Source organism: Sycon ciliatum, chromosome 1 (genome assembly GCF_964019385.1).
Source record: "Sycon ciliatum chromosome 1, ocSycCili1.1, whole genome shotgun sequence".
NCBI classification, from domain to species: domain Eukaryota; kingdom Metazoa; phylum Porifera; class Calcarea; order Leucosolenida; family Sycettidae; genus Sycon; species Sycon ciliatum.
This window is the reverse complement of record NC_088643.1, coordinates 68,095,252-68,165,004: the sequence shown is the minus strand read 5'-3', so window position 1 is coordinate 68,165,004 and position 69,753 is coordinate 68,095,252. Positions and strand designations below refer to the sequence as shown.

Below are 69,753 nucleotides of genomic sequence, written 5' to 3'. Positions count from 1 at the left end.
AACACCTCGCAAATTCTGTGCGATTTTCTCCGTTTAAAAAAAGTACTTTCTCTGTACAGTACTATGAATGTCATCATGGACCTACTACCGGGTCCATTGTTGCATTCTAGTTTTCTCCATGTTGCACAAGTGTTCTGCTTGTGTGACATGTGCACCACTTATACATGTACCTGCCATGTAGGTCTGCTGATGAAACTGGCAGTTACAAGACCAAATCCTGGGTGGAGAAAGTCCTGGTAATCGGCTTGAAGCGGGAACCTAACTCCATCATCATGTCTTTGAACAGTAAGTGAATGCTAGTATACTAGTAACACAGTAGCACAATCATATTGCCTGTAGGTAGCTTTACTATGCAACACCACTGTATCCACAATTCATTTTTTGTTTTGAACGAACCGTGCTGTTTATCCGTCTTCCTTCGTTCGACATTTCAATCTTTGCATGCCATTGTCCTGTCTCTGTGCTTGCGTGCGGTCCATGCATGCGTGCATCTGTGTTTGTGTGTCGTCTTATGTGCAGAAAAGAAAATTGACCTCAACTTCTCGTGGCTGAAAGATCAGCGCACGGCAGTGATTCGAAAACCGGACGTTAACCTTAGCAAGGACTTTTCTATAGCTTTCACTTGAATTGACTAGGATGGTAGATCCGTTTTTACTCGTATTCGAAATGCTTTCTTACTCCCTGTTTCATGTTTTTGAGTCATGCTGGCTCTGACAGACTAGCTGCTCCTTCTCCTCCAGCAGCTGTGCTCCACTACCCTATGCTTGGTCCATACTCAGCTGCTCCCACCCCGCCCCGCCTTGAGAGCTATCCATCAGTTGCTGCACAGTGCTTGCTCTTCACTATGGCTGTCGATTATGCTGCTTTTTTAAATTGAACTGCAACAGGGTGTGAGCCTGTCAGTCCCTCAAAGCTTTTAATATATTCTTTCTACTTCAAAGTAGTAGGCGTCTGGGATGATCTGACATCTGCACATGGTGGTTTTATACTTCTGACATGGTGCTCCATCCAAGGAGAGATGGACCAGCTATTGCCTAGATGTTGCCGTGGGCAAGTTGGATCAGAAACACGTGAACTCGGCATACAGTGCACTTTACTCCAGCTTGCTTGCTGTTCGCCTGGATTTTCTTACCTCCATCCCCTTTCAAGTGTTTCTGCATGTATTGGGAGCGATCGTACCCTCAATATCTGTGCGTGCATGTATGTGTGTGTGTGTGTGTGTGTGTGTGTGTGTGTGTGTGTGTGTGTGTGCGCGCGCGCGTGTGTGTGTGTGCGTACGTGCGTGTGTGTGCGTACGTGCGTGTGTGTGCGTACGTGCGTGTGTGTGCACGTGTGGTGTGTGCACACGTGTGTTTGTACTTGTACACAGTGACACACCATGGGTGTCATGACAAGCCATGGTACTAGTATTCAAACATGAGTGCACAAACCCAGTTCTTTCATTAAAATCACAAGCGGCCACCAGGTTGTAGCAGGACGTATGCTTTGTTCCGACTCTTCCGTCATGTTCTCCTGCCAACACACGGAAATAATCGGAGATGAATTAGTTCTAGAACTTACTTCACGGACGGAAATCGTGTGTGTGTGCGTATATCAAGAGGAGATGTTGTACTCTTGTGTAAATTGCTTGGCCTGAAGGCAAGATATCAATCAGGTCAGGTAACTGATGATTCTACCAACCTGTTGTTGATATTAATTAGCGTATGTTCCGTATTGTTTGTCATACCGGTACTCATAATAGGCCAGGGTCAGCCCAGGGCCTAGGGGCCATGGTCTGGGTCACCTGGTCACTGCTGGACTGCTGGTTCGTAATGCATGATCACATGATCAGGCCAGGGAGTCACATGTGCATCTGTGTGACGTCACAGAATAAGTAAAAAGGCGAGAGAAAGAAAGTTTTTTTTCTGGCAGTTTCCATGGAAGTGCACAAGCGATCAAGCAAGCTAGCTAGCTACCGGGTAGGCAGAAACGAAAGAAATTTTTGAGTTTGTTCAGCTTTCCAGTTGACTTAGCTTTCAGAAGGACAAGGAGAGCGCCATAGATTGATGGTGCTGTAGTATTACACCTGAGTATTGCCATCAAAAACCAGAGGGATGAGTTCGCTAGGAACTGGAGTAAGAGACTAGCTGTGTTGTGAGCAAACGACCGAATGAGGAGCAGTTTTCCATTGCGAATGTGTTTTGTTATTTCATTTGGCTACAGTACGATTTGTCAGCGTCCCAATTCTCTCCCGATGGACGTGTATTTCAAGTAGAGTATGCCATCAAGGCAGTAGAAAATAGCAGGTGAGCTTGTCTCATCGTTCTGGTGGGAGTGGTAGGACTTGCATTGTTTGCTGTTTGTGTTCTCGCGTAAGGCATTTCGAATCCAAGAATTCAAAAGTTTTGATTGAGAAAAGAATCGTCTCATGTTTTCACAATGTTAAGTCGATTCTAATTTTGTCAGCCTCCATAACCTGGAGAGGGCATTGGTATGGAAATGGCTGTGTAGATACATGCAGTTGAACAACGCTCTATGGTCTGGTGATTAGGGCAAGCTTTCGGGACACGTACGTCCACACCTGCAAAGCTCTATCCCAAGGATGACCTGCAGGAACAACCAGTATACTCTAGAGATGAATACGCGTAGTATTCGGTGCCTTGGGTACTAATTGGCTGGCAATTGAATAGACCTACGGCATTCCATGAGTGAAAGTTGCTGTAAACGTAATACGCAGCCCGCCCATGGCAATGCTGCTTTTGGTGCTGATTTTTGCAATCATCAGTGTAGCATTGCATCATTATTGTTGCAAATGTATTCTGTACAGATATTTGTATTCTGTTTGTGAATGTTTTTCAATTCCTCAGTACTGCCATTGGCCTGCGATGCAAGGATGGCGTGGTGTTCGGCGTAGAAAAGCTTGTGCAGAGCAAGCTACACGAGCAGTCCGCCAACCGCCGTGTGTTCAACATTGACCGACACATTGGAATGGTATGTTCCTGCAGTGCGCTGGTGTCGTGTGTGTCGCTATGTTAGTCTCGTCAGCCGTCACTGAACTGAACATCCGTGTAATCTTTGGAACAGAGACGTGTGATATTTCTGGTGAAAAGTCCCTGCGATAGAGTGGTTTCACATCCGTGTCATGTGACTGCATTTGTGTAGAAACTATGCATGGTATGTGGACAGTGGAACCAACATGGCCGATACCATGTGACCCACTGATGTAGGGATTGACTGGAGTTGGATCCAGCATGGCTACCCCGTATGGTCTTGTGGTAGATGCGCAACAGCTCTACAATCGTACCGATGACAATAATCTCTGTCAGAGCTTGTCGTGTTGTTTGTATTGAACCCAGGCGTGCACCGCAGTGCATCAAGCATTCTCTTGTAATTTGTCTTCTGCCGCAAATTTGTTATTTCGTTCTAGCAAACTTTCAGTTTGTAGTTCTGCTCACTTTATGAGTTGCTCTGCTGTGTATTGCCCTGGTCAGGTTGTCAGTGGTCTCTTGCCAGATGCACGCAAGGTAAGCCAAGTTGTGTGATTGCATGCTGGCTATTACGTTTAATCAATCTTGATGAGCAACCGTCCAGTTGGCACGTCCAGTGCTATTATTTCCCTTTGCAGGGCCACTCAGGCCTAGATCTCCAGGAGTAGGGAGCACTTTTTGTCTCTTCTTTTTGCCTTCATTGGACACTCACCCCTTGCTTGGACATGCATTTACTCAAAGTAGTTTTCCCGTGGTTTTGAAGCCACTTGGAAAACCAGTGGTCAGGTTTACGGCCGTATACTCCTTGGGAGACTGTATGAGTGTAATTTTCTCCAAGCTGCCGGTGACCGTGCATAGGAAAAAGCCTTCCCCTATGTTCAGTGTGTGTGTATGTGCATATATATGGATACGCGTGCCATTGTATCGCACAAAAAGGAATTTTGTGAATGCAACCGATATGTCATACATGTACTTCGCTTGGATATTACTGTACATGTCCTGTACTGTCGTCACCTTTGGACATCTTTCTGCGGGTGTGACCGACAGTCTGACGGTTTCTTTTACATTATCTTTCATCTGCACAGGTTCTAGATGTTGCGCGTGGCGAGGCTCAGGCATATCGCAGAAAATTCAACCAGGGCATCCCGCTAAAGGTAGAACTTTGAGTGTATTTGAAGACTTTCCCACCCTTATTGGATTTTTGCATCAGAGTCATATGAAAGGCAGATTTGGGGTGCATCATATCTACAAGAAATTGAGCTTTGTTTGTTCTTGCTTCACCATGTCACAAGCCAAGTATGTTCATTTGCTCTTTCTTTGCTTCTGGCACTGTGTACATTACAGCTGTTAGCAGACCGAGTGTCTATGACGATGCATGCGTATACTCTTTACAGTCACGTGCGTCCGTTCGGCTGCAGGTAAGCCTATTGTGTGCTGGCAGCTGCTCATCTTGCATGCCTAGTATCAGCACCAATATTGTCTAACGTGTGTCTGTGGGGTTTTTACTGATGGGAAGCAGATGTTTTATGTTAATGTTTTGGCTGTGTGTGTGTGTGCGCGTGTGTGCGTGTGTGTGTGTGTGTGCGTGTGTGTGTGTGTGCGCGCGCGCGCGCGTGTGTGTGTGTATCTGTTTGCTCCACAGTATTATCCTGAGTACATACGCAGAGCAGACAGGTCCTGAGATGTACATGATCGACCCATCCGGTGTTTCATGGGTAAGTGACGCATTATGCTCTGGCTTATAACGATACATGTACTCGAAGTATTTTGGTGGACTTGGTAAGTATATAAAATCCACTGTGCCGACATTTTCCCAATGGCATTCAGAGCATCTGCGAATCAGCCAGCCTCCATCAGTACTGTGCAATGGATCTATATTCCCTGTGTACAGACACACTTCCAGAATAGCTCGTTAGAGAGCCATCTTCCTCCAAGGACTTCAAGGAGATAGATTGGATTCTCTCACAATGGGTTGCGAACTATGACCGTGATCATGCCATGGGAAACACCATCTGGAAGCTCACCATCGAGCCGATGCCAGAGAATTGAAGCAAAAGAGCATATCGTCAGCGTCTTGCTCCAAAGCAGAGAGAGTACAATGTCATGTATCATATTTCCTTAGCGTATCGTGACTGTTTTGTGCTTGTTTACGTGTGTGTGTGTGTGTGTGTGTGTGTGTGTGTGTGTGTGTGTGTGTGTGTGTGTGTGTGTGTGTGTGTGTGTGTGGTGTGGTGTGGTGTGTGTGTGTGTTTACTCTTTCGGTGCACTCAGGGATACCATGGCTGTGCAATGGGCAAAGCCAAGCAGCAAGCTAAAACTGAGCTGGAAAAGGTCAAGGTAGGTTTTTCATTGCCGCATTCTTGTCGGTGTCGTTGGGTTGTACCGAGAACACTTAGTTCTCGGGACACTTGACTTTATCATTCTGCTAAATGGATTAGGGAGGATTGGTCGTTTTGGACAGCAACATGGTGATTCAACTGGATGTACAATAATGAAGTGCACACACAATTTGTACACACCAGTTGAACGAAAAGGGTGTCGCACTGTTTTTAGATCTGGAAAGCACCGAAAGTTTCCTTTGATGACACACATTTTGTTCAGAGAATGTGTACGGATGACATCATGATGACTGTGCGTGTGGTGTGGTGTAGTAGTAGAGAGGTTCTGCGAAATGAAAATGCGTGCAAACTTTCGCTCTACGTCATGAAGTGAGAAACTTTGGACGCGAAACTTGCAGGGAGCGCGAAATGAACTTTCGTGGAAAGTAACACGGTTAGTTTCGTGAGATGGGTTCATGGAGTACGTGCACTTGGCACCTGCAAACTACGAAAATGTGCAGAACACCAAGTTCGTGCGAAAATTCGTACACATTTTCGCAAGGACCGTCGCGAAACTTCATGCGAATTTTCGTTTTGCAGAACCTCTCTAGTATTCCTTTTTCTTTCTCTTTTTTAAATTCTTTTCCTGCTTTGATAGTGGTCTCTCTCTCTCTCTCTCTCTTTCTCTCTCTTTCTCTCTCTTTCTCTCTTCTGTGCTTGCATAGGTATCTGAGATCACATGCGATCAGTTGGTAAAGGAGGTAGCGAAAATGTAAGTTGTCCCTGGGCAGTCCTGGTGAATGCCTAGGTAGCACCCTTACATGCTACTATTACCAGTACGTGCCCATGGCTGATGACATACTTGTACTTGGAAGTATGCGTAGTTCATTGCTAGCAAGTAGCTTGGAGTCGATGTTTTTCTTCTTCCCTGAAATGTTAATTCCGAGGCAGAGAGAACATCTTAATGTGATCATATCAGCAATGCCATTGTTCCCTCAATAACCTTAAGGGAGGGTTATATTTTCAACTCCATCCCTAGCTTGCCAACAGGCAGCCTGTCAACGAGGCAGCGCTGAAATGGTCACATTATGTGCAGCCCGTCTGTCAACCACCCCGGGCTGAAATTGCACCTTTAATCAGCGGCCTTAGTGCATGCAGTCTAGTATGTGTATGGGCGTCTCTTGCTCATCTGAGTAAGAAGTGATAGACTTCTACTGTGCATTGAAGTTGCAGGCTTGACATGAAGTTGCACGGTTCGCATGTGTCTTGTGTCTGTCTCCATGTACAGCATTTACATTCTCCACGACGAGGTCAAGGATAGGGAATTTGTGCTTGAGCTCAGCTGGGTGTGTGCTGGTGAGTTGAGTGACAAGTAGAATGTGCTATGAAATCACTATGTACATGTACGGGTAAATGATCCTCACGGATAGACGTGCTCCCAGCTAATTTATAATATCTCTATTTTCATGGTGCATTGAATTGGTGTGCACGTTACAGCGGGCTGTTCTCCAGCCTGTGTTACTGTACACTTCCGTAGACTTCATGATGATACTTTCAACTACACAACTCAAATGACGTACCAGCATTGTACGCGTACACGTGGAACTGTCAATTCACTTGACCTGGCTTTACGAAACAAAACAGAGGTTCCAGGCTGTCCCGTTGAGTGCTCAACGCCGAAGGGCAGAGCTAGTTCCAACAAGGTAAGCTTTGACTTGGCTTTTGCGGTTGATCCATCTACGAGTGATGTGTCTTGTGAAAACTGTACTTCGAAGTACAATGTGGTTGTTGCATGTTGTTCTGCTGTTGGCTCTCTTCTCCGACCCTTCTTCATGCAGCGTCTGGTGGCCGACATGAGCTTGTGCCCAAGTCGGTTTATGAAGAGGCAGTACAGGCTGGACAGGTGAGTTTTGTCATTTGTTTGTCTTTTATGTTTGCAAAAAAGCACCTGCAAATTACAAATTCAAGTCTAGGATGTTGTCCTTTTATACTGCTTATTGAAGGAAGCCGTGTCATATTCATTCAATGCGCTCAGTGGAGCAAGAGCTTGCACACTCTCAAGTCGTAGTGGATTGATCCTTGGTGACCAAAGCTGCATGTAGGCCAGCGGTATGTGTAAGAGTGCAACTCCCTGTGTGCGGCCATGTGTGTGTGTGTACATGGTGTGTGTGGGGGGGGGGGGGGGGGGCATGCGCGAGCGTGTGTGTGTGTTGCTTGCTCTTGGTCTTCTCAACACTCTCTATTCTGCTGTCGTCTTGGCATGATACAAACTCGCTCATACGACTGCATCTGTGTTTGTGTGTGTCCTTTCAGTCTGTTTTGGACGACTCCGACTCCGAATCTGAGCTCTAGAGAGTACGCTCTCGCCTGTGCATAGTGCTGGGATTCTGGGGATTTCCTGCGTCTTTGTTCTGCTTGCTGCTTTGCATACTGGAAAGATGCTGCTGTATCATCGCTTCTCTCTCTCCCTCTCTATCTCTCTCTCTCTCTCTCTCTCTCTCTCTCTCTCTCTCTCTCTCTCTCTCTCTTCATTGTTTTTAACCATGAGATTGGATCGGCATTATGCCACTTGTACATAGTTTGCGGATCAGTAGTTTGCGGATTAGCTATCAACTGACTTCGTGCATATTTTACACTCCAATGATTGCTGTTTTTTTTTGAATTTCTAGATATGTTCGTAAATGTTTGCGTTGTACACGTACATGATTGATTGTACTTTCAAAACCAACCCTTGTAACTGTTAACAGTGTTGGTGGAGTACAGATCAGGGTAGAAAGTAACGTTACATCACGGTATAGGTGTCGCTGGTACAGTAGAGTCAAGCACCCAAGACGGTTGGGACGGTTATGATTTTTCAGCTATCTGGCTTCGTTCTACTTCAAAGTAACTTCTTATAAAGCACAGCCTGTATTTTAGGTTGAGCGTGTTCGGGCTCCATGTTCTTGGGCGTGATCCAGGTTGACTCTACTGTACATGTACAGTACTTTGCAACATGTGAGTTGTAAATCAAGAAACAAGGAGTCATGCCCATACCAGCCTTAGGCATGTACGACTCCCTGCGTGGACTGGACTCGATGCCTTGCTTCCTGCGTTACTTGTTTGGCCGCACCATCTGTGACAAAGCGAACAGGCATGCAATGTACAGCTTTTACTAGCGTGGCCTCGCTCTGAGGACACATGATCGTGAGGACCAGGGAGTCTTTTTAGTGCTCCCTATTGAATATGGACATGGGTTTAAATTTATAGTCCTCAATATATATACATGCATATGCATTGAGGACTATAAATTTCAACCCATGTCCATATTATGTCCACAAAATACAGATTTTGTTGCAGTGGAAGAGAACATTGAACAGTGCAATATACATACAAGCAAGAGTCGACTCTTGATGCAAGGCAGGTGGTGTCGATTTGACTTTTTGTCTGATAACATTTACACTAGGGCTCAAACGATTAGTCCGATTAACCGGTTGCAGACCGGTTACGAAGAATTAACGGTTAACCGATAAAGATAACGGTTACGCAGTAACTTTTCAGTCAATTTTTCAAGTATCAGGTCGTTGCAAAGTGTGCACTTTCGCGGGCTGTCGCACGCGTGCGCAATTTCTGGGCTGTCAACTCGGTCATATCTGGTCTCTTGGTGTGAGAGTATGTATGAATGAGCATGCAAGAGAATGTACAAGTGTGCGTTGTACTGAATAGGGTACATTTTTTGAATGAGTATAGTCAAATGTACGGTTAAAAAAGAGTCCGCAGGATTGCCGTGGCTTATAGGTTATAACCGGTTAACCGACCGTTAGCTTAGCAGTTAACCGTCAGGGGTAAAACCGTGACCGTTTGAGCCCTAATTTACACAAGGTGATGGACTGTTGAACGTGTACATCTCGAGCAAAGTAGTGTCTGTGCTTTCAGAGTACGTCATTGACTCATTGTATTGCTTGGCATATGGGCCATCAAAATAATATGGACACCAGTTAGTCGTACCCACTGGTGTGGGTAAGACTCCCATGCACAGTCATACTAGACTACTACTAGCAAGAGTATAACCCCCTCCCCCCCCACATACTCTTGCTACGAGTACTGCCCGAGTCCTTTGACGAGGTTGACTTCCAAGCATACCGGTACATGTAGGGAGCCAACAATAGAATCTTGCTCTTCGCAGCTTTATGTACAGCGGTGGAAAGTGAAGCCCAGATCGATGCGGTCTTGCAGTACCGAATGCCACTCGATCGGCATCGATGTTCTGGGCTCTCTCTAGCATGCATACATGGTGGCACCCAAACCGGTCCGTGGTTCTGAAAGTATTTTTACATCCAGATACATGTACTTCAGTACATTGGCTGGATTTCACTTTTCACTTGCCACAACTGTACATGTACCACACACCACTGCATGTACATTGGCTGGATTTCACTTTTCACTTGCCACAACTGTACATGTACCGCACACCACTGCATGTACATTGGCTGGATTTCACTTTTCACTTGCCACAACTGTACATGTACCGCACACCACTGCATGTACATGTACTTGATATCAATCTGCAATGACTGCAATACTACGGTTTCTCGGAACATAACATGAAATCGAAATTCACGCCTCAATTCTGCCTTGCTGCAAGGAAGGGTCCAGTTTCAAAGTAAAAATGATGTCGAGAAAAGTAAGACTGTAATGAGTGTGGTCCCTACAGGACACAGAACACCCTAGGACAGGGAGCATGTAGCCAGCCAGTGCCATGACCTGGCATGACCTGGCATCTGTAAACACATGGTAACAGTAAGAATTGTAGAAGTAAGCCGGCACGTGTAAATGTGGCAAGCACTACACATGCACCAGAGACATAATTATGATGACGTTCCGAAACAGGGTGGTGGTTCATGAATGGGATGCAGCCCATACCATGCCCGGGGTGTTGAAAGTCGCATGGTACCGTGTGCCACGACACCAGGAATGCAGCCGAGAGAGCAGGACAAACAGAAAGCTGATGCAGCCGGCGAGCAAACAGTGGCATAGCGTGTGCGTCGCACAGGCAACTGCCATAAAGAGGGCAAGAAGCGCGCGCAGTGCTTAGGCATACTTGCTGCTGAAGCCATGAATGACACGGCTCATGATCTTGATGGCGTTCTTCATGGCGGAAACCGAGCAGTACTCGTTGTCACCGTGGTAGACACTGGAGTGACCATATCCACACACCTGTACCAAGACACGGCAGCAGCAAAGCAAACACAATACAGATAGGGACACAATTGTCGAACTAGTGACAAAGCAATGTCGTCAAAAGCAACAGGATAAGCTGCTGCAAAGAGTCTTGAAGAGTTTGACGAGACATGCAGAACACATCTACTACCAGTATCCACTCAAGTTGGAATCCCAATAGAAACAAAGGTTGTAAAAGCTGCTCTGCAGAAGCGATCATCAGACAGCACGGCCATGAACACAAATTACCGAAAAAGGAACACTCAGTAACACATGACACGTGCAACAGATCAGCCAGAAGAGAGAACACTATCCAGCTGGCGTACGAGTTAGCACCTTGCTCTAGTGCTACCGCTGTGTCATGCCCAGTGCTAACTAATGCTAGCTCACGAGACAGGTTTCCATCGAGACTGACAGTACTTACAGCCCTACAAAGAATACCAATGCATTGCACATCATCATCTTCAAGTAGCAAGAGACAGCAACAGCAACAAAACACCAGCACAGAAAGACAGAGGTCAAGAGCCCACCTGAACGTCGAATCCAGCCTCCTGCAGATCGCCGACAAGTGGCAGGCTGCCGCAGATGCTGAACGGCTCTGCCTTGCCCAGCACTTCCTTTGTGGCGTTGCGCAGCATGTGGTGACCATCAGACTCAAGGTCGCAAGCAATACCCTGTGTGCAAATGAATGGGAATGGCAGACATTTGAGGGTCTTTCCCACCCTTAGACCCTTAGCAGAAAGATCACCATCTACAGGCTCATTCTATTCAAGGTGGCAGTGGTGAGCTTTTCATTTCAAGTTTTCACAAGTATCCAATCCTGGATCAGCATCCCCTTGATCTAACGTTTCATGTGGAAATGAGAGTTCATGCAAAGGAATATATAGGTATAAACCAAACGGCAAAGGCTGGTGTTTGGAAGCTGCTTATTCTACGAGCCAAAGTGGAAATTTCACTTCCCTGTCACAATTCAATAATTATGCACGGAATTCTGTCGTTTGCACTGATGTCATTCACATTACTGTCTGGGTACCAACGTAAACATTTCCCTGGACCCGGTCTCCGTACCTTGAAAGGCTCGCCTTCAAACTCCAGTGTGAGCACACCCTTGATGTCCTCACCCTCTGGCGACTTGACAACGTACTTAGAGCACGGGCCACGCGTTGGAAGAGCCGCAAAGTCGGTAGCATTCAGCTCATCAACGTATGTCTTGATCTGTGCAGAAAGAAAGATAGAGAGCAAAGCCATGGCGCAAGGCAGCACTGCTTGTTATCACAAAGCACGCGGTGTCACCGTGCCAGCATTTCGTTCAGCAACCGCACTGTGGATACAGCGTTATGCTAGATTTTAGGCCGGTCCGCATATCACTAAAGTAATTCAGTCTGACACCTTACAAGACTGACCAGGGCACTGAGCAAGGGCAGAGGTGAAGAACATAGCATACAGAACAGCGGCAGCTCTACATACCTTGGACATGACATCTTCTACATTGTAGAAGGGAGTGAGACGGATGTCGCCGATGATCTTAGTCCAGGGCGGCAGCTGGTTGAAGGATCCCTCAGCAATGCGCACCTGCAACACCACAGGCAAGAAATCCAAACCCAAAGAGACGAGAAAGAGCAGAATCCATGAGCTTGCAAACAGGACATTGGGCAGGATCTGCTGTAAGCTATTTCGATAAGGTTGAAGTTCCAAACTATACTCATACACCCACCCACACACACACACACGTGCCCACACACCGATCTTGTTACACGAAAGTATTAGAGTCACGTCTTCTTGTAAAAGAATATTTTTAAAACCACACAAATGCTTTACCTGTGTTGGCTTCATTGTGGATGGGGTGGCGAACTGATAAAGGTCTTCCTTCTCATGGGCAGGGAAGTCCTCGTAGAAGCGCTTCTGCAGGTAGGCAACGGCCTCGTTGGCAAATTCAAACGAGTTGATGCCCTGCAGTGCACACACACACATACACCCACCAACCCACACCCACACACACAGCAATCATACACAATGTGACTTTTCATTCAGGGAACACAGACCACATGCACTGAGCCCTAAAAAAAAAGGATGACTCTGACTTTGGACACTACAGCCAGGTAACCCAGCATTGGAGAGTTGGCTGAGCTGGTGTAAAGAATAACCTATCAACCTGCACCATTCGACGTCAAACACGCCATACAAGGGAGGTTTAGTTACAGGTAACGGATGCGGGAACGTGGGTGACACACGTAAAGTCCATGCAATGAACCCACGTTCGCAATGTTGTTTTCAGTCGCACGGAACAAACAAAAGCAAGAAGCGAAAGGCCCAAACTAGGTCAAAGACGAAGCTTCGAAGCTCATCGAATATTTTGATTTCGTGCTTCGAAAACTTCTTCAGCTGAGCACCCTCACAGCTTGCACAATGCGCTCCATTCTGATTTTCATTCACGTTCTGGCGGAACGCGGGCGAGCCTCCATACACGGTATGTCGTGAATCAAAAAACGGCTGTACGTGGGTCCCTGAGTACCACGTGGTACACACACGTACAGTACACACGGATTACATGGGACTAAACCTCTCTACTGATGACGTGGTTCTCACCAAAGGAAGTTCTAGTAGTCACAATTTCTCTTTACTTTAGGACAATACTTGGAGAATACATTGTTCTGATCCGTAAATGTTTCTCAGGAATGGCAAAAGGTTATTCAGACTTTTAGAGTACATGTACACCGAGAAGATAATTACAACAACAAAAGTACTGCATGCCTACATTGTGAGGCAGACCGGAGTGGAACAGATGTCCCTTGGCATGCAGATTCCAGACAATGGCGGCGGCAGTACCAACGCAAGGCTGGCTGTCAGCGCTGTCCACCCAGTAGACTGGGCCACCCTTCAGCTCATCAAGACGGCCGTCCTTCAGCAACTTGTCCACACCAACATCAGGAATGGTGCTGTTTTCCTCACTGCAACAACAGATAGGAATAAGAAACCATGATTGCCAATGAGCAGGTTACTGTAGGTGCTGGCCAGACATTTTAGAAGCAGCCTCCAGGAGAAAATTTAGATGCACATACTCGCTGGCATACACACAGTCAATCGTAAAGAACAGAAGCACAGATACGAAAGCTTGTGAGAGGGTTGGCAGCAAACCCTCACACACACACACACACACACACACACACACACACACACACACACACACACACACACACACACACACACACCAGTCAAGCTGCGCCAGTACACTCAACACACCGACGGCCGGCAAATGCACACAGTTCAGCCGCTGGGTGGACACGACTGGATTACACGGTACGCACCAAGCAATGAAGATGGCCACCATGTTGGTGTTGAGCTGAACTTTCTTCTCGGCCAGTTGGATGAAGAGCTCGGTGATAAGAGCCACATGGCCAAGGCAGTCCGTGGTACCGCGACCATACAGCTTGTCATCCTCGCGCACCAGCTTGAACGGGTTGCGGTCCCAAGTCTCGGGGTTGGCCGGCACAACATCCAGGTGAGAACCCACAAAGGAGACAATTCCCTTCAAGCACAAACAGCCACACCACACCGGCATACAGGCACATGTACACCCAACAACATGCAAAGAATTGAGCATCAACACACCACACATTTTATAACGACTTCATTCTCGCGACCAAGAAAAAAAATGAAAGGAAGAAGCGGTAGCCCGTGTGTTAAACAACATGCACAACCATCCATGATGAGTATCAATTTGTGATGCGGCATAGCTCATGAAATACTAGTACACGTACTAACTAAAGTTCCCTTTTCAAGTTTTCAACGCCCTCAACTAATGAATACTTGGTAAAGTAGTAGGGTTTCCATGCCGGGTTAGAAGGTAGGTTCTAATAGTTCCTGTTACTGGTGCTCTGATTGATGGTACATGTGTTGCTTGTTTCGGTCATTGCTCATACTGCTGCTACTGGTGGTGGTGGTGCTGCTGCTGATCCCGCTGCTTCAAGGCTGTGTCAACAAACACCAGCGAATGCCTTCAAGGCAACGCGCACTCCAGTGATTGCGATAAGACCACTGGCTCACCTTAGCTCCCTCGCTCATGTACTTGATGATCAGGTTTCCACGGCCGGGCACATAGGTGACATGCTCCACCTGGAGTGGGCCGCCATTCTCGGTGCTGTACGGGCGCAGGGCCTCAAGCAGATGCTGGATCACCCTGGAGAGAAAACAATTAAATAAGGCAGGGGGGGGGGGGACCCACACGTAATGGACAATAACTTAGTATAAGTAAGATTTGAAACGCTCTGTTGAGGCCTTGGACTAAGTTGGACAGTGGTAGCATCCTGGAAGACAGCATGGGCAAGTGGAACATGACATGATGTTGTGGTTGTATTCTTTTTTTTTATTTTACTTCGTTATGGGCACCGTGTAGGTCTTACTTCAGTGCTATTCATTTCCACCTGCCCTTGGGGCATCGGCTAGGCACCACATGCGAACCGATGATGATAGTGAGAGGAGAGAGTACAGATTTACCGGGCACAACGGAACATTGTTATCGGCGAGAGATAGAGCGTTAGATGTTCGGCATACGTGTACTGCCATTCGGCAGGCCCTTGACGTAGAGTAGATTTATTCCCGTCGCTATGCAGAAGACGTTACTTCAGTAACGTCTGGCGCTAGCCAGGGTCCACACAGCTTTAATTTGGTGTTTGTGTCACGCCTGGCGCTATCCCGTATCTGTCCCGTACCGTACCGTACCATCAAACACAGCTGGCCACATACAGCTGGCCGCACTATTCAAATAGGGCTTTCAAACGCAAGATCATAACGTGAAGCAACTTGGAAGAATGAGTATGAATGCGAAGTGTAAGGGGGAATGCATGTAGGGCGATAGTGCGGGTTCGAATCCCAGGTAATGCCTTAAAAATGGAAAAATAGGAAAATTGAAAAATTTATAACATCCCTATTCTTTTTTTGCCGTCATCAAGGCGGTAGATGGTGTCGTATTACCCTCGACCGTACCTGTCCCGTACCGTACAATCAAAGACAGCTGGCCACAATGCATATTCAAATACGGCTTTCAAATACAAGATCATAACGTGAAGCAACTTGGAAGAATTGGTATGTATGCGAAGTGTATCGGGGGATGCATGCAGGGCGGTAGTGCGGGTTCGAATCCCAGGTTATGTCTAAAAACAAAAAGTAGAAATTTATAAGAATTTATAACATCCCTATGCTTTTTTTGTCTAGGTCATCAAGGCAAAAAAGCATAGCGTTGGCCCTGAGCTTCCAAGCTCTCTCGTTCACGGGTTGTAACGAGCCAAAATTAATGTGATGAACTGCATGTGAAGTCACAGTCTCGATCACAATCATGTTACAGTAAGTATCGTTTATAAAGTGACCGGATATAATGATATACCGGTTATAGTGATAGAACACGTCAAAATCAAAATCAAATCAGAAAAAATACAGCTAAAATATCACTATATACACTATTATCGGCTATACCGATATATCGCTTATTGTGATGGACTTCAGGAAGCAAACCATATCAAATATACAGGAAAATATCGCATATAATGATCAAGAGTGATCTTTCTGCATGCTCTTGTCCGTTTCTGGCTGTGTTGCCTCTCACAATGATATTGCCAACTCACGTACACAGCCACTCATGTCTATTTCTGGCTCTACGCAACTCGTTGGACACCGAGTAGATCTACGTGAGTACGGATCCAGCTCAGGCTTTTTTTGGAGAACACGCTGAAGAAGCAGCCATGCCACAGTCATGATGTATCGAAGTTCTAGTACATGTACAGTCTGTACTCGTACTGCACTGCCATGCACTGCTCTGTGTCATGCACCGGTACACAGTCCGCGGAGCATGCATGCACTTTCAGCATGCTTTTTCCAGCGTGTACGCATCATTTCATGTGCAGTCATGTGCCATGTGTCGGTCAAACATGCAAATCGGCTATAGTGATGCACCGGATATAGTGATACATTTTCGAAAATCAAAGGGGCACGTTATATCCGATATTTACTGTACGAGTAGACCCTGCCCTGAGAGGACGTAGGATTCCAACATCCGGGATCGACATGCACATACTTCTCTCTCAGCTACAACCTTTCTTCCAAGTTCTAGCTGAAGCACACCATTACATGAACTAGTATCAATAATTAGTGGTGTGCACGGGTAGTCGGGTACCCGTGAGGACCTCGCGTAGACGGGTACAGAATAGTACCCGAAAGCCCGAAGTCGCAGATGACATAATGCACAGTGCACGTGTACAAATTCATGTAATACTCTGCAAGTTTACCCAGTGTGTAAGGGAAGGGGTGCATTGTGATGTTACCATGGAAACATTACCCGATCGGGTACCCGTGCTACCCGTGGAAAACTACCCGAACCCGAATACCCGAAGAAAAAGCTACCCGACTCAGCCCTATCAATAATGCTACAACTCAGGAATTGCAGCATAGTATGAATTATTCATACTATAAACTACTGATTTACTGCATTTTTGAAACTCGGAGCACATCGACACGAGTTCATACAAAACACAGCAAATCACCATCATTATTATTATTATAAAGAGCCAGCCATTTCACGCCCTATCATCGTGGACTACACGGCTCCGTAAAAGAGAATTATGCAGGAGGAAATAACACATGAACAGCTGAGCATACGTACTTGTCCTCTTGAGGGACAAACTTGGGTGGGTTGTTCTGAACATGCTCGCTTTCACCAATAAGCTTGGTAAGCAGATCAATATATCGCTCTTCGTTCAGCTCAGCATCGAGGAGGACGTCGTGGCTTGCCATGGCGAACTAACTTTCAAAGAACAGAGTGAAAACAGGCCTGTACTTCCGAAGGAAAAAAATGGAAAGAAAGGAGAGTGTGCATTCGAGGGATTTTACCCTTTTCAAAGTGCTCTTGCAGCCGCTACGGCGCGCTAGCTATGTCGTGTATGCGATCACCCATCACGATGGATGGACATAATTTTCTGAGAGTTCAGGAGTTGCATCGAGCACGTGATGTACCAGCGTGCAATGCCGTGCATTCATCGCGGTGGCGGCTGCTTAGCCTGTGCATCAGCGGGTGATAATATATTAATAGGTGCTGTTGGTTAGTTTGCCTCCGCATTGTGCAACTGCAGCTGCAGTCAGTTCGAAGAGGCAGATGGCCATTTGTTGTAGCTGCAGTCGTGCAGAGCACTTTGTACCCGGCATTTACTGGCATACCAAACGCTGATGTCCAGACTCCTGACATTTCGCACTGAGTCCGTAGTTGCTATCGTGAACAGCATCACGAACGGTATGATTACTTTCCGCTACAAGTACTGCCATGCTCATCGCAGGGGGTTCAATGATAATCGGGAGTGATTCCTGGCCTCGCAAGCAGATGATCGGACTTTCCAAGCTGACCCGTGGCGCGCGGTGCCCACATCAAACCTCTTTCTTGACCGTGCACACTGATCGCACCCAGTTGGGCCAGTACCTGTGTCGTGGCCCTGACCATTCGGCCTAGTGCGAACTTGATTTTGGAGACGAGTCATTCGGTGTATCAATTATCAATAATTATTTGCTGAACAGCTGGCTGCAGTCACCGGGAAACGGCTTTGGCCATATTATTATTAAAACCAACTGCACACAGTAGTGACAGTACCGTGTGAACTGCCACGGTGCCAGGCGGCGGAGACCAAGGTTGGACGACGCCGGGGCCATGCATGCCAAAGCCGGCAGTATAGTGGCGCGTCGGCCAGTGCAGGCATTGCTGCTGCGGCGGGCGCAGAACCACTCGGTGACTGGCGATGGCCTGCTGCACCGCCGTTATGCGCGGTGCCATAGCACAAGCAGTGAGTCACGCTGCACGCACTCCAGCAGCAACAACAGCAGTAGTCTAGTGCAGGAACTAATGTGCGGTAAAGGCTACAGCGTACTGCCGGGCCTAGTGTCGGCTGATGACGTGCAAAAAGCCAAGTCGATCATCGTGGAGCATTCAGAATCGCACAGCGACAAGGTAACTCACTTCCAAGGCGGCCAGGAATCGCGTAGACTGCTGCAGCGGCGCGTGTGGAACCTGCTCAACAAGGGCGAGGTGTTTGAGCGCATTGTGCAGCTGCCACGGCTCATGGAAGCCGTCGGTGCTTTCCTTGGTGACCAGTTCTGCATGGGCTCGGTGGCAGCCAACCGTATCTTGCCGGGTGGTCCGGGTCAAGAGCCCCATATTGACTACCCGTACTGGGACATGCATAAACCATCATCGTTTCCGAACAATATCAATGCATCGTTTCCGCTGAACTGTCAGGTGACCATACTGCTGGATGAGTTCACCCCGCAGAACGGTGCAACGGCAATCTTGCCCGGCTCTCAAGTTTGGTGCCGCTACCCTCAGGAGGGCGAGGAGAAGATGTTCTTTGACAAGTGCGAGCGCATGGTCGGCAAGGCCGGCGATGGTGTTATCTTCTTTGGCCTGGCGTGGCACTGTGCTATGCCTAATCACAGCAGTCGAGATCGCACTGGCGTCCTCATACAGTACCTGCCCAAGTTTGTAAAGCCAATGGAGGACCAGCGGGCTGGAGTCTCACAGCGCGTCCTCGAGCGTGCCACTCCGGAACTCAAGCAGCTGATGGGACTGACCTATCCGTATCCACAAGTACTGGACGAGGCTGCTGCAGGCAACACAGAAGGAAGACAACTCTGACCTGGACTTCTTTGAGTCGTATTATGGCACAGATTCATTTCGACGTCTACTTGTACACAGTCAGACCCAGACACGCTCTGTGGCCTAGCTGATTTGGTAGGATTGAGGACTCTCATCACTCACCAGTCAGATACCTTAATGCCATCGTGGCTTTGACAACTTCACACAACAGATTGGAGATTACAAGCAGGCACGGAACAGAAATCTGAGTGCTAGACCCAGTAGTGCTATAGCGTTATCACTTATCAGGTACTTGAACCAGTAGTACTGAAGTACAACTTGCTCGGTTTCAAGTGCAGCACAGCTACTCCTAGGGTTTATTGATCCATGATCAGCCATTTATGTCACATTGTAGTGAAAGGTCCCGCATCAAGTTTCCCAAAAGTGCCAAATGCAGCAGTGTGTTCAACTACTAGTACATCAGGAACAACTGGAGACTAAGTCCGAGCACGCAGAAGCCGATCATCAGACAATACAGTGCTTTTATGAAGACTTTTAAAAAGAAATACTTCAGTAACTTCTTTTTCTTATCATAAAGCCTGTCAACTTGAAAACATAATTATTATTTCAACGTAAGAGAAGTTTGTGACGTATCTAAATAGACAGTACATGTATTTAATTTTTCAAGCATGCCAAAATGACAATAATGCTGATGTCTAAGCACAGTTTAATAATAGCAAACCTGGAACTGGCACAGGATGGTGCAGAGAACAAAATTTCAACATTGAGAGGGCCCAATGGCGGTGTGATGCGTGACTGTGAAGCAAGGAGCTGATGTTGTTTTTCTTTTTAAATCCAACGCATTCTATTCAAGTAAAGCATCACGAGAAGATGTAGATCTACCAGAGACTAAAATTATTACATCAATGCACTACATTAGCCATAATATGTCAGTCTTTACATCTGAAGTGTGTTTCTCTAAATGCGATGGGTGCTAGTTAAAAAAAAGCTTTTAAAAAAGGTGTTCCAAATGAAGAGACTAAGGCTAGATGCCTCCCATGCACTAAAATAGCCATATGCCAGTCTCTACAACATGGGAGGTAAGAATCTACACATGTGAAGCATGGAAGTAAAGGAAAAAGTCAAACAATGCAATACGAACTTGAGGCAACTGACCATTTGGAATCCAGCCAAGTGATGACAGCAGATAATTGTAATAAAACCAGAAACTGATACAAAGTGGAGACTCGGGAAATTAAAGCTGATGGCAAGCCTTGAACAAAACGAAACACCAAAAGGCTGAGCAAGCAAGCAAGTAAGAGAGGAGAGCGAGGAGAGAGAGAGAGAGAGAGAGAGAGAGAGAGAGAGAGAGAGAGAGAGAGAGAGAGAGAGAGAGCAGCAGCCAGTGAATTGTCATTACCAACCACACTTGCATCCACGCACAGCATGGAAGAACATGGCAATGATCTTGTCAGCTTCTTTGAGAATAGTCGGCCAAACAGCATCCAGAGTGACATCACCACCAAGCGCATAGCACAGTGCTGCTTGGCCGTCCTGGTGTGTGATGCCAGTCAGCAGAGTAGATCCGCTGCAGCAGTTCACTGCTTCCACAAACTCCCGGTTCATGCGGTCGATGTTGATGCCGTGAATGGTCGTGGCCTCGGACAGTGTGATGGAGAACTCACGGTAACCGGTCAGGCGGAAGATAACAATACTGGCTAGGTCGTCCCGTGCTATCACATCAAAGCGACAGTCGGAACTCACCAGTGCATGGGCCTGCTCAAGGAGGCCAGGCAGCAACGACGTCGGAATAGTGCTCGGCGGCTCCAAGCACTGTCGGATTTCCTGCTCAGGCAGGTGGCGACCAAGAATGACCAATTGCACAGAGGCTGCACCCACAGCACTTTCCATGGCAAGCTCAAAGCGCTGCCGGCCACTCCAATGGAACATATACCGGTGGTGAGGTAGTTCGGCGAAGAACACGTTGCCCTTGGCACGGTACACGTTCTCCATGCATTTGGATCCTAGGAGGTCCTGGAAGCGAGACAGCATCAGTGGACTACTTGACTCGACCACCATGGATCCAAAGTGGTCCTCCTCCATGTGACCCTGGTTCTCTCCTTTCAGCGCTGCCTCAATACTCTCGGTGCTGCGCAGCTTTCCACCGCTGTCAGGTAGTGCGTACGCAGCTCTCGTTGCCTCGTGCGAAACAAGCTGCGGACCAGTCGTGGCCGGGTTCACGTCCAAGACCCAATTGAGAGGCACGGCACAGAACTTACTGGTGCGCACGATGACGCCGGGGCCGGCTAGCTGCCGCACGCCCGTCTCGGCCGCTGCTAGCTCCTCGGCTGAAGCAAGGTCTCGCTTGTTCAGAAGCACGACGTCAGCATACCTGAGACATGGCAAAGTCAACAAGCAAGCAAGGTCATGAGGCATTGCAATGATTAGTAAATACATGCACTAGCCTAATAGTACCATACAGTATCAGCGCATCACGCACACAAACACACTGGCAAACTATCAAAATGGCAGTGCAATGCATGCCTACATACAAGTTGTTTCAAAGTAGTATAGCCTGGAGCACCCCTTTCCAGGTCGTGCCACCCCGCAGCATCCAAATCTTGTGGCAACCAGACTAACTATAAACGTAGACATGACACTGTGAAGCGTCAGATCCATTGCCAGTCAGGGAAACCAACGATTAAAACAAATCGCCTATAAAGAACAGTCTGGTATGTCCCTGCCACATGACGTTGAACACACTGCAAGGAAAGTGAACGTTTCCCCATAAATACCGTATTTTACCGGTTGTAAGTCGACCCCGGTTATAGGTCGACCCCCGTATCCGGAGGTCTCATTTCTGCGTTTTAAAGTTTTCACCCAACGAAGCACTACCAACCACTCCCTGCTACTAACACCTCAACAAATCATGTAAACATTCCTTATTGGAGGGTATAACGTCCCAATCCTTGAAAAAGGCCAATAAACTGGCAAACATGTGTACACATGGTGCACTCATGCATGCAGGGCAAGTCATTTTTTTGTAAGACTCTGATAGTTCCCGGTTATTAGTCGAATCCCGGTTGTAAGTCGACCCCCACCCTTTCTCCTTCTATTTTTAGTCGTAAAAGGTCGACTTACAACCGGAAAAATACGGTACCTAGTGTTTCGGTGCAAGCCGCATACAGATTGCACCTCTTGTTTCCCACCCCTTCACAATCTGGAAACACAAGGTCTGTCATTAGCCCAGTGGCCACAGTATGAAATAGGTCCGGATGTGCTTAGTGTGCCTTGTGCATGCATCTAAGTGCACGGCTTCATACATACGGACCTGCACCCGGGACAGATAGACAGGCAGACAAGAAGAGGAGAGAGATCATGGCTGTGTGTGCATGTGTGTGTGTGAGAGAGAGAGTGTGCGTGTATGTGTGTGTGTGTGTGTGTGTGTGTGTGTGTGTGTGTGTGTGTGTGTGTGTGTGTGCGTGTGTATGTGTGTGTGTGCTGCATACAACTGTAATCTGTATGTGCATGTGGCGCAATACAGCGCCACCAAAATAAGAACATACTTGAGCTGGCTCTGGAACGCAACTGGCAAGGATCCGTCCTTCTTCGTCAGCGTGAGAAAGTAGTCGATGTCCACCACTGTGACCACGGAGTCCAGTCTCACTCGATACATCTTACCAAAGTCTTCCTCAAGCGCACGGATACTAGAAAGTGGGTCACTGACGCCACTGGTTTCGATCACTAAGTAGTCTACATTGCCTTGGTCACATTCCTGCATTAGGGTCCATACAGCACTGCGGAAATCCTTCGCAATAGAACAGCACAGACAACCATTGGTCAGGGCAACAATATTGCCCCGTCCCGAACCGTCCGCGGGGCTCTCCTTGGCAACCAACTGAGCATCGATGTTCACTGCAGCAAAGTCGTTCACTGCTGCGGCAATTCTCAAATTCTCCTTATTGCTGAGGACAAATCTGAGCAGTGTTGTCTTGCCAGCACCCAGGAACCCAGTGACAAGGGTTACAGGTAGTCTCTTGCGTTTCTCGCCCCATGCTGCATTCTCGCGATGAACGTAAAGGTTGCACCTGTCAGCGACGTTCATTGTGTATCCCCCCTCCACCCACAGCTATTCCCTGCAATCTCCTATTATTGTAGTTTTAAAGTCAGATCACAGGTGGCTGCAGCTACTGTAGTTGAAAGCAGAGACCAAAACTTGAGCTTACGCCAATTAGTTTCAGGATTTTTTCATCAGCTTTCCACACAAACAGCCTACTCAATGGGTCATATAGACGTCCAGACTCGGAGAAGAAAGCTAAAGACGTTAGATTTGAGCCAACATCAAAACACAGTAATAATGCAAGACATCAAGACTGTACTGCCAAGCCAGCAGGCATGCAGGACTTCAGAAAGCAATCAATAATTATTATTTTTTTGGAAATGCCAACCTCGCCTCGACTCACACAAGTCAACCGTAGACTGTGTAGATCAGGGAGTTGTAAAATACCGGTATTTTACGACTCCCTGGTGTAGATCTACGTGTGCGTGCAGTGACTCCAGTGCTGGTCGTTATCTGGTTATGACGGATCAGCATGAATGGCGGGGAATCCCCTCGAAGTGGCTGCCGTTGTAGGCGGAGGCCACACAGCAAGACTCCAAAGCCAAAGCCTCAAAGGACCAAAGCAAGGAAATCCCATACATGTATTAAAGGTTCGTATCTATGGTTCTACTGCTCCTGTGTTCACCCCTTCGTCTCCAAATCCCTCAACCCCAGCATTCTACTCTACAATTCATCCATCCAACCGACTAAATGTTGGCCACATAAACATTTGCAGCCTACGACATAAAACCCATGTTATAACTAAGCTAATAGATGAGCACTGCCTAGATCTGCTGGCGGTTACGGAAACGTGGCTCGACTCAAGCATCTCGGACACTGAGGTTTCTGTACCAGGCACAATTCTCTTACGTCGAGACAGGCCGTGCGCTGATGGATGCACTTGCCTATCCTCCTGCACTCCATGTCGTAAAGGAGGCGGGATCTGCATCTTCGTAAAGGAACATGTTAAGGCTAAGCACATCTTGGACCACTCACACTCCAGTCTAGAGTTGATGTGGCTTAGAGCTGGCACAGGCAAAGATAGTACCTTGTTTGGTTGCATATACCGTCCCCCATCCGAGCCGGTAGAGTTTTGGAATCGGCTCGCTACATCCACGGAGCAGCTGGACGGCGAGAATATTGTGTTGCTAGGTGACATAAATGTGGACTTTCTGCGTCAGACGTCCAGTGCGTTCCACCATCTCAAAGACACGTTGCTACTTCCGTGCAGACTGGCCAATAAAGTAACTGAAGCAACAAGAATAACAGGCTCTACCCGTACATCCATTGACTGTATTCTCACAAACATTGATCGAGTTCCGTCAGCCTCTGTCGTGGACTGTGAGTTTTCAGACCATCGCCTCGTCATTACTTCCGTCCCAGTGCCCATCATGGATGCGCGGAGCAATACTACTACCCATCAAACACGCAGAGACTACCGGAACTTCAACGCTCAGCGTTTCTGCGATATGCTGCTGTCCTCCGATCTTCATATCTTTACATCCCGTACCCCAGACCTGATGTTGGACGAGTGGACAGGGAAAGTCAATGCTGTGCTTGATATCATCGCACCGTACGTAACCAGGAAACACAGGAAGTCCCGTCGGAAAAATTGCCCGTTCATGACCTCGCCCCTCCTTGCCTTGATTAGAAAGCGCAAATCGGTCTTCAAGAAACTAAAAGCTACTAACTTTCGAGACGAGAGCCTATCTGTACAATTCAAGCGGCTGCGCAACCAGTGCAATAACTTGTATCGACACCTACAGAATCTATACTTTTCAGACCAGTGCCAGCGGTATGAACGGGAGCCTCGGCAGTTCTGGAAAGCCTTGAATATGATCACAAAGCGTTCCTCTCCGAAGCAAACGGTTACCATCCCACCTGAGCGATTGAACGACTATTTTCACTCGATTGTCACAGATAAGGAAGCGAATTACAAGCTCCCAATGGGACCTGCTAAATCCGACGACCTTACTACGTTTTCAGCCGTTACAGTAGCAGAGGTGAAGCTTCGGATCGGTGACCTCCAAAGTAATAAAGCCCCTGGACCGGACGGCATTCTTCCGTGTCTACTTAAAATATCAAAAGACGTAATTGCTCTATCACTTGCTATCTTATTCAACACTTCCCTCTCGTCTGGTCAATTCCCATCCTTGTTCAAAATTGCAAACATTACACCAATTCTGAAGTCAACTCAAGGCCCCCGCGACTGCCCTTCTAACTACCGCCCAGTGTCTTTAACATCTATCCTAGCCAAGCTCCTGGAGGGGCTTGTGTTTTCTCGTATACATCTTTTTTTTAATGATCGTTGCCCATTCCATGTGGACCAGTTTGGCTTTCGGAAGCACCGTTCTACCGGACAGCTTCTCACCAAGGTTACGAACGACTGGCTTGTCTCGCGCGACGCTGGACTGCATACGGCGGTTGTCTGTATTGATTTGAAAAAAGCGTTCGATATGGTGAAGCATCAACAGCTTCTTCTTGCTCTCGCAGCTGTCGGTATTTCGGGAGTGGCCCTGGCCTGGTTCCGATCATACCTTTGTGCCAGACAACAGCGGGTGGTTACCCACACTGGAACATCTCCGTTGTTGGCAATCACTAGTGGCGTGCCACAGGGCACCATTCTGGGTCCGGTGCTATTTAACATATATGTACGGAAGCTCCCATTGACAGCAGAGGCCTTTTCTTGCAAGCTCCCGATGTTCGCTGACGACATGACGTTGTATGCCAGCAGACGTACACAAGCTGAGGCCGTCGCTACCGTTACTGATTCGTTATCTGCAATTTCTGTGGATCTAGACGAGCTTGGGCTGCGCATTAATACAACAAAGACTGTAACTTTGATGATTTCTAAGTCTTCTCAACCCCTCTCAACTCCAATCGTTTTTAACCAACAGCCTCTGACTCAAGTGTCTAGCACGAGAATCCTGGGAGTCATTGTAGACAGTGATGTTTCTTGGTCTGGTCACATAGACTTTATCGTTAGGAAGACTTGCACGAAAATTGGCGCTCTTCGACGGTGTTTTCGGCAACTAAGTTTGAAGGCAACACGGCAGTTTATCCTCTCGGTTATCCTGCCTGACTTATTATACTGCTGCTCTTGCTTTGCAATGAAGCTATCCGCCAAGGACCGACAGCGACTCTCGTCCGTTTATCGTCGTTCTGTACGCGCTGCTTGTGGCTCGAAACTACAAGAGGACGTCATGCCGCTGTTAGCTAGATTGTCGATTGATCCGTTTGAACATTACCTTATTCGTAGCATTGCTAAATTTATCCATGTTAATCATGTCGTTTTCCCTCTCCCAAATCTGACGGACCTTTTCCCTCAAGTTTCAACCGGCCCTAGGACAACAAGAAGCTCTTTTAATGCTGCTATTGCAATATCTAAATTCCGGACGACTGACGGTGTCAATTCCTTTTCAAATCGTGCTGCCCTGTTCTTTAATTCTTTGCCTGTGGAGTGGCGCACCCAGCACCGCACTACATTTGCTAAGCACCTTCAGACCATGCTAAAAGACGCAGCGTCTTTTCAGAAGTATTTTGATCTTCTTTTCAGCAAACTCCCTCATTGATCTGCACCGCCTGTATTGTATAACTGTGTTTACTGCGTTCCTAGTTTAAATTCGTTTTTAAAAACATCTCTTTAATTCTTGCACTATCCCATTATGACCATGCTTAAAGACGCAGCGTCTTTTCAGAAGTATTTAGATCTTCTTTTCAGCAAACGGCCTCATTGATCTGCATCGCTTGTATTGTATACCTGTGTTTACTGCTTACTGCTTACTGCTGCTTTATTGTTCCAAGTATCAGTTTAGTTTAGTTTAAATATCTCTTATTATTATTATTTTTTTTCTCACCCCACACCCCTCTACCCTGTTATCGGCCCTCTTAAGAGTTGTGTTCATCACTGTTGAGGCTTCCGATGGAAAATAAAAGAATACTACTACTACTACTACTACTACTGCTCTCGCCATCTTCATTCGGTCCGTCAATTCATAGTAGTGATAGGTTTTTCATTTGACCGAACGAGACCACACGACGCTTGCGGATGACCATGAGTGCGAACAGCTAGTTCACCAGCCACATTCAACTCAAGGCTTGTGACGATAGCACGTAGTGTTTACTCTTGACGAATCTTGTTTCGTTCCATAAAGATGACGGGAACTCATCAGAGGAGAAGCAGTAACTGTTGTTGAATGAAGGGTTTAGGCTGAATAATGCTACACTATTTTACACAGAAAATACTGGCGCAAGGTGTGACCACTCCGACGAATATGTGACAACTTGAACCAACACAAAAAGGAATACTAGCTAGTAGTGCAGAATGGAGATACATCATCATGTATCATGAACCCTACCAGATGCACCTATCACAAGTGCTTGTAGTCAATCATTTGTATTTGTATTTGTATTATGGATTCTCCACAGGCCTTAGCCTAAATCGAAGGAGTCTCCGTCAACAGCTTTAATATGAAGAAGAAGCTGAGGAGAAAAATAAAATAGGAAATAGAATGATGCGGGGTGGTAGTAATAATTATACGGTAACACAGTGCTCTATGACATCGCTACTCTACGTGGAATGAAACCAGAGGGCTCATAACGGGTGATAGCAAAGTGTGTGCGGACAAGAGCGGTAAAACATTTTGGGCTGGATACAGTACGAATGGCAGCCGGGAGGGAGTTCCATGTGGCAGTGGTGACAAAGAGAAAGGTGGAACGGGTGTATGTGCTGGCTCTAGCAGGTGCCCCGGGAGTAGATGTTGGGGGCGCCTGGCGCTGTTTGACACTGAGTAGCCTAGGACTAGCTAGGTCCTCCAGGGTCGTCATCTGGCTATTGTCAGTATTGATAAGGTGGTGGAGCTCGAGAAGGCACTGAATGTGTCTTCGCCATGCGAGGCCGGCTGGGCCACTGGAGGTGCGCGAAAAGTGAGGCTTTCGGCTTCGTTTGAGGAGTGTATACGCCATACTGCCGCTTGATCACATGTGACGGTGCCACTCTTGCCTGTAGCCGTTCAACTACGGCTAGTAGCCTGGCCCTGGGCACTGGGGAGTTGAAATTCAACGCGGCCAGAGGGATGAGGCGTATTCAACCACAGGTCGAACATATCAAGTGTACAAGCGGCTGGCTACGGCTGGGGTGATGCGCTTGGTCATGTGGATCAACAGGACCGCTCGCTGGCGAAACTTTGTCGTGATGGTGGCGACGTGGTTGGTGAAGTCGAGGTTAGAGTCCAAGATGACTCCAAGATGTCGGTGAGTCGTAACACCAGGCACGTCATCCCCCCGCATTCTCAGGTGCGGAGTCGGATGAGTAGGGTGGGCATGCTCTGCACGACTTCTAGGAGAGAACTGCATGGTGCAAGACTTCGAAGGGTTGAAGCACCCTCCGACTGAATCAGCCTGGAAGGGGTGGATCATTTGCTGTTGGTTAGGTCCTCCGGCTGCTCTCCCATCATGATGACTGTGATTGTGTGTGTGTGTGTGTGTGTGTGTGTGTGTGTGTGCGCGCCCGACTGCCCAGCAGCGTAATTCGTTCAGTCATGTATGCGTGTGTTCTCGCCGGTTCCGTTTGCTCCACCATCTCTCCGGCTCCGGCGTCATCAGGCTGCGTGCTCCATCTTCCTCTCTGATGCCCCTCCGGGGCCCACGTGACCCCTGTGGCAGAGACTACAGGACAGGACATGTGTGTGTGTGTGTGTGTGTGTGTGTGTGTGTGTGTGTGTGTGTGTGTGTGTGTGTGTGTGTGTGATGGTGTGTGTGCCCGCGCGCGCGCGCGCGCGCGTGTGTGTGTGTGTGTGTGTGTGTGTGTGTCGGAAGGCCACCTTCTTGCCAAAGCATTTGGAAGTTGGACTAGTTTCGGCTCCACAATCCAGTGTGTCGTTACTATAATAGCTTTCCCGGCTGAGGTTGTTGGTACATGTACATGTATGTCTGTTGGCGCTGGGTTCCCAGTACTGGTACTCAGTAGCCGAGGCTGGCAGGTAAGGTAACTCCAATTTCACTTCAAGGTACCAGTGCATCTAGTGTCTGCTTCTATCAAAGCAGCGTGCTGTTATACTGGTTACCCCATGGCCCAGCAAGTGTAGGGTGTGCATAGGTAACTGTATTGGCCGTTTTATGCCGATGTACAGTACTCCGTGTAGTGTAGACCAGGCGTGCATTGGTGGTCGATTCACATGGCTTCGCCAGTTGTGTGGATTAGACAGTTATCTGGCGCAAGAAGTTAAAGGGGAAGTATACCCTAAAATCAATTTTCACCAGTTGTAGTCTTCTGGGTGCTGAGTCGAATGGTCTTGGTCCGAGGAAGATGCGACGCTCCCTTCCTTCATTTTTCCCAATCGAACCCGCGCACTTCCACCGAAACTGGGTGACTGCGCCCTACTAGATGGGGATTTGTATGCAAAATGTCACTAAAGCGCCATTTCGTTCTTATAAAAGCACGGATGACCGCGATTGGCCCATATGTTGTAGTCTTTTGGACGCTGAGTCGACTGGTTTTGGTCCGAAAAGGCTGCGATGCAGCGTTCCTCCTTTATTCCCAATCGAACATGGTTGAACAAGCGGTCACGTGCTCCTGGGTGCCCAAATCACCTGGTCACCACGCCAGCAGGCGACAACTAACTTTCACACCAAGGTACTCGAGTGACAGGACTGCACCCAAAAAAGGAGAAAAGAACTATGAAAGCAAAACAAAAGGAGTACTAACTACCGTCGCGTCGTCAATCCGCTTAGCAGGAACCGGAGGTTTTTCCTCTGGTGAGAAGGCAGAATTGCCTGTGCTCTAAACGAATTCAAATAAAAGAAACAAACAAACAAAAATCCAACTGTAGGTAGGCGCGTGCAGAATGGAACAAAATGCAGCATACGGGTGTAGGTGTCACGGGATTTTACCTCCTGCGAAATGAGAATAGGACCTGAATAGAGGGGATTTTAAAAGGATCGATGATCTGGCTAGTGGGAACTGGAGAGAACATCTAGTAGGCGAGCTATTATTGAACCAGCTTAATTAAATGCGCAAGTGCATGCGGAGGAGCAAGTTTGGTTGGTTGTACATTGTATGTATGTATGTTTTTATTTGAATTCGCAAGTACATGTACGCACGGGCTACACGCCCAATTACATGGAAGCGAATGTGATAATGAGGTTAATTAAGAAAAAGGGTGGAGGAAGGAGGAGGACGGTAGCAAAGCAAAAGGGAGGACAATTCAGGAACAAAATTAACAATTGCACAAATATGAGAGTACCTGAGACCGAGGGTACCTGTGGAGCGATAAAATGCTAAAGCAAACAGAAGAAAGGAAATCACAAGCCAATACACGCTAAACTGCGCTTGGGTTTTAATAAAGGGGGAAAACTGGAGCTCAAGAAAATTAGAACACACAAAGTCATAATAAGAATTTAACAGGATGAAGAGTAGCATAAGCAAACATTTCCTGACAACGAGAGGGACAGTAACTACAGCCACGGCAGTAGCTGCTGTAGCAGCACCAGCAGCAGCAGCAGCATCAACAACAACAACAACAACAACAACAACAACAACAACAACAACAACAACAACAACAACAACAACAACAACAACAACAACAACAACAACAGCAGCAGCGCCGTGCAGACTACTCCAAGGAGTATGGGATTGCGAACATAAAAGGGAGTTTGCAGATCTAGCCTGCCAGCGTGAAGGGCAGTGCGGCTACGGCGAATTCACTGGGACGGTTGAGTAGGCGAACTTCGCTGGGGAGGGTGTTGCAGAGGACGGCACCACAGTGCGATGGACGGGATGTCCCTGCTGCTGACCGGGCTAGCGGGAGGCGCAAACCCTGTCCTTGCTGGAGGCGGGTGGTGTTTCCAGGAGCACTTTGAAACTTGTCCTGGAGGGCCGGGCTGGCGCGGTTGCGCTGGCAACGCCACACAAACCTCAGAACCTTCTGCTTGTGCAGCTCCTGAATGCTGTAGAGCTGCAAGCTGGTCAGGAGGGGTTGAGCATGAGACCAGGGTGGCTGGCCAAACACTGCCCTGGCAGCTCGGTTCTGTAGAACTTGCAAGCAAGAGACTTGCTCCTGTCGCAGGCAGGCGAAAAATGCTGTCGACCCGTACAGCAGATCAGGCATGATGATGATGGACTTCCTGAACTGTGTACGGACTTAATGCTCGCCTAGATCGCCAGAGCGCTCCGATCTTCTGAGATACTTTCTTGGCGATGCTGTCCACGTGTCGCTGCCAGTTGAGGGAGCTGTCCAGCAGAACTCCGAGGTATTTTGCAGTGCTTGCTGCTGGCAAACTAGTCCCATTGCAATTTACAGGAATGGCTTCACTGTGTATGCTCAGGACTTGGCTCTTCGTGGAGTTCAGGATGTGGTCAGCCACTGCAGATACTGCCCGGGTAAGCGCCGCGGAACATTCAGTAGGCAGCCGGTGGCTGAAGTACAAGCCAATATCATCCGCAAACTGTATTAGTACTGTGGGCAAGTCACCAGTAACCTCTGGTATGCCGGGCGTATATATACTGAACAAGATTGGTCCTAAAACGGATCCCTGTGGAACACCGCATGTGCATGCGTTACAGGATCCGTCCTGGGTTCCAATGCGCACTTGCTGGGTTCGATGGCTGAGATAGTTGGCAAACCAACTTAATGCCGTTCCAGAAACACCAATGTCGAACAAGTCCTGCAGCAGCTTAGGGTGACTGACTTTGTCAAACGCCTTTGACATGTCAAGTAGGCAGATGCAGCAGGGCAATGTAGAGTCCTTTGCAGTGAGAACACCATCCGTTAGTAGCACAAGTGCATCTTCATTCGAGTGATCCTTCCTGAAGTCAAATTGGGTCGGTGGTAGAACGTTGTGTTCATCGAGGAATGCCACAAGTTGTCGCTGCACACGCTTCTCTAGCAGCTTTAAGGCAATCGGCAGCAGGGATACTGGACGATAGTTCCCGGGGGACGTTGGGTCTCCAGACTTGTGCAGAGGCCGGACCAGGGCCTTCTTGAAGGCAGAAGGTACAATGTCCGTTTCAAGAGACTCATTGAAGATCCGTGTGAGGGATGGCGCGAGGATATCACTGCAGGATTTGAGAAGCAGTCCAGGTATTCCACCACTGCCAGTTGCCTTCACCGGAATTATCGCTTGCAGAAGCTTATTCACAGCAGCATAAGGTGCTGCTCCCAGACAGCTGAGTGAGTGTTCAGCTGGGGGTCCATTCGGTAATGGCAAGTGGGCTGGCCGATCAGGGTCAGTTACAATGTTGCTAAATGCCACGCTGACCTTGTTCACATCACATGCAGGGTCTTGCTTGCTTCCTCCTCTGCCAGTGATGGAGTTTAACAGAGACCACATCTTCCTTGGATTGCGATTGTTGACAACACATTCATCGCTGAAGTACTGGTTTTTCCTCCGTCTGACAAGGTTTTCTGCCTCCGTTCTAGCACGTTTGTACCGGTGGAATAATGCTATGTTAGCCCGGTCTCGCAGCCATCTTCGGTGCAACCTGTTCTTTGCCATTGTTAGCTGGTAAGTGTCTCTGTTAAGCCATGGCCTTCTTCTGGAACGCTTCTTAACTGGGGTCATCGGGGCATGCTTGTCCATCATGGTATATTTTATTTTACTTCGCCAGAATGAACAGGCATTGCTGCCTTCTTGCCTGGACGAGTGGATTGTCCAAGCTCATACAAAAAGACGAAGAAAGGAAAGAAATATTACAGATAGATAGAGAGATAGAGAGAGAGAGGGGGGGGGGGGGGAGAGAGAGAGAGAGAGAGAGAGAGAGAGAGAGAGAGAGAGAGAGAGGAGAGATAGAGAGAGACTACTTTATTACCTGGACAAGTGAATTGTCCACGCTCTTACAAAATGACCAACAACAACAGCATCGGCAACAACAACAGCAACAACGACAGCGACAACAACAACAGACCAACAACAACAGCAACGGCAAGAACACAGCAGCAACAACAACAACAAGAATAGAGAGAGAGGGAGAGAGAGAAAGAGAGAGAGAGAAAGAGAGAGAGAGAGAGAGAGAGGGGGGGGGGGAGCGTTCTGAAAGAGGGGAAGAGGAAGCCAAAATGTATAGCGTCTGAGAGGAGGTTAGAGGGGGCATACGAAATATTAATCGAAGCAACTTACGGTGCGTGACTTCTAACCGATGCATAAGAGCAGAGGATAGACCAGAGGACCAAACGAGAGAGCAGTAATCAAACAAAGGAAAAATATAGGAGTGATAAAATTTGTATTCGACAACCATGGTGCAGATGGGAGATGCGAGAAGAAATGCAGCCTATAGCGGAGCTTGAAACTCGCTTTTCAATATAATATGTTACGTGCGAATCCCAGGACAAGTGTTCATCAAGAAATACATGTATACCAAGGTGTTTGTGATTTTGGGATCGTCAGGGAAAGGAAAAAGTCGAGTCGTGAGGAGGGTGAGGTCACTGGAGGGTCGTGGGGGGGGGGGGGAGTACAAAGGATTGGTCTTCGATAGACTGACCGTGAGGCACGAAATGAACAATTCCGTGCACCGATCAAAAATCGGCTCAGTGGTGGCATACACTGCAGCATCGTCCGCAAACTGGGACTCTGTGACGACATCACGTTGCAGGCGGGACTTGGCAGTGCGGTCTCCAACCAACTTTCGGCCAACTCGGTAGTGCAGCTCAACACCAGCGTCCGGGCACATGGAGCGCCAATGCCCAACGACTGCAGAGAAATACAAGTTAAACAAGAGAAGTGTGGTGTGTGTGTGTGTGTGCTGTTGAATGGTGCAATCCCAGCACGAGTTGCTATAGCTTCTGCTGTAGCATCGCTATCAACGCCTCCGGCGATGGGCGGCAAAATCCAGTGGTGTGTGTGTGTGTGTGTGTGTGTGTGTGTGTGTGTGTGTGAGCGGGCGTGCGTGTGTGGTGTGTGTGTGCTGTTGAATGGTGCAATCCCAGCACGAGTTCCTATGGCTTCTGCTGTAGCATCGCTATCAACGCCTCCGGCGATGGGCGTCAAAATCCAGTGGTGTGTGTGTGTGTGTGTGTGTGTGTGTGTGTGTGTATGTGTATGTGTATGTGTGTGTGTGTGTGTGTGCAAAAAAAGACCAAACATAGGGATTCACTGGCCAGAAAAGTCACTTCAAATAGCTGTATGGTGTAGACCAGGCTGAATAGTGACGGTCAATTCTTCAGCCTTGCAAGCTGTTGAATGGTGCAATCCCAGCACAAGTTGCTATGGCTTCTGCCGTAGTATTGCTATCATCGCCTCCGGCGATGGGCGTCAAAGGTCAAAGGTGTGTGTGTGTGTGTGTGTGTGTGTGTGTGTGTGTGTGTGTGTGTGTGTGTGTGCCGTCTCGGCGCAGATCTGCTGGAACCTTTCCCGGTGGGAAGTGGCCTTCGTCAGGGATGCACTGTGGCCCCGATCCTGTTCAATTTATTCATGGGTGCGGTTGTGTAAAAGTGGCATGCTGCCATCGCCAATGACGAGGATATCGGTACTCAGGTGTCGTAGTGCGACAATTGGAGGGGGATCAGTTTGTTGGACGCTGTCGGCAAGCTTTTCGCCCGCATCATCCAGGACCGCCTGCAGACTATCGCCGAGTCTGTCCTTCCTGACTCACAGTGCGGTTTCCGTAGGGGTCGTGGCTGCATGGATATGGTCCATGTTGCTCGCCAGTTGGTGGAGAAATCCATTGAGCATCATGTGCCACTCTACGCGCTGTTTGTTGACATGAGGAAGGCATATGACTCGATCCCGAGGCCGGCGCTATGGGCCCTCTTGCAGAAGTTCGGCGTCCCGCCCACCATGCTGAACATCATCAAGTCCCTGCATGAGTCCATGCAGGTGAAAGTGCGGGTGTGTGGCGGCCTCACGTCCAACATCAACGTCAACAACAGTACACTAATGTTCGCGGACGACATCATGCTGTACCTGAGCCACGCTAGCGCTCACGCCATCAACATCACCCTTTCCGCAGCAGTGTCGGCTGTCGCCAGGCTACTCGATGCCAAAGGGCTTATCCTCAACACCGGAAAGACGCAAGTGCTTGCAATCAAAGCTGGACGGCAGGCACACCTCGACCTCCACATTACTTGCACTGGCACGCCTCTTGCCCAGACCAGTACGGCTCGCTACCTCGGAGTCACTCTGGACGAAAATCTTCGCTGGTCACCGCAAGTCACCTCTATCGTCCGACGCACGGCTATGAAGCTGCGGATCCTCCGCCAGATCCGGCACTGCCTAACAGTGAGGCAGGCGATGCTGTATTACTCTGCCCTTGTCATACCGGATATTCTATATGCGTCGAATGCGTTTCTCCCAGGACTGTCCGCTGAGCAGCGGAACACAGTAGCCAAACTGGATAAACGTTGTATCCGTTGCGTGGCCGATGAGCACCCATTGGCCCACACTCTTCCCCTGTACACCAGGCTGGGTGTCTGCTCAGTGCTGGAACGAGGAGAATGCAAGCTCCGACTCCTGACATTTAGAATCCGTTCTGGAATCGTCAGTGAGCTGTTGTCGTCCCGAATTGTATTGCAAGGCCCGCCGACAGGCATGACCACTCGAGGTCAATTGGGACGCAACCTTCCCCTCCCCCTGGCCCACAGTGCTTCTGGCGCATGCCGACCGCTTCTAGCCAGCTGCCGACTCTGGAATGGCCTGCCCGACTGTATGAAGTCCATAGTATCTGTCCGTGAATTCAAACGCATGCTGCGCGTATTTTACTTCGGTTAAATGTAATGGCTTTTGTAACCTGCTGATGAGGCTCGATAGAATCATGCTACGATGACCCGACTTGTAAATTTGAGATCCATTTTTTTCTGCTCCTCTTGACCCTGCCTCCCCTCATTGCTACTTCCATTTTCGTATTTCTATTTTCATTTATTTTTCTCTTCATTTCTGACTCCTCTTACTGGTTGTCATCGCTTCCATAATATTGGGCAGAACTGCCCGTTTGCCTTGCGATGTAAAATAAATAAACAACAACAACAACAACAACAACGGCCTGCGGGGCTGCACGCTGGCCCCTGTCCTGCTTAATCTGTACTTCTCGGCGGTAGTTGACCACTGGCGTTCTATATGCCCGGACGCAGGTGTCGAGCTGCGGTACAAAGTTGGGAGAAAGCTGGTTGTCGACCGAACTGCCAAGTCACGTCTGCAGCGTCTCACTGTAACGGAGTCGCAGTTTGCTAACGATGCGGCGCTACACGCCACGTCCAAGGCATCCTTTGATCGGTGTGCGGAGACGTTTGTGGCTTGTGCTTCTGGTTGGGGACTGACCGTCAGCTTGACAAAGACCAAAGCTATATCAATCAATACTCCCACCAGTGAGCCCGTTCATCTCGGGAATGGAACCATCGACGCCGTTTACCAATTAACATATATTGGGTCCGTAATTCACCGGGATGGTCTTTGTGCGCATGATGTGCAGTCGCGGATTTCTAAGGCGTCTCGAGTGTTTGATTGCTTGCGGGCACCTGTCTTCGGGAACCACTCCTTGTCCCTCCGATGTCGACGCCGTGTCTACGTGGCTCTCGTTCTTACGACCCTGTTGTATGGAGCAGAGACCGTATTGGCCGCATGGACGATGACCGTCTGCCCAAGTGTACCCTGTTTGGGGAGCTCTCTGCAACTCGACCGCAGCACGGCCCACGCAAGCGTTGGCGGGATGTGGTTGTGGACGACTTCAACCGCATTCATCCACCTGTCCCGGAGAAGGAATGGCTCGACACTGCCTAGAACCGCTCGGAGTGGAGGGAGGTCATCCACCGTCGTCCTCAGCCTCGTGATATCTCCGCCGAGCCTGAGTATCGTTATGCTTGCGGGAAGACGTGTCGCCGCAATGGGCAAGTTGAGTTGTTGTTGTTGAATTTTATTTAAAGTCGCAACACAAACAGGCGATGGCGCCTTCTTTTATACATGCGAGCGACATGACAAATTTAATGATAATAATAGTAATGGGGAGGGGAGGAGAAAAAATCACAAGTGAAAGAAGTCACCGAAGGTAACTGAATATGTTACAGATAGATCTGCGGGAAAAAGAACCCTGTTGAAAACCGAAAACGTAACTGACCGAAGGATTGACCATTGGTGACCAGATAAAAAAGTAACCAATTTTGAATATTTGGACGCTTTCGAGAGAGCACATAAATGGGCGTGACAAGGTTCACAGCGCATCATGGGCGGTGTCTTGTTCCAGCGAATGGCACCAATGAACTGGATCGTACCTCGACCAGAAGGACTGGGTCAGAAGGGTACCTGCAATAGGTTTTGGTCAGCTCCACGGGTGCGATTACTCTGTGTTCTCCCGTAGTAATTCCTAAACAGGACACTTGAACGGCCATGAATGCAGCGGCGAACGAATATTAGAATTTTCGCTGGCAGGGCGTCCTCGAGGGTAGGAAGACAGAGTCTCTCGAAGATTCCTGCAGTGGAAGTCCACGGCGGAAAGCCAAAGAAGGCATGGATTGCAGCTTTCGTCATTCGAGTGAGGGCGTCCATGTTTCTGGCCATCAGAGACGGATAGATTGCATTGGACGCGTATGTTAGTCTGGACATGATCATTGCATGATAAAATATAGCTTTTTCGAGGAGACTGTCAAGCTTTGACGTGAGCGCCATAGCGCACCAATGGAGCGTCGAACTAATACTTGGCGAATGGTGTGGTCGACGTGGCCATCCCAGGAGAGCTCATTATGAACAATAACTCCAAGGTAGCGAGCCTGTGACACAATTGTTAGCAGTTTCCCGTCGCAACGGATCTGGAGCGGTTCTGCACTCTGCTGCCCACCACGAGGTGTTATATGCAAGACCTGAGTCTTCGTCTGGTTCAGCTTAAGGCCACGGTCCTCAAGCCAAGTTGCCAGATTGGTGACGGCGGTGCTTAGGGAGGTGCACACCACTGCTCGACTCCCAGAGGCCTCGAGTCGATATCGTCCGCAAACTCTTGATGAACGACGGGACGTGGAATGCAATTGTGGATGTCGCGAATATACAGGGTAAAGAGCAGTGGGCCGAGAACGGAGCCCTGTGGCACGCCTCGACTGCACTGTGTGTAGCTTGACATACTGCCGCCAACAACTACACGCTGGTACCGGTCGCTGAGGTAACTAGCAAGCCAGGAATTCGCAGTGCCTGTCACACCCAATGGGCCATGTTGGAGAGCTCTTCCAGCAGCAATTTGTGCTTGACAGAGTCGAACGCTTTGGACATGTCGACAAATGCTACGCCTGTTTCTTTCCGCTCATACTTGGCTATTAACCAGCGGTTTACCGCTAGGACAAGGGCGTCCTCAGTGCTGTGTCGCCTCCTGTATGCAAACGGCGAAGTAGGGAGGAGATCGTTTTCCATTATGTATGACATGAGTTGGGCCTTCACTAGTTTCTCCAGTAGACGAGATATAATAGGCAGGAGAGAGATAGGCCGATAGGAAGCAGCTTGAACAGGGTCAAGGCTACCACCCTTGAACAAAGGAAACACAGTAGCAAGCTTGAACTGGCGTGGAAATCTGCCCGTCGAGAGCGAAGCGTTGAATATCATGCACATAGACGGAGCTAATTCTGCCGCGGACTTCTTCAGAACAATACCTGGCAATTCATCATGGCCTGTGGCTTTGGATGAATCAACGGACTGCACTAGGGTCATGATTTTTTCTGTTAGGGCCGGTCGAAACTGGTTGAAGGTATCGGGATCGTTACATATTGAACCGTCCGGAAGCAGGCTGGATGGGCGCCCAGGATCAGATACCACTTTCCCAAACGCACGCTGTACATGACTGTGTACCGTCACCATGGTCACATTCTGTACATGTACATGTACTACTAGTATAAGGGGTATTACCGGTACATAAACCTTGAGTTCAAGGTTCAAGGTGTGTGTGCCGTCTCGGCGCAGATCTGCTGGAACCTTTCCCGGTGGGAAGTGGCCTACGTCAGGGATGCACTGTGGCCCCGATCCTGTTCAACTTATTCATGGGTGCGGTTGTGGAAAAGTGGCATGCTGCCATCGCCAATGACGAGGATATCGGTATCCAGGTGTCGTAGTTCCGCAGAGACTGCTTGTTCAATACACGCCTCGGAGAGTGTCGCAGAGTAGTAGTATAGTATAGTATTTATTCATATTTCTCTAGGGCAGTCCCCACAGACCTATGGTCTCCTTACGGGGTACCCTAGACAATCTAGGATCGCGATACGAAATTGACTTGGTGAAGCAGCAAGGCGGACCGATGCCGGAACTGAGTTCAGAGTGACTATAACGGAGTGTCCATTTGCGGACGATTCGTCGCTGTTCGCCAACATCTACGGCGAGGTTGCAGCATCTTTTGGCCTGTCAGTCAATCTGGGCAAAACTAAGTTCATGCCTATGGGCGTTGGTGTGGTGGCGTCGGATATGTTGCTTTTGGGTGGAACCGTCGAATGTGTGGACAGCTTTCGCTATCTTGGCTGCCAGATCACTCCTGATGCTAGGAGTAGCTTTGATGTCTCTCGCAGGATCGCCGCAGCTTCGGGTGCATTTGGCGCCTTGAAGAAGGCTGTGTTTGCGAACTCCGAGTTTCCTATCGGTCTCAAGCGTGTTGTGTACGGAGTCACGGTGTTGGCGGTACTCCTCTATGACTATGGTGCTGAGAACTGGACACCGAGGCAGCGGGATCTCCAGCGTCTGGAGTCGTTCCACCTGCGATCTATACGCATGGTCCTGGGCATCAATCGGGCGCGCCAGATGGACGAGCACGTGTCAACCCTTCAGGTACAGCAGTGGTGGGGAGACATGGAGTACCTAGGTCTCTGACAAGGTCCGGCGCCGCGTCGTCGTCTCCAATGGCTGGGCCACCTGGCTCGCATGGGTGACCGTATTCCCCGCCAACTGCTCTTTGGTGCCTTGCCGTCTTAACGACCTCCACATGGCCCCGGAAGAGGTGGAAAGACCCAGTCAAACATGACCTGGCGGCGGCGTCCATCTGCATGGATGAGTGGCTTGACACAGCTGTTGATAGGTCTGAGTGGAGAACCAGGTGTCAGGATGGAGTTTACAGCGTGGTATACTCTCGTGTACAACCTGCCGTGAAGCCACTCCTGTGTATGGTCTGCGCACGCCGTTTCAGCCGTCCTCAAGACATCGCTAGACATAGTTGCACCTCCCGTCGCTCCGCAAAAGCAAAGAAAACAAACAGTGAAACAGCCGTTCACGTCCCGCAGGACTCGAAGTGCCTCATGCCGCGTCCCGAAGCCAGCACTCCTTCAAGTCGCCCCGTTTGGGGACACAGCCAATCGTGACAGTGGGCGGAGGAAGGAAGGAAGGAAGGAAGGCGTGTGTGTGTGTGTGTGTGTGTGTGTGTGTGTGAGAGAGAGAGAGAGAGAGAGAGAGAGAGAGAGAGAGAGAGAGAGAGAGAGAGAGAGAGAGAGGAGAGAGAGGAAAAGAGAGGGGAGAGAGAGAGGGAAAGAGAGGGGGAGAGAGAGAGAGAGAGAGAGGGAGAGAGAGAGAGAGAGAGAGAGAGAGAGAGAGAGAGAGAGAGAGAGAGAGAGAGAGAGAGAGAGAGAGAGAGAGAGAGAGAGAGAGAGGGAAAGAGAGGGGGAGAGAGAGAGGGAAAGAGATGGGAGAGAGAGAGAAGGAAAGAGAGTGAGAGAGAGAGAGAGTGAGAGAGAGCCTGCAAGAGCCGTGTGGTCCCGTCGGGTCAGATGAAAAGCCTTCTTCTCCTGTTTCACTGCTTTTCGAGCAGAATCTGCCACTTTTTCGAGCATTGTCAACCAAGGGCTCCCCGTCGACCACTCCCTAACATTATTGTCTGATTGGAGTAAGGTTTACTCCGTCTCAAACAGAATAGTGGTGGCAACGACAGTCGTATCTACATGTACAATGCTACTCCCAGTCACTATCCGAGCTCTTTGCTATGCGTCAGCATTGCTGTGCGATCATCTCGGGTAAGTCACCGGTACTGGCGGTAGTTATCAGTCTTCCTACGTCAACAGACATGGCAGTGGACAAATTCATGATTGTACAGTGGTGGTCAAAAGTTTTGACCCACCATGCAGATTTTTCGAATTCTGAAGGTTTGGGCTGTAAGCTACTAAATTTTTGGTTGAGGACCTCTGAATCAGGCTGAATAGTGAAGTAGAAATGAAAAATGCTGAAACACGGAGTCATCTGGGGACTACTGTGGTCAAGTATATGTAAAAGGTGGGTCAAAACTTATGGCCAACGCCCGCACTATCATAAACCGCCAACAGGATACACGAAATAGTGTGATTTCTAAAAAGTATTCAACTAAACTAAAGTCTAGAAGTCAGTCCCGGCCTATTCCAGATACATCCACCACTTTGTAACCCCTCCCTTGGCCTTGATGATCGCTTGCATACACTGCCGCATTGAATCGACGATCTTCTTGCGCTCGTGAGGAGAAATCAACTTCTATGCCTCCCGGCACACTCGCCACAGCTCATACTGGTTTCTGGGGGTGATTTCAACATCGTGCTGCTTCAGCCCAGCAATTTTGCAGAGATTCTCAGTTGGATTGAGGTCAGGTGGCTGCAGGGGCCATGTCAGGACGGTGATGTCGTTCACCGTCCGCCGCGCCTCCGTTCTGTTTGCGGAGCGTTTGCGGCCATAAGACACCACCCACACCACCCACAAGCTGCATCATGCTCAGCAACAACATGTTTTCGGATGATGCGAGGTACTGGTCCACATTCATCGTATCCATCACCCGGCAAATGCGCGCTACGCCGTTGCTGGCCATAGCTCCCATACATTGATATTGCCGTCGCGGCGCTTCACAGTTTTGCGGGTGCATGTGCCAGCCAGAGCCTATCCTGTCCACCTCCTGACGTAAACTGCATCACCAGAGCCCTTGAGGTTGATTTTAGACTCATCAGTCCACAGAAATTACCACCAGTCATCACTGCTCCAGTCCTTGTGCGTCTATACAAATTTAAGGCGTTTCGCCTTATTCACAGCACTGATGAAGGGCCATTTGATGGCCATACAGCCACGTAGGCCTGCTCTCTGCAACTTGCGTCTCACAGAACGCACAGAAATCGCGTTATCACCGTCGCTCACCATCTCAGCTCGCAGGCAGTGACGGATTTGAGGCGATTCGCCATTGACTTCATGATATGGTGGCGATCTTGTCTTGCACTGGTCTCTCTTGGTCGGTCTGATCGTGGTGGAATGTAGTCAATTTTTGTTTCCTGACAATTCTACGTATCGTAGGATTACTCAAATCCAACAGAGGAGCGATACCACGCCAAAAGAGACCGTCAACACTCAGCTTCACGACCATTTCCCTCACATCCTTGCTAATCTGACCTCGGTTCACTAAATTGGCTGAAAATACCATCTCCGTCGTCAAAATAATCAAGTTTGATATCGCAAACTCTCGAAGTGAGAAGTCAAGTGTTGATTTTCAACTTTCCCGGCACGTGCATCAGCCTGACAACTTTTTTGAAACCGTACGGTACGGTAGAGCAAAATTTGGTCACGTGGCCATAAGTTTTGACCCACCCAAATGTATGGTGATCCATCACAAATCTCAGTTGACAACGGATTCTTGCAAATTTTAGTGTCCTTGCCAAGTTTCAATCGGCTTTGGCCTCAAAGAAGTCAAAAACGGCGTGTTTAGGAGCCAGACTGAGCTGTACTGACGATTCCATGGGGTGGGTCAAAACTTTTGGCCACCACTGTATTTCTACATGACATTCCCTACAACTACATGTTTGTAACATGCTGTCAAAATCGAAAAACATGCTAGACTACAGTAAGATCGGGCGCCGAAGAACGCAGGGGCTCGAGCGCAGCCTAGGAAAGTTCTTAAAATTTTGATTCTAGCCAGACCGTTTTTATTCACACGCGCGCGGCGAGTCGAGTGACGTCATGACGTTTGTCATGTACATGTACATGTAGTGCAATGTAGTACTTCTAAACTAGTGGGTGGCGTAAATGGGAATGACTGTACATGTAGCAGTTACTGTTTACACGTGTACATGACATGTACTCACCTCCCATACATGTACAATGTAGATCTACGTGTAAATTCGCAACTTCGTGTAAGTACATTAGGCCTTGACGGATTATGCTAATATTTTCGTGAAATTATGCTTTTCGCATTGCTGAAAAAATTGCAGAATTATGCTATTTTTATGCTAAAAGTTATCATATTATGCCGCATTATGCTCACATATGCTGCTAATGCATAATGGTTCTGTGCAAAATAACAGGGGAATTTTTTTGTAGAGGGCGTTGTACATGATTGTACTGTAGTAGCAAAAGTTCAACGGGGTCAACGCACCGTCCGACCTAGCTACGACCATCACTGATTGTAGTGGACTGGACATGTTATCAAGGGAGTCGTAAACCTACAACTAAATTACTTACTTCCTAGTGCATCTACTTGTACTTGTACTTGTAGAACATGTACAACTGTATGGAATTTGATGCGAACAGGGGGATTATTCCAATTTTATGCGATTCGTATGCAATTTGCCTCGAATTATGCGATTATTCGATTTTGGTAGGAATTATGCGAAAAATTATGCTAGCATAATCCGTCAAGGCCTAAAGTACATGTATGAAAATTTTAAAAGTGTTCTTAAATCTGATAATTCTAGCCTGGACTGTTCTTAAATTTTGCCGGTTTTCCAGCCTGGGTGTTCTTCGGCGAGGTGTTCTTCGGCGCCCGATCTTACTGTACCAAGCAAGGTTTCTTTATACAATACTAGCAGCACCCGGCCAGCGTTGCCTGGCCGAACGTGGCATGCATGCGGGTGAAGCAAGTACATGAACAGCACACGTGCTCAGCACGTGGTGGTGGCTACACGATTCGCACGCTTCGCGTGCTCAGTGCTTCTGCGGCCGCTAGCTATATGTATACACTGTTCGCATGCGCGCTTCGCGTGCTCGGCCAGCGTTGCCTGGCCGAACGTGGCATGCGCGCGGGTGAAGCAAGTACATGAACAGCACACGTGCTCAGCACGTGGTGGTGGCTACACGATTCGCACGCTTCGCGTGCTCAGTGCTTCTGCGGCCGCTAGCTACACTGTTCGCACGCTTCGCGTGCTCGGCCAGCGTTGCCTGGCCGAACGTGGCATGCGGGACGTCCGGACGTGAAGCAAGTACATGAACTGCACACGTGCTCAGCACGTGGTGGTGGCTACACGATTCGCACGCGCTTCGCGTGCTCAGTACTTCTGCGGCCGCTAGCTACACTGTTCGCACGCTTGGCGTGCTCGGCCAGCGTTGCCTGGCCGAACGTGGCATGCGGGTGCACCGGTGAAGCAAGTACATCAACAGCACACGTGCTCAGCACGTGGTGGTGGCTACACGATTCGCACGCTTCGCGTGCTCAGTCAGTGCTTCTGCGGCCGCTATAGCGAGCTAGCTAGCTACACTGTTCGCACGCTTCGCGTGCTCGGCCAGCGTTGCCTGGCCGAACGTGGCATGCGGGTGAAGCAAGTACATGAACAGCACACGTGCTCAGCACGTGGTGGTGGCTACACGATTCGCACGCTTCGCGTGCTCAGTGCTTCTGCGGCCGCTAGCTACACGCTTCGCGTGCTCAGGGCAGCGCTGCGCAGCCTGTTCTTCAGTTTCCTGTGACCTTGCCCTCTGCTTTCGAACCCTGGCTTGTTCGCGTCTGCGGGCAATGGCCTCTTCATCGTCGGACGACGTTATTGGTGAGGACCGGCGGCGTCTTTTCCCAGACCGCTGAAGTCCTGGTGAGGGAGGTTCTTCATCGTTGGAAGGAGAAGGAGGGACGTCTGTTACGCCTTCGGGAGGCTGGTCAGGGTTGTCCATCACCTGGTGGCGGATGAAGCGGCTCAAAACATTCATAAACTTACGAACAAAAGTGAAAGTGCAAAGCGTCGCCTAGGTCAAGTCTTCAAGTTTTTTGTATTTGCAGAGAACGGTTCACGTGGAAAAGGAAGCTAGCCTGTAGATCTTTTGTATCATTTTTTAGGCTAGGTGGCTACACGATTCGCACGCTTCGCGTGCTCAGTGCTTCTGCGCGCGGCTGCTACTGCTACTCGTACTGATCGTGTCTGCTACCCCTACACTGTTCGCACGCTTCGCGTGCTCAGCACGTGGTGGTGCCTACACGATTCGCACGCTTCGCGTGCTCAGTGCTTCTGTGGCTGCTTCCGCTAGCTACACGATTCGCACGCTTCGCGTGCTCAGTGCTTCTGTGGCCGCTAGTACTAGCTACACTGTTCGCACGCTTCGCGTGCTCAGGGCAGCGCTGCTCCGCAGCGCTTCTGCGTGACACACACACAAACACACGTCAGCGCTTCTGCGTGACACACACACAAACACACGTCACAGGTGCCTCTTCTTTATAAGTAAAGATGTTGAGCACTCTTGCGTGGGGTAGTGCCTTTGCTGTTTGCGTTATGCAGAGCTCACTGACTTGTCAGTTTGAGCACTCTGGCAAGGTACGTTCGGGCCTGATTGGAAATTTTTATTTCCATTGCTATCAGGTTCGGCCTCATTTCCTCTGTGCTGCGCTGATGAGTTCAAAAAGAACGAAACAGCATGCTGTCCGCAGATTGAGTAAGTAAAGATGTACATGTATGTACATGTATGTACAGTCATACATTTCTTGAACCTCTTTGTACGAGAGGATGCACGCTAGAAGTCGGGGGGGGGGGGAGGGATCCCGGGCCCCGGCCAGGACAGTGAGGGATCCAGGCTGTACCAGTGCTGCAGGTGCATCATCATTGCCAAAAATAATAAAGGGCATTATTTTAAATGATCCTGGAAATGTCCCTGAACTGTTATCATGATTATGGCACTGGTTTGGGCTATGGCTCACGCGTTGTTGCCAGTGGCTGCCGCGCCGGTGTTTGCAATGCTAGCTATCACCAAGAGTTCATAACACGCAGAGTTGTATTCGTGTTTGCAATGCTAGCTATCACCAAGAGTTCATAACACGCAGAGTTGTATTCGTTGGGGGCATCAATATCAACTGCAGTGCTGATGATCTTGTTGCGTACTGTAGAAAGAAGAATGTGGAAGTTACTGGCTGTAGACTGATCCCCTCCAGAACAGTGTACGGCACGTTGTACGCACATCTGACAGTTGCTGAGCATGACGAAAGAAATGTTCTGGAAAACGATTTCTGGCCCGAGCATGTAACAGCACGAGAATGGAAGTTCAAGAACCCACCCCTCCCCAAGAAATCATAAACTGTGATGTTGAATCCACACGCACCCATCTTTTTTCCCACATCACCACACGCTTTTACTCTTAACCCAAATGCAGCCCCGTTCTCTCCCGGCCGACAATCGCAAGTGACCGCACTGAACCCTCTTGCTCCACCATTCCAACCGTCCCCTTTGACTTTCAACGTTTCACCTTGTATTCCTGATATGAAGTCTCCGTCGAGTATCAGGATCTGCACAGTTAACGCATGCAGCTGGCTGAAGCGGGCTGATGAGATTAAAAACTTATTCTGCACATCTCAACTAGATAATTATCTTGGGCAGCTGAATACAAAATTATCCGGCATGACCGTCACAACAATACCGTGCGACGTGGAGGTGGAGTAGCATTCCTCCTCCACCCTTCCATTTCCCATACTACCAAACATCGTCCAGATCTTCAGCCTGCTGATCCAACCATTGAAATTGTGTGCATAGAACTAGAGCATCGCCCCAACTCCACGTTTGTGTTCTGTTGTTACCGTCCTCCTTGGCAGCCACCTGATCAGTTCTGCAGCGCACTCCGGACCTGCATTCAATCAATATCTTGTCCTCAAGCTTCCATATTTGTCATTGGCGACTTTAACGCTCGCCTCTCGAAATGGCTAGCATCCGATCCTGATACACCTGCTGGTACATGCATGTATGACACCCTGGATGATCTGGGCTTATCGCAACTTGTGGATCAACAGCCTACCCGCTACTCCGCAAGTGGTAAGAGTTCATCACTACTCGACCTAGTTATCACTAATGCTCCAATAGCAGTCTCCCATCTCACCATCCTCCCACCGGTATCTGATCACTGTCCTGTAGTTTTCGATGTCGTCCACAACCGATCAGCAGGCTCCACAGCCCAAATATCTTCTGCACAAAACACCTGGCTCGACTTTGCCCACACGGACTGGCAAGCATTTAACAACCACGTGTGGCAACTACACTTGCTAGATGCCGTCCAAAATGCGCAAACAGTTGATGAGGCCTGGTCATTGTGGCGCACAGCGCTGGAAGACTCTGTATCGTTGTTTGTTCCCGTCGTCCGGAGAAGCACATTTCCATCGAACAAGCCTTGGTACTCTGCTGTTCACCATCGTCAGAGGCGGCTTCGGGATCGCCTCTTCGCCAAGGCCAAACGTCTCGGATCTACAGATAGTTGGATAGCGTATAGACTCTCACGTAACTGTCTCACTTCCTTGCTCCGGAAGGCGAAACGCCATTATCACGAGAGGATGGCGAGAGACATGGCTCAGCATCATGGAACCCGTACATGGTGGCGCAAAGCAAAGATCCTTTGTAATGTGAATCGCCCGTCTCCGGTTATCCCTGACCTCTACCATGACAACCAAGCCTACCCAGCCACGAGTAATACGGAAAAGACGAATCTCCTAGCCAAAGTGTTTGCGAGCTACAGCCAGGCGCCACTGCTAACACCTGACCTGCACTCAGCTGGTATTTTAACACCCACGTCCACTGTGAAGTTCTCCATACAACCATTCTCTGTGCAGTCCGTATTTGACACGCTATCCAGACTTCCCATTCAACGTAAAACCGCTGGACTGCTGAACAATCGCATCCTCCGTGAAACAGCTGAGGTCACGTCACAGTCTCTTTCCGCCCTTTTCAACCGCTGCTTGCTGTCCAGTACTCAGCCCAGGGAGTGGAAATCTGCCGTTGTTGTACCTGTGTTCAAGGGAAAAGGTAATCCTTCTCACCCAGTCAATTACCGTCCTATATCGCTGTTAAATGCAGTTGCCAAATTGTATGAGTCTATGATTAGCCGTCAGTTTTACTCGTTTGTTGAGAGCCATAAAATTATCAGTTCCAGCCAGTTTGGCTTTTGTCGAAAGAGGTCAACAGTTGACCAATTGGTACAGCTTACCTCAATTGTTTCGCGTGCATTTGACTCTAAGTCTTCTTGTGACCAGCTGTTCCTTGATTTTTCTAAGGCCTTTGACAGAGTTAGTCATCATTTAGTTATTCAATCTGTTTCAGGTTGGTGTTCTCTTTCTGCCTGTTCTTGGGTGAAGGACTTCATCAGTGATCGTAGTATTTGCGTTCGCATTGGCCAAACTCTTTCTGACCCTTTGCCCATCACAGCTGGCGTACCCCAAGGTTCCCATCTCGGCCCGCTTCTTTTTAACCTGTGCATCAACTCCTTTCCTGATGCCCCTGCTTCTAGTACCCTATCCCTTTTTGCTGATGACTCTAATTTAATTCTTGTTTCTCCAGCAAACACCTCACTTCCTATCCATCATGCATTGCTCCAGACTGACATTGATAAGTGTTGTCAATGGTCATCAGCTACTGCCATGACGTTTAACACCAGTAAATGCGTCCACCTACCCTTTCAAAAATATGCATTAGCCCCCGGCCCGTCATCCCCCTTGACAATGAACGGTGTGCCTATTCAGAAAGGTGATAGCCACTGTCATCTCGGCGTGACTATCACTCCTTCACTAAATTTTTCTGACCATATAAAATCTATCACCCATAAGTTTCGCAGTCGTGTTTTTCTGTTGCGCCATATGGCCCATTTCCTTTCTGCTTCAACCGTGAATTTGCTCTACAAGTGTTACGTACGACCACTGTTAGAATACGCAGTCCCTGTCTGGTCATTCGCCGTATCCCATTCAGATTCGCTTACGTTAGACCGACTGCAAGCCGTTGCTGCTCGTTCATATCTGCTTTGTAAGACCCGGCACCCTCCTGAGTGGGAAACCCCGAAGCAGATTCTTAATCGTACTTGTGACTGGTCATCCCTGAAGTGGCGTCGTCAGATTCTGTCCTTGCTGTATTTTCATCATGTCTTTTACCAGTTTCCGTCTTTGCTAATTCGTTTCAAATTCAATGTATCCCTTAGTTGTCGTCACCCGTCCTCTATAGTTTTACCTCGTTCTGGCGCCCATTTCCTTAAATCCTCTCTCTTCAGTTTATCTGTGGAATGGAACAAACTTCCAGAACACATCCGCTGCGTTCAGTCCTCTGTCAATTTTCGCATTGCTCTAAAGGCTCATTACTCACAGCATAGATATTCTCTGACTGGAATTCCGAACTTTTCCGTTTGAGAATTTTTTTTCCTTAAAATTAATCCTTGCTGGGTTTTTTTCATCTAAATGTCCCGCTATTATCTGCAGAGGTGATTTCTTCCCTCGTCGATTTCTTTCCTGCTTTTATACCTCGATATTTAGGTACTTGTTTCCCTTCATCCCATGCTTCATCTTCCACTCTCCTCTCCCCCATTTCCCCATTTTTCTTGCGATATTTATGTGGGAGACTTCCGTGATAAGCATCCATTTGCTTTTGGAGAATCCTTTTAAATAAATACAATACAATACAAATACAATACAATAACTTTTGCTATCACCGGCATGTGCCCACAAGTACCTGACTGAGTGCAACAGCGCAGCCACATATGCACAGTAGGTGTACTGTAAGTGCTAGTGCAATGTTGTGTAGGTGCTACTTCAAGTGCATAGTGTTGTGGATACATGTATTAACAACCAACGATGCACCTCTCTGATCTGCACGGGGTTCGCTCTCAAAACATACATGCAAGTACTCTCCGAGAAGTGTTGAAGGAAAAAGAATTCCAATTGAGCTCCAAATTAATCGTTTGTCCTCCTCTCTGACACCATGGCTTCATGCATGCATGTTTGCAGAGAATTCCGTGGGGGAAATACATGAAAAAAATTCAAAAAATGCACAGTTCTACTGCATACTATGCGTACAATGTATCGTGTATGTAACAGTGTATCATGTGCCATGTACTGAGTATATAACAGCAAAAGACCGCTGAGCCTGATTAATTTTAAAAATAATAATTATTATTACAAGCATAGACTGTACTGTAGCCTTGTGTGTAGGCCCTGTAGGGTATGTGAACCAAGGACAAAATCATCATTAATGGTTTTGACTGTGATGAAACAGGTCCTTCAGATCCAAGGGCTTCAGGCTTTTCAGCCGATAAAAGATGCTTGATTGTATTGCGACTCAGGGCTGTATGTCTCTCTCTGGTCCATACACTTCACACACCGCTATTGGCTTGGCGCTAAGTTTGCAGTTTCACTTGTAGTGCAAGTCATGTTTGTCCGTCTTGACTCCTGTCAAAGTTTAAAGGTCAAATTTCTGACTCTACATGAGCGGCGCGGCATCAACGCCTTTCCGCTGGTTATGACTTTAGTATAAATATTACTTCACATGATTTTACCCGTAACATTAATGGTAAACTCCACACTAACACATCAGTCAGGAAGGATTCCACATACGATTATGTACATGTATGGCTAGTCTCAGAATACTGTGCGTTCTGCGTGTGTGCGCACGGCTGCAATGGACGTACAGGTACAATACACTCAGTGACTGTAGGATAAGAGTTACTGTTACTGGGCCCCTGAGGTTGCTAAAGTAACTGAACCTATGCTGGTATGTGTATGACTGTGCAGTCTCTCTCTCTCTCTCTCTCTCTCTCTCTCTCTCTCTCTCTCTCTCTCTCTCTCTCTCTCTCTCTCTCTCTCTCTCTCTCTCTCTCTCTCTCTCTCTCTCTCTCTCTCTCTCTCTCTCTCTCTCTCTCTCTCTCTCACACACACACACACACACACACACACACACACTCTCTCTCTCTCTCTCTCTCTCTCTCTCACACACACACACACACACACTCTCTCTCTCTCTCTCTCTCACACACACACACAAACACACACTCTCTCTCTCACACACACACACACACAAACACACACTCTCTCTCTCTCTCACACACACACACACACAAACACACACACTCTCTCTCTCTCACACACACACACACAAACACACACTCTCTCTCTCTCTCCCCACAGTCTCTTAGTCACTGTACTTATTCAGTATCGATGACGTAATCCCTATCAGTTCCTCCCGTCGTTTCTTCCATTACATATACATGATTGTGAAATCTCCCTCGTCTTACTACTACTACTACTACTACTACTAGTACTGTAGTTGTGAGTACATGCAGTGCTAGAGAGTGTGGAGAGCAAGATGCTGAGGATCGCTTTGCATTAAACTCAAGTTGCGATTAAAGACACCTTGTTCTATCTGCTCTGTGCATTGAACGAAGCTCTGCCCAGTGTGCTATGGTCCGTATGGAGCACCCACTGAGCGAGCAGACGAAGAATTCTACTGGGCACATGTCCGATTACACATTTTGTGTATGTACGGCCATTAGGAAGTCTGTGAAGGCGTCAATTCTGTAACACAACTACCTGGAGCTGACACAGTCACACGGCAAGCCCCCCGTGACTGGCCCAGTGGGAGATGATTTTACTTGATTGTGGATAGGAGCTGATGGTAGCACTTACTTCTCACTGGCCATGATCAGGAAGCGAACACTCCGTAGACCTCATGCACTGCGACAGCAACAGAGACATACAATTTTGGTGCATAATTTCTATCATTGAATATTTCCACGACGGCCTTGGAAGCTGTTGAATGGTGTAATCCCAGCACAAGTTGCTATGTCTAACATAGCTGTTCGCTATCATCGCTCACGCGATGGCCATGTCTGAGTCTGAGTGTGTGTGTGCTTGTGCGTGTGTGTTTGTGCGCGTGTGTTCGTGTATATGCGTGTTTGTGCGTGCACATACCGGTACACACATACCCCCCCCCCACACACACTCTCTGCCTTTCTCCCTTTCTCGCTCTCTCCATGATCACAGTCAGGCATGACTAATGTGAGTATGTACATGTATTGTGGTCGTGGGGTCGAAAGCCCTGAAAGGTCAAAGAAAGGTTTGGCAAATTGCCGGGAAACGTTGTCTGATGATTGCCTTAGCATGAAACCATGCAAGAGAAGGTTTATTGTACTCTTCGTGAAACCTTTTAAAGTTACGACAAATTCCAACTGGACTTCTTTCTCTTTCCTTCTTATGTGTACTGTATGTACTGTACATGTGCGTGAAGACCGTAGATTTACGGAAAGGCTCAGTGCATAGTATCGCTGTAAAGACGTGCTACATGTATGTCGTAATACTGGACGTGTGCACAGACGCATGATTTACAGTATAAAAGTATAATTCCCATGCAGTGTATGCTTCATCGTTCATACCAACCGTGCCTGTACCATGTTCGTGTGGACTCTGAGTATGACCACGGGTATAATAATACTCTTGCTGAGTCTTGGTAAGACTCTACAAGTCTGGCACGTGCTTTAGTAGTTATGTAGGCCGTATTCATTGGCTGACCCCGTACCTGTGGCAGAAGAATGGAGTTTTATGGAGTTGTTCAGTCCTACATAACAAAGTCAGCACTGAGAGTGTGAGTGAAAGGAAGAGGACCACTTGCAGCAGAAATGAGATCCTCTCGAACTCCGTTGAGTGGCAAATACCTTGCATATGGAACTAGCCAAATGCCTCCTTCGCGACACGCTGCGTGCGGCCCTGGGTCGAGAACACGAGACTACGTGAGCGTGAGAGCCGCGGGGAGAAGTACACCGTCTCTTTAGCTCTTCACTGCGCAGAGAATGGGCCACGCGTCTCTACAACAAATGTCCTAGTGTTGATCCATCTGCTTGGGTAGTCTCTCTTTCTCTCTCACTTAATCCTTAGTCATTTGGCTGAGGGGAGTGAGTGTAGCGAGGGAGCGAGGAGAGAAAAGACTGTGTGAGCTGAGAAGACCGGAAAGTTGGTGGACATCCGTCCAGCCAATCATCATTCCCTCCCAGTCTTTCTACTCACAGGTTTCGACCAACCCTAAAGTTTTACATCCAGAACTATAGTTTCTAAGTTAGGAAAGAGAAAAAATATGAGCACGAGCAAGCCCTATGGCCCACTGCTGGTGGGCGTGCTTCTGTTGGTGAGTTCTGGAGCACTGGGACAGTTGCCAACGTTTCCGAACGGGCCATGTCGAGATGCAGCTTTCGTGCCGATAAAGTGCTTGCCTAGCTCGCTGAATGTTATCCAAGAGATTCTTGCACCGGCCTCGTTTGTCAGCAACAGTACGTGTAGCATGGAGCAGTATTGTGGTAGGACTCAGCCATTCGAAGCGCCTCTCACATCACCGGTGTTCTGTGATACGTGCTCACCGGGTGAGTTTTCCGTCAATCCTTCCATCTCCGATGTCGAGACTAGGCCGTTAGTGGAGCGAACTCGGTGGCAATCCGCTGTTTTTCCGGACACGACCACAGCGGTTACGTTCGAAGCCACATTGCTGCGACCGTTCGTCTTGTCCTCGTTCAACATGGAGTTCTTCTTCACCATGCCACAAGCTATGATCGTCGAGCGATCCGCCGACTTCGGTGCAACGTTCTCACCGTACATTTACTTCGCAGTGGACTGTCTGGCAAGGTTCGGCATCCGACCCTCATCTGACCCTCTGTCCATCCGACCAACACCCGAAAACCCCAACGTGGTGGTGTGTATCGCCATTCCGGAGCCTGGCCTTGCTGATGGCGTGTTCTACAATCTGCGGGAGCGCCGCATCCCGTCAACACAACTCCCCTCTAGTGTCCAGACGGAAGTGAGCATAGAAACGGACGACAATTTACGCAATTGGCTGACCGTCACTAATTTCCGAGTCACCCTGGATGGAGTGACGCTGCCGGCCGACCTGACGGGCACCAATAGTTCGTTCAACTTCTACTCGTCTTACCAGCTTGTCATGCTGGGTCAGTGCGAGTGCTTTGGACATTCGAGCGGCATCTGCGAGGCGGGTAACGTGTCCAACGATGCCATCGGATTCGGTTGCCAGTGCGAGCATAACACAACCGGCTTGGACTGTGGCGTGTGCAGGCCTGGGTTCGTCGACGTACCGTGGCGGCCATCGCGTCTTCTCGACCCTTTCGAGTGTCAAAGTAAGCATATTTTGCTGGCAGCGTTTCATTTCACCAATTTTCGTACAGTAATGCAGCACGTTTGAGTTTGAACTTCGATGAAGCCTTGATGTTGTGGGAAAAGGGTGAAACACGGAATTGATCTTCTTCTCATTTTGAGCGACGTTTTCATTTCTCGTCTTGCGCCAGCGCTAGCGCTGTGAACGCAGAATAGCATGATTGTGTTATTCTTTGTGCAAGACTGCGCAAGAATAGTACAGCTGGCGACATGTCGATCTACAATGCGCGCACTCCACCGGAAGTTCAGGTGGAGTGTGCGCACTCCTGGCAAACCGAACACGTATCATGGTTTGTGGAGGAAGCCGGGAGTCTGGCATGCATGACCATACGTATTTGTTGAATATTGCGAGAGAAATCAATCCCTCTTGGGCAAGTGGCCTCCGTTGGTGTTCCGTCAGTCAGTGATCCACTGGCAGGAAGAGTGCCTGCCCCTTCCGACCGCAGTTCATGATAGATCTACCACCAAGAAACTATTACTTCGAAGCAAAAGCATCTTTGTCGTCACCAAGGTCTGTGATACATCATGTAGTTTTGGAAAACTGTCTAGAATTTACTGCTTGGTACGATCGTGCTTCGTAGAAAATGGAGAATTTTGCTGAGCCTAGATAATCCGATCCGATCCACTCAGTTCCAGTTTAGCAGTTTACGCGCGCAATACATAGGCCACAGACGATGAATACGGATACACCTGCAAGACCTACTACTACTAGTACTACAACTACCGGTAACTTACATGCTACAGCAAGCTATCTAGCAGATACGAAGTACATTGAATCGCTAGCATGCAACTAATCATTCAGTGTTGTGCAGTTTGGGCCATGGAGATAAGTGGGAGACACTTTCCGCTTTGACCAGTCCCCTTCAATGGATGGGAACATAGTTTCAATGTCACTGGGGCAAAATTATGATCAATCCCTTGAGGTCTGCCACTTCTTTGCTAGCCTAGTACAGTAGTACAGTAGTAGTTGGATGTGGCACTAGTAGTACTGTAGAAGTAAGCACTCTAGTTGTTCCTGGTCGGACAACTCAGAGTTTGCATCCATTGCCTTTGCCGCTCTCCCAAGAGTAGGCACCTCACCTAAGGCTGCTTGTAATATTGGTTGTGCTTGTACTTGGTAGGTGTGTGCGGCAAAAGCCACGGTGTCATGACACCGGTGGGATCATCACAAAACAACCGCAGTAGTGCGAGAAGAAAATGAACAAAAGTCTGCAATCCACGTCACCACCCTCTTTGCAACTGTGTTTAGAAACACAACGATTGAACCAGCACTTGGTCGTGGCACTTACCATCTTACTCAGTGGTGCAGTACACTACAAAAAAATATTGAAACCGATAGTGTAAATATTACCAGCATTGTAATATTACCAGCATTGTAATATTACCAGCATTGTAATATTACCAGCATTGTAATATTACCAGCATTGTAATATTACCAGCATTGTAATATTACCAGCATTGTAATATTACCAGCATTGTAATTAGTACCTCACAGGTATTACAATCATGTATTCGTGTTTTGACTTATGGTGGCAAATACACACCTGGCAAATACACACCTGGCAAATACACACCTGGCAAATGGAGGTAAATACATGCCCTGCCCACACACTATCTCTAAGCTGCAAAGTTACCATCTGGCACAAAGCTCTCCTTCTCACCACCACCACCGCCACCATCAGTCATTTGAGTCAACTATAAGTAAAGCTGCACTGCAATGCATTTGTGTACTGTACTGTACTGGTGTTAGCATTAGCACAAACAGTGTGCAGTAGATATAGTGGTATGTTAGCCATGAGTAGAGTTTTGAATTAAACTACTGGCTACCTGGCAGTCGTGAATGTTGAGTATGTAGCGGCTGCACATGCCGCAGGACCCGCGGCTGTGTGTTGACTGAAGGCCAGTATTCCCGTGGCTGTGCCGGTGTAGACCCAATCCCACAGTATTCAGTTTTTCATGCGCATGTTCTTTCTTTTTTGTGCTTTGTCTGCCGGCGACTGATTGCTAGTGTGCAACTGCAACAACCACGCCGATGTGGATGGCTGTCTGTTCAGTGAGGAGAGGTTCCGAGCAACGGGGAACACCACGGGTGGTGAATGTCAGAATTGCCGCGACAACACGTTCGGGCCGCAGTGCGAAACATGCGCTGAGCTCTTCTACCCGCAGACTGGCGTGCCGCAGACCCAAGTGGACGTGTGCATACGTAAGTGAAAGCTGTGCGCTCGTGCCAGAGCTCCCACGGCATACGGTAGGGTTTGTTAAATCCCTGCATGCAGATAATCATCGAGTCAAACCATGGTGGCTGCTGATCGGAGCAGTATTCTTCCAGGCATAAAACAGTGGTGGTTGTCATTGGGCATTCTGCGTACAATCCCGGAGAAGGTAATTGCACTTGACATTGTGTAGGTATAGACATGAACTCACTGCCGATCCGCAGCAGTGATCACAACAGTGAGGTGGAACTCTTCTTGCTCTGTTGGTGAGTTCTGTTTGGTATGATGCCTACCGCGCAGAAGAGCAACGCATGTACATCTTTTTCTCTCTAAGCATAGCCATGATCTACACTGCAGGGTCTTAGTCGTTGGTTTCTTCAAGCTTGTTGTTGCTGCTGCTGCTGCTGTAGTCACAACGCTGCTGTATGCCAGTGCTATTTAATTCCCGTAGCTATGCAGAAGACGTTACTTCAGTAACGTCTGGCGCTAGCCAGGGTCCACACAGCTTTAATTTGGTGTTTGTGTGTTTGTTTGTTTGTGTCACGCCTGGCGCTATCCGTATCTGACGGCAAAAAAACATAGGATGTTATAAATTTTTCAATTCTCCTTTTTTTTCAGGCATATCCTGGGATTCGAACCCGCACTATTGCCCTACATGCATTCCCCCATACACTTCGCATTCATACCCATTCTTCCAAGTTGCTTTGCGTTATTATCTTGCGTTTGAAAGCCCTATTTGAATTTTGCCGGCAGCTGTATGTGGCCAGCTGTGTTTGATGGTACGGTACGGTACGGGAGACGGTGTCGTATTACCCTCGATCGTACCTGTCCCGTACCTATCCCCTACCGTACCGTGCCATCAAAGACGGCTGGCCACAATGCATATTCAAATAGGGCTTTCAAATGCAAGATCACAATGTGAAACAACTTGGAAGAATTAGTATGTATGCGAAGTGTATCGGGGATGCATGCAGGGCGCGCGATAGTGCGGGTTCGAATCCCAGGTTATGTCTTAAAAAAAAAGGAATTTTTTAAAGAATTTATAACATCCCTATGCTTTTTTTTTGTCTAGGTCATCAAGGCAAAAAAAGCATAGCGTAGGGCCCTGAGCTTCCAAGCTCTCTCGTTATACAGTAGAGTAAGTTGATCACGGGCATCATCTGTGTTCGTACAGGATAGGCACTCGGAGCTTCCATGTTGAATCTATATGCTGGTGCATAGCCTGCACCTCGGGGAGCTCCGGCCAGTTCAAGTTTCACCGTCCACACTTCTCTCGAGTTCTCATTCCCTTCTCTTGCCCTCTCCTGTCCTCTCCTCGTGTAGCTTGCGACTGCAACGCGGGAGGCGTGACGGACAATGGCGACTGTGCCAAGATGGCGATTGGTTCATTCCCGAACGGCCAGTGTAACTGCAAGGTCAACACCATGGGACGCGACTGTGGAATGTGTACCAGCACGTCGTTCAACTTTGATGCGAACAATGACGATGGCTGTACAGGTAAGCCACCGTTGCTCATTGCCATCCTCACATGTATAATATGAATTTCAGAAAATGCTGTCGCCATGTACTGTATGTACTGGGATAGGTGGCACACACATCACCATTTTTAAAAATCACCTACTAGTATGGTATTCAGACACGAGTATACTACTAGAGTACTTGTTTCCCCCAGGTGCTTGCAGTGTGTACTCATTGGTGTCATGTGACTATAGTTTTGAATTCACTGCTGTCCTAGGGTGCCATTTGGTCCTGTATTGTATGGCATCCCCCTAACTATAGTGTTGCACGTGACCATTTTTTATCAAGAATGAGTACAATACAATCATGTACACATCTCAAATAGTAGTACAGCTAGGATCCCTAGCTTTCCGAAGACGTAACAATGTTGGACATTCATAGGAGATAATGTGGTAACTCGAGACGGCAGGATGTCTAACAGCTTGTCCATGTTCTCCTGGGTGTATTCATGTTTATGTTTGTTTTAGATTGTGCCTGTGAGGCAGCTGGCACGGTTGGAGGCAGTTTGGAGTGCATGAGTGTGGGCGGTCAGTGCGACTGCAAGCCAAACGTGGAGGGACGCCAATGCGACCAGTGCATGCCAGGCTTCTTCGGACTGGATGCTATGCTTACGGACGGCTGCCAACCGTGCGACTGTCAGTTTGGCTCATCGGTGGCGCGTGACCAGTGCGACATGACAAGCGGACAGTGCATGTGCAGACCTGGGTTCACTGGCCGGCGCTGTGACGTGCTCATGCCAAACTACTACGTGCCGGACTTTGACGCTATCCGCGCCGAGGCCGAGGAGCAAGCCGGTGTGTCTACAGTGCAGCTTCCCGTGCCGCCTGGCAGTAGCGCATTCGAGCCGACGGGCCGTGGCTTTGCCCTGGTTACCGTTCCTAACGGCAACCTTGTATCTTTTGACTTCGTTGTGCCGGGCTCTCTGCTGCCAATGCGTTCGCACACCTACACTGTCTCAATGCGTTACGTGCTGATGAGCTCTCCAATGTCGGCCACAGCCCAAATCACTAACATCTCCCCGTCTCCAGTGGGCAGTGCTGTTGCACTGGCACCGTTGATTGGCAACGGTGCTTGTGCTTCGGCCAACTTAGGAACCGTTGCGATTGCAGCATGCGCCATTGCACCGTGCCCGTCCTATACATTCACAGTGCAGATCATGGTCAATCCGGCCGCCACCATCTACTTGGACTCCCTGGTGCTGCGGCCGACTATATCCAGCCTCTTTGCTTCACCGGCGACAGACCCGTTCCTAATGGCCTTTGCTGCCAACAACTGTGTGGACCCGGCGCCGGCGCCTGCTGCGTGTGATCTCGTGCCACCGACTTCAGTGTGCAAGCCTCTGGAGCAGGGTCTAAATGCCGAACTGTTTGAAGGAGCTAGAAGTAAGGGCATCCGCTCACTTGTGTGAGCATGTGAGCGTGCGCGCGCGTCTGTGCTGTCTATGTGACTCTTAATATGCAGCATGGTGTCGCTATCCACAGGCGGCTGTGTAAATTACTAGCACTCGACCGTTCGGTCGGTCGGTCGGCCGGCTGGTCGGTCTGTCCACCGGTCCGTCCGTTCGTCGGTCCGTCAGTCCAGGGTCAATGTGCATGCATGTGTTAACGGCTGGCCTAGGGTTAGCAGAGAATCATTCTGGCTGAACACTGGATTCTTGCCACTCCTCATAACATTACTGTTGTGGCTTTCAGAGCGATCACTTCCCGCAAGTTCTATTGTCAAGCTAGACAGGCGGCACATGGGTGCACATTGTGTGTATGCGTGTATGTGCATGTGTACGTGTGTATGTGTGTATGTGTGCATGTGTTTGTGCATGTGGATGTGTGTGTGTGTATATGTGTACATGTATGTGCATGTGTATTTGTATGTGTATGTGTTTTTGCATGTGCACTGTGAATGGGTGTGCATGTATGTGTGTATTTGTATGTGCATCGCGTCACCACAAGTACATGTAGCAGGGCAGCAGTGTGTACTTTCAAGTAGGCAATTGTATACCATTCAACCGCCGCTAACACACAAACAGGATCAAGGCAGCCGTTAGCAATACCAACTGATCATCTTACAGAACGGCGGAAAGTGGAAAGTGAAAAGCAGAATTATAGCATTCTTACCGGAATCAAGGGCACACATTGGACTAGATGTAAGCTGGTGATTTGGCAAAAGCTCAGCAAAACAACCATTCACAGTGATCCATTTCGGCCCGCTGGCATTGTGTATGTTCTAGCAATTTTGATACCAGCTTGCCAACTTGCGTATCCTGTGTCTGTTCCGCGGTGCAGTGTGCAGCTGTTCTGTGTACAGCGTCGGCTCGGACTGTGAGGACTGCGGTGGCCAGTGCACATGCGTGAACAATGTCGTTGGCCGGGCCTGCACACAATGCCAAGCTGGTACCTACAACCTCATAGCATCCGGCTGTCAAGGTACGTGCGCTAAAGTCTGTCCGACTAGAGCATGCATGCGTGGGAAACTTCAGGTGCGCGGGATCAGCAGAAACTAAAGTAGAGTAATTACGGATATACGGGACCAGAAAGTAAGACAGGGTCAAGAGTACAAGTTGCGATTTAGACAAATTTGACGGAAATCTCATGGGGTTTGGAGTGGATACACTACACATGACCAGAACCGTCTCTTGTCTTTCAGAGAGTACGGGGCGCCAAGGACACAGAGCCATGCGTTCCCACCTCTCATCACTGGCATTCAGGTTTGCTGCTGCACCGCGGTTGCGGCTGAACACCGCTTTGAATGTAGTAGCACATGACTCTACCAGTCGCCCTATTGTGAGGAATTGCAAATACTTCGAAGTACATGTACCTTGCTCGGTCTCAACACACTCAATGGCCTCTGTGCTATGAAAGTATCCTTCTCTTCATCACATTTTCAGGCCAGCCCCGTTATCAGGGCGAACAATCATCTTGGAAAGTCAAATACCACGAGCACGATTGCCTCGGCCGCATGCTATGATCCTATCCCTGTACTGCTCTGCTCTTACTGTTGTAAATCCTCTCTCTCTCTCTCTCTCTCTCTCTCTCTCTCTCTCTCTCTCTCTCTCTCTCTCTCTCTCTCTCTCTCTCTCTCTCTCTCTCTCTCTCGCTCTCCCTCCCTCCCTCCCTCCCTCCCTCTCTCTCTCTCTCTCTCTCTCTCTCTCTCTCTCTCTCTCTCTCTCTCTCTCTCCCCTCTCTCTCTCTCACTCTCTCTCTCTCTCTTAGATTGTGAATGCTCGCCCATTGGAGCACTTTCGCAGGTATGTGACTTCACGTCCGGCGAGTGCCAATGCCGCCCGGGACGAACGGGCCGCCAGTGCATCGACTGCATGCCCAACTACTATCCGAATCCAAACAACGACGGCAGCTGTCTACCATGCAATTGCCATCCGATCGGCGCAGTTGACCCACAGTGCAACATGACCGGCTTCTGCGAGTGCAATCCATCTATGACTGGCATTACAGGTACGTGCTGTCCATCTATGTTCTTTGTTGATCTTTGTTGTGTCCATCACCATGTGCATGCACCGTATCATACCGTGTATGTTGGTGCATGCGTGTAATATACCGTTCTTGCGTGTTTCCGGTGTGTGCGTGTGTGTGTGTGTGCGCATGTGTGTACATGCATGCACGAGTGTGTGTGTGTGTGGGGGGGGGGGGGGGTCCCGGTGTCCCGCATTGTGCAGTGGTATGTGCAGCGATTTCCAATCGAGAGGTTGCGGGTTCGATTCCCGACGATTATGGTCACACACGTTTTTTTCTTCTCTTTCTCTGACTTCTGACTTTTCTTTCATTCTCTTGGGTGATTACCAACAGCCAGTGCGTGCCGGAGTATGTGGCCGTGGTGTGATGTGTATGCAGGAAAAATGAAAAATGATCAAAAAGTAGGGATACACTGGCCAGAAAAAAAGCCACTTCATAGCTGTGTAGTGTAGAGCACCATGCACCAGGCTGAATAGTGGTGGTCAATGGTGGTCAATGGTGGTCAATGGTGGTCAATGGTGGTCAATGGACCACTTGCCATTTGTACAGATCCACGAAATCCCGTAGAATCACGTAGACCTGGTAGGGTGTTGAATGTGCAGGACTCTCAGATGATTGTGTTTTCTGCTATTTCCACTAAGCCGAAATGGGGCCTGAAGGCATTTCATACGAAAACCTTTTTTCTGACAAAGATCTAGCTAGTCATTAGTTCTCAGTTTGAACCAAAGTGAAGAAGCTGGAAAAGCGATTGCTGGTCATTGAATTATGACGCTAAAAAGGTCAAATGCGCATGCATAGCACACAATGAACACCCTACCGGGTCTACGGGATTCTACGGGATTTCGTGGATCTGTACAAATGGCAAGTGGTCGAGTCATCAGCCTTGCAAGCTGTTTATGGTGCAATCCCAGCACAAGTTGCGATGGCTTCTGCTATAGCATCGCTATCATCGCCTCTGGCGATGGGCATGAAAAGGTACGTCAAAAGGTGTGTGTGTGTGTGTTTTTGCGTGTATGTGCATGCATGCATGTGTGTGTGTGTGCGCGCGCGCGCGTGCAGGCATGCAGTGTGACATGTGTAACTGCCAGACTCAGAACACTGTCGGCAACAGCATGCTGTGCACTAGCGATGGACAGTGCACTTGTGCTGCTGGATCAACTGGACTGAAGTGCGAGAACTGCATCCAGGACAACTTCTTCTTCGACGTGGACGATGGCTGCCAGCGTAAGCTCTATTTAGGCGCAGGCGTGTAATTCATTGCTGCAAGTGCAGGCAGCTAAAATATCATGACTGGTACATGTGGCACAATGCCATTGGTCACTAATGTTGCCGGTCTGTGACTACAGTCCATTCATAAAGAGAGCAGCTCTGGCTATGGTGGGCTCCCGTACTTGGTGACTTTGGAGATTTCATCGTACACAGTGCAGTGCCGCGGATTTGAAATTTGAAAAAAGGTCCCCAAAATAGGCACCTCAACTGGGGTTTGAACCGCACAATGCACTGTTGCAAGTGGTGTCATGTAATGTAGCATCACAGCTGTGCATGGGCGAATGTCGATGGATAACGAGTGACGTCCACGTAGAAAAGATTCTCACAAAGACATGCTTTTCCCACATGAAAGTATATCCTGTGTTATGTACAAGTGCGAGTGTGTGTGTGTATGTATGTATGTATGTATGTTTATGTGTGTGTGTGTGTGTGTGTGTGTGTGTGTGTGTGTGTGTGTGTGTGTGTGTGTGTGTATGTTTATGTGTGTGTGTTTGTGTGTTTGTGTGTTTGTGTGTGTGTGTGTGTGAATGTGCGTGCGTGTGTGTGTATGTGTGTTTATGTGTGTGTGTGTGTGTGTGTGTGTGTGTGTGTGTGTGTGTGTGTGTGTGTGTGTGTGTGTGTGTGTGTGTGTGTGTGTGTGTGTGTGTGTGTGTGTGTGTGTGTGTGTGTGTGTGTGTGTGTGTGTGTGTGCATGGTCATTGTCACGTGTAGCGTGCATGTGCAACAGCCACGCGCAGATGTGCAACATGTCCGGATGCATCAACTGCATGGACAACACAGGCGGCCAGAGCTGCGAGTTATGCTTGGACGGTTTCTATGGTGACGCAACAGGTGGCACACCGGCCGACTGCCAGCCATGCATGTGCAACACATGGTCGACAACGTGCGAGGCAAACCCAGCTGCTAATGATGGCTTCCGCTGCAACAATTGCCAGGGCAACACAGTGGGAGATCAGTGCCAAGAGTGCATGATCAATCACTTTGGTTCTCCCATCAACGGTGCGCCGAACAGCTGTGACAGCACCACTGGCGAATGCCTGATTTGCATCCGCGATACGACCGGACCCACGTGCGGCCAGTGTGCGCCACTCTTCTTTGGAGACGCCACCATCCTCAATGGATGCCAGGGTGAGTCACGCTGTGCCAGAATGCTACTGCTGCCTGCTTGTTATGTTTGTACAGTGCTCTGCTCACTTTCTGCTCACTTTCTGCTCACTTTCTGCTCACTTTCTGCATGGTACGGTTTGTTGCCTGTATGAGATAGTTCATTGTTTTCACTCTACGGTTGACCGTCTGATTGGCAGACTGTGCTTGCAATCCCACTGGCTCGAGCAACTTGACCTGCGACCCCAGCAACGGAACGTGCAGCTGCTATCCGAACGTCATCAATCGCCAGTGCACCGTCTGCGCGCCGGAGACCTTTGGCTTCGATGTTGGCGAGCCGGGCTGCGAGCCGTGTGGCTGCGATCCCACTGGCAGCGTGTCCCAGGACTGCGAACTGACCACCGGGCAGTGTACATGCCGCACCAACGTCATCGGTGTGCAGTGCGACATGTGTGCACCGGATCACTTCGGCTTCTCCCTGATCGGGTGCCAGCGTAAGTTACTAGCTATTAAACCTCACTGGTCAGTGCTTGGTGGTGCTCAGTTTAGGATCGTTCCTGCTCTTTGGATCATTTTCTAAATGTGTGCAAGCGTTCGCAGTGCGTAGAGTTTTCTGATCTTTCAGTCAGTGAGGGCGCTGTTGTCTGGACAACGTGTACAGCAGGACCAGAGCCTGAGGCCAAGTAGATAACGCTAAGTCTTCTGGACTTCGTACTGTACTTCTGGCTGAAGGAAAACGTGGATGACATGGAAGCAGTCCCATTTCACTCTTTGCAGAGTCTCTGGAAGTTCCGATTTGATTGGTTGCGGCGCAATTCGTACTATCCTTGGCTTTTCACGTTTCCTGCAAGGCAGAACTTGGACTCTAGCAACTGTTTGCTTCAGCCCTGCTCTGGTACAGTCAGTAAGACCCCCCCCCCCCCCCTCCCTCCCTCATGTGCCTACCTGCTAATGCATACACACTTCTTTATTGTTTTTGTTCTCACCCCAGCTTGTAACTGCAACATTGATGGAACAATTCGTGGCAACACATCGTGTGCAGTCGGAGATGGAATGTGCATTTGTGAAGAAAATACCATTGGAAGGCAGTGTGACCAGTGCGAGCCAGGATCTTTCTTTGTCACCGGCTTTGGCTGCTCTCGTAAGCCTAGTAGTGTGTGTGTGTGTGTGTGTGTGTGTGTCACGCGGCTCGTGTGTGTGTGTATGTGTGTGTGTACATGTGTATGTGTGTGTGTGCACGCGTGCGTGCGTGTGTAGGTATGTGCAAATGTGTATGTGTATGTATGTGTGTATGTGTGTGTGCGTACGTGTACATGTATGTGTGTATATAAAATCCTTCCGCTTCCAAGCAGGACTTGAACCTGGTACCCTCTGTTTTCTCAATCATGGTCTTAGGCCATCCCACTATGACTGCCTGGAGGGGAGTAAGACGTTTTATAACTGGGTATGTTTCCCTGCTGTGATGTCGTGACTTTGAAGTGCTGCTGCGATGTCGTGACTTTGAAGTGCTGCTGCGATGTCGTGACTTTGAAGCTTCGTTACAGTGTCACAGTAGCTGTATGAAACGTGTGTGTGTGTGTGTGTGTGTGTGTGTGTGTGTGTGTGTGTGTGTGTGTGTGTGTGTGTGTGTGTGTGTGTGTGTGTGTGTGTGTGTGTGTGTGTGTGTGTGTGTGTGTGTGTGTGTGTGTGTGTGTGTGTGTGTGTGTGTGTGTGTGTGTGTGTGTGTGTGTGTGTGTGTGTGTGTGTGTGTGTGTGTGTGTGTGTGTGTGTGTGTGTGTGTGTGTGTGTGTGTGTGTGTGTGTGTGTGTGTGTGTGTGTGTGTGTGTGTGTGTGTGTGTGTGTGTGTGTGTGTGTGTGTGTGTGTGTGTGTGTGTGTGTGTGTGTGTGTGTGTGTGTGTGTGTGTGTGTGTGTGTGTGTGTGTGTGTGTGTGTGTGTGTGTGTGTGTGTGTGTGTGTGTGTGTGTGTGTGTGTGTGTGTGTGTGTGTGTGTGTGTGTGTGTGTGTGTGTGTGTGTGTGTGTGTGTGTGTGTGTGTGTGTGTGTGTGTGTGTGTGTGTGTGTGTGTGTGTGTGTGTGTGTGTGTGTGTGTGTGTGTGTGTGTGTGTGTGTGTGTGTGTGTGTGTGTGTGTGCTCTCCATTCCTGTACACATGCAGAGTGCCCGTGCAATGGGCGCAGCGAGCAGTGCACGGATGCGGGTATCTGCATGAACTGCCGTGGCAACTCATTCGGCGACAACTGTGAGCTGTGCCAGGATGGCTTCTACAACGACACTAGCAGCAATCCACTGGGTGTATGTCAGCCGTGCATGTGCAACTTACTGGGATCAGTTAACAACGTCTGCGATCGGGACAGTGGACAGTGCACGTGCAGAATGGGCGTGGACTCCGTCAACTCGCGCACGTGCGCTGTGTGCGCCGACGGCTTCTTTGGCCTGACTTCTGCAGGTTGTCAGGGTGAGTTTCATTGTCATGACTCTCCTCCTGCCAATAGTACTGCTGCTGCCATTAATGCTGCTGCTGCTGGTACTGGTCCTGGTCCTGGTATTTCTGCAGTCACACACACACACACACACACACACACACACACACACACACACACACACACACACACACACACACACACACACACACACACACACACACACACACACAGCGCTGACATCATGAAACATCATATCAGCCCTTCATCGCTACCCTCGTTACTCAATACACCGGCTGGATCTGTGCCGCGCACGCATGTCTTTAAATGTGTGTTACATGTGCAGTGCTGCCAAACCGTCCGATTTTTGAAGGCTCTTCCGAAAACCGGTCCGAAAAGGGAAACGTCCGAAAAGCAGCCAAAATGTCGGAGATCATTACTTTCCTATGCAGAAGTCCTGTACTTTCACTTTTCAGCGCAACTGAAGGCACACATCACTGTACATTTGCTTCTAAAAAGGCTAGCGCTTGGCTGTGGAAGTGCAAAGTAACATGCCTGGATCAGGCTGGATGGCATGTACACTGACAGTCTGTACAGAGTCAGTGTGCGACCACACTCATCATTACAAAATTCATGACAACTCTGGGGTTACCATGGCAACGAAGCGAATTTTCATGGTGTTTTAGGCGATATTTTGAATTCTCTGTAAAACATTTGCCGAGGAGAAAAATTCGCACCATGTGGTCAGCCTTGGCGGTGAAAGGTGTCCGATTTTGGGCGAAAATTATTTGGCAGCACTGCATGTGCATGCATGCATGCATGCATGTGTGTGTGTGTGTGTGTGTGTGTGTGTGTGTGTGTGTGTGTGTGTGTGTCCATGCGGTGCGTTTATGTGAGCATATCTGCTTTCCTGTGTGAGTATATGAGAAATTGGGCGTACATACATGTAAATGTACATATACATATGCATTCTTGACTCCATCCCTGGAAGCTCCAGCACTTTCTTGACTGCATCCCTGGAAGCTCTAGCACTTTCCCTGGAAGCTCTAGCACTTTCTGTGACCTGTGAGCAGAGTTTGATACCAAAGTTCACGGCGAGATGCTTGTGTGTGGGAAGTGCTGTCAAAATGATTGTGCTTGTTTCTTTCTACCGCATGTTCCAACACACACACACACACACACACACACACACACACACACACACACACACACACACACGCACACACACGGACGCATAGATTGTGACTGTCAACTGTCCTCACCGGCGGGCAGCGCAAACAACACCTGTGAGAAGACGAACGGCCAGTGTCCATGCTTTGAGAACTTCGGAGCTCGACGCTGTGATGAATGCACCCCAGGCTTTTACGATTTCCCCAGCGGTTGCCCAGGTAAGCGTGCTGTGGCAGTACTCATGAACATCGCGACTGTGCAATGGCAGTGAGCTGGCTCTCTGACTTGTCTTAGCTAAGAACCGGGAGCTCCTCTTCAGACCCTGAGATCAGCTGGTGTGCGATGCCGCCTCAGGCCCCACACTTAACCCCAACCCCGCTGTGGGTGGGCCGTCGTCGGTCATGTTGCCGCTCTGCACAGGATAGTTTAGGTGTGTGCTGTTTGAGTGTGTGTGTGTGAATCTACGGTGTCGCGGCGTATTGCAATCACTAGTATGCTTATGCTTTGTGTGTGTGTGTGTGAATCTACTGTGTCGGGGCGTATTACAATCACTAGTATGCTTATGCTTGGAGTACGGTATTCGGCCAGCACTGCCTGCTACTTCATCTTCATAAGTGCATGGTGTTGTGTTTGGTCAGACAGTCCTCACACCAGCCTACTAGCATAGACGGCCACAGTGCTATCATTATGTAATGTTTCCCAACAGCTTCAGACACTCCACATTGCACTCCGCACTGCACTCCGCACTGCACTCCACACTGCACTCCGCACTGCACTCCGGGCTGACTCCTTAGAGCTACAGCCGGTTTCACAACACCAGCACACCCCGGCAGGACAATTCCACTCTTTGATTGATATTACCATGCTCTCCAGGCAGCTTTTTTGCTCCTTTTAACAGCTCCTCCGTGGAATTAGACATTGGATGAATAATCATGAATTCTAGATACGGGAATGAAGGTTAATTACTAGAAAGGGTATACTTGGTGAAACTGTGCACTTTCTGCATAATGTGTCTCAACTAAACTATTGTATTGCTATACATGTATGTAATGATACAGATTGCAATTGTGATCCCACTGGATCGAGTGGTTCCATCTGCAATGTTGTCAATGGCTCTTGCCCCTGCCGAGAAAACGTTGTGAACCAGCGCTGCGACGAATGTGCACTGAATACGTTCGGCTTCAGCGTGAGTGGCTGCACACCATGCGGGTGCAACTCAACTGGAAGTGCTCAGCAGGATTGCAATGTGGTCACGGGTGACTGTAGATGTCAATTCGGCATTGGGAACAGCGGCTCAGGAGATCGAGAGCTATGCAATGAGTGTCAGGACGAGTTCTATGATTTCTCAGAGAATGGCTGCCTACGTGAGTCCTACCTTCTCTAAACTGGTCTTTCTAGTCTTTCTGGTCTTTCTAGGCTAACCCAGCAGAATAATGCATGCAAACCCATAGACATGGTATTATCCCATAAACCCATAAACACCCATAGACATGGTATTATCCCATAAACACCCATAGACATGGTATTATCCCATAAACCCATAAATACCCATAGACATGGTATTATCCCATAAACCCATAAACACCCATAGACATGGTATTATTAAAACCCATAAACACCCATAGACATGGTATTATCCCATAAGCCTATAAACACCCATAGACATGGTATTATCCCATAAGCCTATAAACACCCATAGACATGGTATTATCCCATAAGCCCATACACACCCACAAACATGGTAATATCGGCGGGTTCGGCAAAGATCGCTGATATCGGCCTTAATTAATATTTTGCAATCATTTTAGCAGTGTATCACTGTGGAAAAACCCAATGTCTTTCATCCATGCTGTTCATACTTCATACATGTGTATTGACCGATTATGATTGGTCGATCATGAGATCAATAGTAGATTAACATAAGGACTGTCACTCACTCGTGCTCACTGTATTGAAAAAAAAGAAGAAGACTTATCTTTTTATACTCACACTACTCTGTGCATGCACCTCTTCATCGCTAAGCACCAAAGTCACTGAGGGTGTGTACTGTACAGGTAGATCAGGGGAGTATCCACATGGTCCACTGAACCAACATCCACAGCTTTGCATAGTACCATGTCATACGGTGTGGAATGAGCAGGGCCAACGCTCTTGCGTGACGGTGGAGAAGAGAAGGCCAAACCCATAAAAGCACAAGACAACTTCATGAAAAAGACACAAAATACTAGAAGAATTCTCAAAGTTTTGCTTCTCAAGTCAGAAAATGGCAGTCTTAATTAACAGCCCATGGTTATGCCCGCGCTGAGCTGATAACACTGAACACAGCGGCTAGACTATACAGGCTATTAGCACACATGACAAGTAACAATGAAGCATGCTTGCTACACGGCTACAGCCTGGC

The 69,753-nt window shown here is 48.7% G+C and overlaps 7 protein-coding genes across 7 annotated transcripts in view; 5 read left to right on the top strand and 2 right to left on the bottom strand.

Annotated features, from left to right (window-relative positions):
- LOC135805075 (neutral alpha-glucosidase AB-like) overlaps positions 1–1,185 on the top strand; it is a 26,143-nt gene extending 24,958 nt beyond the window's left edge. Inside the window, exons 25-26 of the mRNA XM_065319067.1 lie at positions 182–285; positions 520–1,185. Of these exons, the coding sequence (XP_065175139.1) occupies positions 182–285; positions 520–626 (211 nt within the window). The 3' untranslated portion in view covers positions 627–1,185. The remainder of the gene's footprint in view (positions 1–181; positions 286–519) is intronic.
- Positions 1,186–1,953: 768 nt separating this feature from the next.
- On the top strand, positions 1,954–8,012 carry LOC135805074 (proteasome subunit alpha type-3-like). Its single transcript, XM_065319064.1, has 12 exons — positions 1,954–2,114; positions 2,203–2,285; positions 2,847–2,970; positions 3,471–3,503; positions 4,052–4,120; positions 4,311–4,384; positions 4,609–4,681; positions 5,238–5,303; positions 6,010–6,056; positions 6,573–6,640; positions 7,123–7,187; positions 7,598–8,012. The coding sequence occupies exons 1-12, from the start codon at positions 2,094–2,096 to the stop codon at positions 7,634–7,636; spliced, it is 762 nt and encodes a 253-aa protein (XP_065175136.1). The 5' UTR covers positions 1,954–2,093; the 3' UTR covers positions 7,637–8,012.
- Positions 8,013–9,838: 1,826 nt separating this feature from the next.
- Positions 9,839–17,333, bottom strand: LOC135805072 (uncharacterized). Its single transcript, XM_065319062.1, has 9 exons — positions 17,133–17,333; positions 14,525–14,657; positions 13,786–14,006; positions 13,236–13,428; positions 12,299–12,430; positions 11,948–12,052; positions 11,549–11,695; positions 11,011–11,154; positions 9,839–10,477 (listed from the first exon to the last, which is right to left on the bottom strand). The coding sequence occupies exons 1-9, from the start codon at positions 17,261–17,263 to the stop codon at positions 10,352–10,354; spliced, it is 1,332 nt and encodes a 443-aa protein (XP_065175134.1). The 5' UTR covers positions 17,264–17,333; the 3' UTR covers positions 9,839–10,351.
- A 242-nt stretch (positions 17,334–17,575) lies between these two features.
- Positions 17,576–20,053, top strand: LOC135805073 (uncharacterized protein Mb3657-like). The gene has a single exon (XM_065319063.1). It carries the CDS (start codon positions 18,165–18,167, stop codon positions 19,143–19,145), a length of 981 nt encoding a protein of 326 aa, XP_065175135.1. The 5' UTR covers positions 17,576–18,164; the 3' UTR covers positions 19,146–20,053.
- On the bottom strand, positions 19,918–23,495 carry LOC135805070 (zinc chaperone YciC-like). Its single transcript, XM_065319061.1, has 2 exons — positions 22,652–23,495; positions 19,918–21,477 (listed from the first exon to the last, which is right to left on the bottom strand). The coding sequence occupies exons 1-2, from the start codon at positions 23,188–23,190 to the stop codon at positions 20,502–20,504; spliced, it is 1,515 nt and encodes a 504-aa protein (XP_065175133.1). The 5' UTR covers positions 23,191–23,495; the 3' UTR covers positions 19,918–20,501.
- A 16,012-nt stretch (positions 23,496–39,507) lies between these two features.
- Positions 39,508–39,939, top strand: LOC135806533 (uncharacterized). The gene has a single exon (XM_065320729.1). It carries the CDS (start codon positions 39,508–39,510, stop codon positions 39,937–39,939), a length of 432 nt encoding a protein of 143 aa, XP_065176801.1.
- A 12,882-nt stretch (positions 39,940–52,821) lies between these two features.
- LOC135805069 (laminin subunit beta-1-like) overlaps positions 52,822–69,753 on the top strand; it is a 24,388-nt gene continuing 7,456 nt past the window's right edge. The window contains exons 1-13 of the mRNA XM_065319060.1: positions 52,822–54,159; positions 56,205–56,399; positions 57,733–57,906; positions 58,395–59,309; positions 60,207–60,347; positions 61,134–61,373; positions 62,451–62,615; positions 63,372–63,788; positions 63,965–64,258; positions 64,756–64,905; positions 65,918–66,217; positions 67,421–67,570; positions 68,411–68,716. Of these exons, the coding sequence (XP_065175132.1) occupies positions 53,112–54,159; positions 56,205–56,399; positions 57,733–57,906; positions 58,395–59,309; positions 60,207–60,347; positions 61,134–61,373; positions 62,451–62,615; positions 63,372–63,788; positions 63,965–64,258; positions 64,756–64,905; positions 65,918–66,217; positions 67,421–67,570; positions 68,411–68,716 (4,495 nt within the window). The 5' untranslated portion in view covers positions 52,822–53,111. The remainder of the gene's footprint in view (positions 54,160–56,204; positions 56,400–57,732; positions 57,907–58,394; positions 59,310–60,206; positions 60,348–61,133; positions 61,374–62,450; positions 62,616–63,371; positions 63,789–63,964; positions 64,259–64,755; positions 64,906–65,917; positions 66,218–67,420; positions 67,571–68,410; positions 68,717–69,753) is intronic.

Excerpts from the sequence above, each read along its gene's own strand:
- LOC135805074 (XM_065319064.1), top strand. The coding sequence starts at position 2,094 with ATGAGTTCGCTAGGAACTGGA. Across the intron at positions 2,115-2,202 it reads TGAGTTCGCTAGGAACTGGA|TACGATTTGTCAGCGTCCCA; the intron begins GTAAGAGACTAG and ends ATTTGGCTACAG. Across the intron at positions 7,188-7,597 it reads AGGCAGTACAGGCTGGACAG|TCTGTTTTGGACGACTCCGA; the intron begins GTGAGTTTTGTC and ends GTGTCCTTTCAG.
- LOC135805070 (XM_065319061.1), bottom strand. The coding sequence starts at position 23,190 with ATGAACGTCGCTGACAGGTGCAACCTTTACGTTCATCGCGAGAATGCA. Across the intron at positions 21,478-22,651 it reads GCGTTCCAGAGCCAGCTCAA|GTATGCTGACGTCGTGCTTC; the intron begins GTATGTTCTTAT and ends GCCATGTCTCAG.
- LOC135805072 (XM_065319062.1), bottom strand. The coding sequence starts at position 17,263 with ATGGCAAGCCACGACGTCCTCCTCGATGCTGAGCTGAACGAAGAGCGA. Across the intron at positions 13,429-13,785 it reads GTGGCCATCTTCATTGCTTG|TGAGGAAAACAGCACCATTC; the intron begins GTGCGTACCGTG and ends CTGTTGTTGCAG. Across the intron at positions 10,478-11,010 it reads AGGCTGGATTCGACGTTCAG|GTGTGTGGATATGGTCACTC; the intron begins GTGGGCTCTTGA and ends GTCTTGGTACAG.
- LOC135805073 (XM_065319063.1), top strand. The coding sequence starts at position 18,165 with ATGCATGCCAAAGCCGGCAGTATAGTGGCGCGTCGGCCAGTGCAGGCA.
- LOC135806533 (XM_065320729.1), top strand. The coding sequence starts at position 39,508 with ATGCCTATGGGCGTTGGTGTGGTGGCGTCGGATATGTTGCTTTTGGGT.